This window comes from Haliotis rufescens, unplaced genomic scaffold, assembly GCF_023055435.1.
Source record: "Haliotis rufescens isolate VD_foot unplaced genomic scaffold, xgHalRufe1.0.p SCAF_27, whole genome shotgun sequence".
Classification (NCBI taxonomy): domain Eukaryota; kingdom Metazoa; phylum Mollusca; class Gastropoda; order Lepetellida; family Haliotidae; genus Haliotis; species Haliotis rufescens.
Window position 1 is genome coordinate 1,273,469 of NW_025963968.1, and position 72,089 is coordinate 1,345,557.

Sequence of the window (72,089 nt, forward strand, 5' to 3'; positions counted from 1 at the left end):
TAAGAAGCAAAATATCGGTGACAATATTATGAGTGTTTCAAAAAGCAGTCGACGTAATGGTTTTACACGGACAACATGGAACGGAAGTGAGGTGAGGGGAAACTTGGTTTAACGTCGCGTCCAAGATTATTTCACTTATATAGCGACGTGCATGTACGTGTATGTGTTTGTGTGGCTGCTTGTACTAGTCCGGACTGATGCCGACTTATAGTGCTAGCTCACTGAGATACCATGCCGCAGTTTAACATGAATACCCCACTCAGATACAGTATACTGACCCCGAGCCCCTGAATGCCGACCGCCTGACAGGGTAACAACAAGTACCATCTTTTAACGTCTTTTGGTATGACGCGGCCGGGGATCGAACCCCGGACCGTCCGCTCTCCGGGCGGACACTCTACCAATAGACCACGGAGGCGGTCGGGAACGGAAGTGAAGGGACTTGGGAACCTTGCAATAGTTTAAACAATCCATTGACAGCCCCAAATTTATGATCTTCTGGCACAAGATCACTTTGCCAACTACCACGATTAGACTATAACATTTAGTTTATGACTTTATCAGTTTTGACAGCATCATGATCTCTCACAGCATCCGTGGTTTAACTCTTGCGGCCTCAATTACGTCCTCATGACGTCGTATGTATATGACTAAAATGTCTCGTCTCAACTGTTAAGGTCACACTGAAAGATAATTTTTACCAATCTAGGAGAATGTCTGCAGTAAATAGTACAAAGGAATGCATATATTACAACCTAATAGCTTTACCATCGACTTTTACCTGACACCATACAGAGACTAACCCCCCCCTCCCTCCCCCCTCCCATTACACCCTCTACCCAAATCCCCGTCAACCCCCCCCCGGGGGATTCCGGGATCAAAACTATCTCCACAATCCTATATTGTATGCGTCAGACTTAATGGATCGGATGGAGAGACTCAGTGACATGCTTGTTACCGTACCCCGATGGGAGGACTTGGCTATCACTGCATTATATAAATCACTGCATTGTCCGGCCCAGTCTCTATTACTTACAGGCTATCATCATATAGATGGAATGTTACTGAGTGCGGCGTTAAGCAAACAAACGAACTACCTCATGGCTCTGAGGGACTGGAGCGGTCTCTGCATGAGCTCTCTCATTTCCTTCATCTCCGTACCACATACTGAGTGGAGTCATGTGGGGTTAGCGAACAAACACAGATAATATTGCAACAGCAGGTTTATTTCTTCATAAAACAAATAAAATAAATAATATATGTTCTAATATACAGGAAAGCAAAATACTTTTCTCACAAGGATCAATTTCTCTTAATGACACATTAGTGTCATTTCATACCTGTGGACTTGTTAGTTGAACAAACAATATATTCAAATTTACCTGAACAAGTTCATAATGTACCAATGACACATCTGCAAGCGCGTCCTTGTTAGTGTCTTATTATTCATCCCCACTTTTAAAAAGTGCGTAAAAACACCAGTCATAAAACATAACTTAATAGTACGTCATAAAACATATCTATAAAATAAAGAGATCAAAGACAAGCTCATATATCATCTCTGCGATGGCCTGAACATACCAAGTTATCCCCTACATTCACACAATCAATAGAAAACGAACGTTACTATGTTACAGTATCATTGGTTCCTAAAAGTATACATCGAGATATCTCAAAAACAAGGATGATGAATGTTCTTAATGTTTCAGAATTTTTTCCCTAATGTTTACCTAAAATACACTAACATTGAATTGCAATTTTTGAAGACAGAAACTTTTAATTTCACAATGTCAAATTCATTTTTGATGCCGACAACATATTGCAATGTTCACATATTCACAGAACTCAAGGGTACCTCTGTCATACAATACAGATGCTTTGTTAGATGTTCCTAAAATGGTGTCTGATTAAATCGATTACGTACAATGTTCTGTGAAGGGTGATATAGACGTAGCTAGTTTCATTTGTCCGGCTAGCACCTAACAAAGGTGAAACAGCCTTCCGACAAACTGCACACGGGACATGTTCTTGTAGGCTCCTCACAGCTTTCCACAGATGGCAGAGTGGAGTTTTGATTTGATTGACGTCATATCCGGTATGTACACGTCGAAGGTCATTGAATACCTTTAAGTTAGAGTCGAGGTCTGTTAGGGTTCCATAGGCAGCCATAAGATTATCAATCTAAGACATGACAAATCCACATTTTAGACACAATTCATACAAAACAATACAATATTTGAAACATGTTTCCTGCAACTTTCCAACATGAACATGATCTGAGGCATTTAACCTTTCTTGTTAACATTGGATTACTTAAAAAGTCATGCAAAGCAAATACTAGTATGCAGGTAGAGGTTAATCAATGATAGGAAGAAATCTCCGAACCCTAATTGCTATACTGTCTTAATTCTTTTATATTATGCAAATTCGGTGGCCAAACAGGTCTTCATAAATCGTCCTTTTTGGAGGTGATAAATACTAGTATGTTAGCTTCACCCCGACTGTGGCAATTATTCCTGCTGGGGAGATACAAGAAATGACCAATGGTTCTTGCTTGTAGGATCCCACAATTTGTCACTACTTAGTTCAAGGACCACCCGATTTTGCACATTAATATTGTTAATCTTTCATGGCATGAAAATGAAAAAAAACCAAGTCACTTCAGTGATATATGAAAGAATCGGGTGGTCCTAAACTTCTTTTGAGTAGTATAGAAGGCCTATCCCACAACATTGGTGTAATGGTTTTCCGTTTTGTTTGGTTTAACGCTTTGAACGGTATGTCAGCTGTATGATGGCGTGTCAGCTCAGAAAATAATATATATTACTTACGAGATCGTTGTCCACACCGCAAGGGTTACTTGGTGGCCAGTTTATATACTGTTCCAGTGTGCTGTCTGTTATGGGGTGTTCGTTAGCCTAAAATAAAGTATTCATAAATAGATTGTCTTTATTTACATTGTCCCTGACTCATTCACTACAATAACTCAACTATGAACTAACATATGAGCAATTCATTCTTTTATCCACCGCCATACTCATGATAAAATTCACTTTTGCATCATTTAATGATGATCAAATACATTATCACTATATTGTAATGTATTTTAATGTTAATTCTGCACTTTCTTAACTTTAAAAATAAAAGCGACAAAACCAATATTTTTTGTCAGTGATGCGTCATTTGGAAATGTCCTCCACATGTCTATCATAAAGTCTTTGAAAACGTTTCTGAGGCATCTAATATTACCCCGATCAAACCCCTGAGCAAGAGCAAAAGCTAATAGTGAGGAGGTGAAAGTCTTAGTTAACTTATAGCATCATGAAAAAGCATGTAGATAATACACGTCAACGTCAGAGAGTAATTAGTTTCAGTTATCTACCGAAACAAATTCCATTGAGCGAAAAAAGCAAACTAGTGGTGGAATGAATCACTGGAAATCAGTGATGACACCGGGTGCTCACTAAAAGGGAAGATGTCCTGCCCCAAATTAATCTTTATTCCACAGGTGACATATGACCTATTGTAGATGTGTTTCCTTTAAATTTTGTACCGGGTCTCCTCATCTAAAGGTCTTATTTGTTAACTAATATATAGAAACGATAACAGTAAACGAGTAATCCTTATTCTGCCATTAATTTGGGAAATACTCGATTCTGATTGTATTATGTATTCAGATGTATCAAATCAAAATAACTCCTCTGATTAAAACAGACGATTTGACGACGCATGTCACCGAGGAAGCTCATATCCTTAGAAAAGTACTTCTTTCTCAGTCGATTTCTAAACTGAAGAGCAAAGGAACCATACCTCTCAGTTCATTTTATCATATGTTGGATTTTCAATTGAAAATATCTGACGTTAACGATATTATATCCAAACAATGAACTGTATTGGCGCTTGTTTAGCTCTCAGTACCCCATTCTTCATTGAACCAATTCATTTTACAAAATTGACACATATGACTTTTAACAAACGGTTGCAGAAATAAGTGATGTTTAAATATAATCAAACTTACGTGCTCTCAATTTCATGAAAAAAACTCGGTATTCTTTCTTTTGCCCTCAGTTTACAATATTCAAAGTATGTGAACAATTGACATGCCTTTGCATGTGTTTGTGACGAGTGCCATCGATGGAGCAGGATACGCACACCTTTTGGCAAACACCTGCTATCCTAACTATTTGATAGTGATTCATAAACATTTGCTCATAATGAAGTCATAATCGTACAATCGACTCTGTTTTTGGAAGAGACTTCTTGTCTATATGGAAAGGGTTTTGTCGCTTTTACTCAATTCCGATCGACAACCCACTCAAAACATTGAACGCAATCAATGCCGCTTTTCTCAATATCTTGATACGACCAAAGAGTTTGCGTTTTATTAAGTCATGGTAGAATTGAGATCAACGTACTGTGTGTTCAATGCAGAGCTAGGTTACCTTAGAATTAACCGCGCTTAATGTAACATTTAAAACCTACCGCTACTTTCAAATTGAATTAATAGGCTAAGTGGATTCAAACTGAGTTAGCTAATAGATCTAAAAAGCAGTATATTTTATATCGTAAATCATGTTGTTGAAGTATGTAAAGATGAATAATACGTCCCAAAATGCACAACTAGCAGTGTTCACAGCTACGTATCATGTCTATTAATTTACTCAAAGACGCTCACTGAACCAATGTACGTCATACACAACAATATGGTAATTGATCAATAATTACGGATTTCAAACCACTGATCATATGTATCAAAATGGATAGGGTTGACTTTACATCATAGATGTACTGTAAAACATGATGTTAATTTGTGACAATATATAAATAAAAGAAATCAAAATGATTTCAATGCGCAGCACGCTGTTAGTTTGTGACAATATACTAAATCAAGAGAATCATGTCAAAATTACTAACTACACATACATAGATGATGTGTGATGACATGTTTGCTTCTTAAATAAATCTAATCCTACACAGAAGTACAGTGTTAATTAACGATAATAGATACAAAGCCAATATAACTACTACCGAAATGAGACTCATGTATGCAATAACAGAATTACATCACATGACAACATGTTTTCAGCAAAGAACTATACATCCAGATGTACCTACACAAGTCAGGATGAAAAATGGTTGCTTTTATTATGCTGTGCACGTGAATACTAAATTCGTAAAAGCCAAGATACATGTACCTTCTGTGTTTTGTTGTTTTGGTAATACATTAAAGTTGGATGTTTTGTTGTTGTGGGGTGATACAATGAGTACTTTTACAATGCAATAAGAAAATAATAACAACGGGAAGCTGGAAAACTTATTACATTGTGCCTTTAGTGGGACTTGGCACACTGTCCAGAGTACCGTTTGAAGAACATTTATTGCTAATGCTCTCAAGCATGACATAATAATTGGAGGTACATGTTGGAAGTGGATGTTCCTGCATGTTTTCCAACATACCTCCTGTATGGCACACACTAAAGTATGTGGTTACAGTTGTTTAAATACTTACAAAATATGTCTGTTTCGTGTGTACATAATGCCGGAAAATGCCTAACGTGCGGGCAAATCTTCGTATTTCATGACGGGTTGGATATATGATGTTCGAATGAACGCATGGTTCACACAAGTCAGTTGCACTGGTAAGATGCAGGCTCACAAAGACCGTGAACACAACGAGGTAAGGAATACCTGGAACAACAATGCGGTGAAAAATAATTAAATGACGTTTCAACTGAAGGAACCTTCGACAGAAGTGTGATCCCATATTTCACAGACGACCCAATCAGTTGAAGTACGTTAACTTAAGCCACTTTACTGCCTTGTCTTGCTTGTGGCAAGGATAGGGTGTTAATGCATTTACAAGAGAACAAAGTAACAAAGTGTTTAAGTTTAAGAGTTACAGAACATATGTAACGACTGTCAAATATTTAAGTTTAACTCCTATGCAGAATTACACTACACTCTTCGGCACTTACTCATGGTTATGTCGCTTCAATCTTCTGTCATACCACCTCATTTTGGCGTCTATTTTATACAGCATTCTGATTAAAAAGTCCCCCTTTTGATGAATTTTGGAAAATCTAAATCGTATACTGCAGGAACCGTACGTGTTTCCTGAAATTCACCAACGTCAAATCTGGATTTTTGTAATATTCAGCCAACCTCTCTGTCAGTGTTCATGTGCGTGACTTTGGCAGCATTTGGTCTTCGGTGTAATGATCTCTACACAGATAGGCTGTACACGAGCTTCGTCATGATAGCTTCTTTTGTTGGTCAATGAACTGCGGCTGTCTAATGTTTCTGAATGGAAATCACTGATTCCGGTGTTGGGGCATTTTTTCTGAAACTCTTCTGATTGGATATGATGACAGATAGTGACACTTCTATTACTGCGAAGTTTGATGACATTGTACTTTGATTCCACCTTACATAGATTATTAATGTTTCGTGTTCATATCTGCTCAGTGTTAATAAGGGAATGAATTTATTTATTAAAAATATTCTTGTTTCAATAACGGCTTTTAAATTAGGAGATTTGAAGATGAGCTATGTTGTCACCACTGTTTTGCCTTTTTCGCCCATACACTCTGTTTAGCAAGATAATAGAGACCAATTGTTGTCTTGAGTTTCATATTTACATATTGGACAGACTGGAACAACATGTTGCAATTTTTAGAAAAACCCAAAGACCGTTTTCGGCAAGAACCGTGAATTCATTCGGACTATGTAATGACAACGAAATCTTTTGGGGCGAAGTTTCATGGGTATGTATTCCTAGGTGCAGTGTAGAGATTGCAATCAAGGTGCACAGTCCACGAAAAACACAATATATTCAGTCAGGTTTTTTATGGCGATGTCAGTGCAGGTGGCTACGGGTCTGTTCTATTGATCAGATTTCTGCCACGTTACAGAGATAACAGCGTGGGTACCTCTATGTTTAACAACGGGGTGCGCAGGGAAGCCCCGGGGTGAAAGGCGGGTTAATCCCATGGGGAATTAACAGGGTAACTACCAGCATAGGGAGTCTGGATAGCATTAAGTATTGCCAGCACTTGACACTCAGTACAGGTACGTCATGTCGCTGTTAGACCACCTTTTGACGAATTACTGTAATATTAGCGACAACACCTTTTCCATAATCATAAGAAATCTCGGCCAAAGCAGAGTCGATTGTACGAATCCGACTATATGATGAGCATATGTTTATGAATCACAATCAAATAGAGATGGTCCAGGTGTTGGCGAAAAGGTGTGCGTTCCCTGCCCCATCGGTGGCACCCGTCCAAAACACATGCAAGGGTAAGTCAATTGTTAACCTGAAAAAACGGTTCAAGTCAAAATAGGGAATTGCATCGGATATCATTCTTTTTCACTGATGGTCAAATGAGGAAATTTCCTCCACATCTCAACCATAATGTTTTTGAAAGCTTAACCGTGGTCTTGTACATGTTGTAACCTTTATCAACAACTTCTGAGCAACAGTTGAACCACTCTCTTTGAAATCTTGGTGGAAAGCGCATGCTCGATTGCACCTTAGTGTTCTAAAGTGTTGACACCATGGGCTGGAGCTGCAGAAAGGGAAAGCTGAAGTTATCCCTCTTGTCATTCAGTCTTGTGTGGAGTGTTTTGTCGCTCGGAATCTTAATGCATAGATCTAATTATGAAACACATGAGATTTCTAGTTCAGGTGGGTAAATCAGTAGAAGGAATTGGCTATTTGATGGTTATTGAACGATAAAATCAGATCATCGATATACCTGAAGCTTAAGTTAAACCACTTGACCAGATTACTTTGATTAGACGTCATCAAACCGAGACGAAATTCCTATTCATATCCATAAAGAAACAGATTTGTAAGAATGGAAGTCCAATTGGTGCCCATGGGGATGCCTACTTCCTGCCTAAATGTCTTACCCCCAAATTTTACATCGAACGAGGAAGTCCAGCATTTCACATATTGTTTTCTACGTTTTGTAACAGAGGTCCCATGGATAAAGGATAATTTCCCCTAAGTTTGTCATATGGGATAATGGTGTACTAAGTTCAAATGTTTTGACAGAACTGAACATGGTTCTCTTCTGAGATTGTGAAAAATCAATCAAATCCTTTGCGGTTTTTTTGACAATCCACTTCTCTCACATACTTTCTGTGAAAATGAAGAAAGTCTTTCCTTCATTGTATCTGGGACTATGCATATGGCCAATCGTTGAGACAGGGATTTTGTGGTAGATGTGCTGGACCTCTTTTATTTGCTGAAACACTTTCTGACTGGGAGTAATGTCACGTATCGGCGCATATCATATCAATTTATTCTCTCCTCTAAAATATTGACGTCTATCGAAAAGTGTTAAGTTTAAATGCAAGTATCATAATTACAAATTAAATCGTGTTTTGTAAATATAGATGTGTGTGTGTGGACACTGTACGACCGCACCAGAAAGAACCGGATTCCTCCATGGATCTATGTTGTGCTAGCTTTCAAAAAGTCCAAATACTCGTGATCGGTTGCGTGGCGTGTTTCTCATTCTACACGTTAGACCTAAAGGCTTGTCAAATCCTTCTACCTTTAACAGCACAACACCATGAGATCGCTCCACATGTACCAGGACGCCACACACCGGAAATCTCGCCTTCTGGTTGTATTGAAACCTTAAACTGTGCTAAAGTTGTTCGTTTATCCGGAAATAGCAGAATCCAGCGGTGCCACTGTGTGTACAAAAACACCTATTCACTTTTCAGGACTTATCCTGTGTACTATAATAGAACTTTGTTCTTTCAGGGGTTTTTTATGTGAGAAGTAATGGATCCTTATAATTGGCACATGTCTAGATTGAGGAGGTTCAGGTGTGTAAAACAATCTAGAACGGACAGTGTTTGAATCAAATAGTTTATTTGTCATGCAACATATAAACTGTCATACTGACCGTATAGAAAAGTCGATCACGTGAAAAGAAATAATTGATATGTTTATTGAAGTGTAGAAATTACAACTTGGCTTCTAAAGTGACTGGTGAACGAATACTCGCCCAGGCGTTCATTGCTGTGTTGACGAAATAGTACACATCACATCAAGCCGTATGAACCAAACAAGCTATAAGAGTCACATGAACTTTGTAGATTTCAGAAATAAATAATTCCACAATGAAACAAACGTGACCTATATGCAGGCGATACACAAATGGTGACAAAAATAATGCTTTTCTTGTAGGATTGTTCATGAATATAAATCTACAAATAAATAAAGGAAATAAATATAGTCACGATATAGTCAGTGACTTTGAACTTTAACTCACACACTGTCACAAATGACTGAAAATATCATAAAAAGTGTATATGAATGAGAACAATGTGATAAATAAATTGTACATTCAGTGTATATAATAAACAACAAATATATAATACTTAAGGCAGAGTGCAAAAACTCTTACATTGTTCTTCTTGTAAGAAGTAAGTTACCATGGAAATTGTTATAATATTTGGCACATCAGTGTAACCAATTATAGGACAATGAAGAATACCAGACCCTTTGACTCATTAGACATAATGTTGATGAACAAACACTATTAATGAACGTTATGAGAATTTGACGTCTTTCAATTCTTGAATATGTTTTAGCGTGTAAACATATAACAAAAATGTCACAAAGCGGTTTTCAGGACGTCTATCGAATGTTTGTACCTTGCATATATTTGAGGGAAATATTCGTAAAATATCATTAGATTTTCTATTAGAGTAAAATCGGATTTTCACGGAAGATGACACATCCACTTGTCTGCAAAACGTGTATAGATAACGGGTGTGCCCTTACCATTTAAAAGATGGCACCTTCTCTATATCTACATGTACACTGTCCTCTTTTTGAAGAATATGTAAAGACCCCCATTAGCCCGGAAACCAAATGAACATTTGTCGAAATAATAATTCGTTGAGACATCATGGCTATTTAAAGAGGCGCTGCTCAGATGAAGTATTTGTCTATACATATTGCCATACAAGCATATGCATCAGGATCTACTACTCATGCGGTATATGTTTGATTGCACTCAATTATAATTAAACCTACCACCCTTCAAGAAAAACAACCATGCAGAATTCTGGATGTCCTAAAATATTTGTTTTGAAAATAATGTTCTTCTCGTCCTTTCACAGATAGTGAGTGAGTGAGTGAGTGAGTTGGGTTAACGCCGCTTTTAACAGTATTCCAGTTATATCGCGGTGTGTCAGCTTAATGTGGGAGGAAAGCCCGAGGTGATGCAGGTCTCAAACGTTTACCACTTCGGTGAAACCCACGAGCATGGGTATGGTGCTGACAAACCTAGAAACATAATCGGGGCGAACCGGGATTCGAACCCACAATCATAGGTTCCTGGCGTGTCCAAGAGACGCAACTCTGCACAGCGAATAGCCCGTGCCCTACCCGTGCTCCCCTTTCGCAGATAGAATGTTCCTGTTTCGGAGCAGCGACCGAACAATACCCAGTCTCTAACACAACGTCTTTAACAAATACAGAACGTTAAAGCCAGAAATAACTAGCCTCGATTATCCACCGAAACAAATTCCATTGGGCGTAAAAGACAAATAGCGGTGAAAGTTATATAAATGGATCACTGAAACATCAGTGCATACACTGTCAGGGAAGAGAGTAAGTATGTCCTGTCCTAACAACACTGATGTGGCCAAAGGTTACAACAAGACGTATGCCTGGAACTACCAGAGATCGTGCTGGAGGGATTCACATTGGCAAAGTCACTCGACATGTTGGTTGGAGCGTTTGCAAAAACCGTTCAAAGTACTGAACAACTTTATAGCCATAAAGCCCAATTTCATCGGGGATCAAACTCGTCCAGTCACTGCAGTCGACATAAACAGCCCCCTCTTCTGCGTCATTGCCAACACACAACATCGGCTTCAAGTAATTGCTAACGACAGTACACATGCGCTGATGGCGTGCCCGCGACATGGAGACTTCTGATCTGTCCATTGCATACACGAAACATGACAGTTCTCTGTAGTAGGATCTCATAGCACGAACATATTCCGTTTTCTGAAAACAAAGATGAAGAAACAATAAACACATACCAAACTAAATTAACGGAAAAAAAAACGTACTAAAAAAACTATATTTGAAAATTGCATTTGGCCCTAAATTACAAACGTTATCGAAATCTTACGAGGCTGAAAGCAGTCGCCGAAAGCTGCACACTATGATACCCGTATCAAACATATCACCATCGAATACACATTTCTTGGCTGTTTCATTGTTAGCCACCATGAAACATGAGTGTTGTAAAACTATTAGTATCTGTACCGAAATATCGCACTGAAGTAATGAAAGAAGTTAAAGTGTCTTCCTTGGTTCCGCGACACCTACAGTATAATGATGACGAGTGTGTGAAGCCTCTCCACAGTTATATACCCGTATACAAAGCGCACTCAGTGACAACATGTTTATGGAACAAATAGTGCTGTTTACAGTCGAACCTTCGATTTATTTTTTCTATCGTAAAAGGGGTAATAAAATTAATGTTATTCCAATTTATGATATTACTTATCATCTTTAAGGGCATTTAACCAGGCGTTTACTAACGACAATTGCCGGGGGTATAATATTAACATTCTATGGGCATGAGGTATACAACTGTATATCGAGTGTGAAAATGATATCTAAACTTTACATTGTGTTTGTTATTACAGTGAACAATAGAAATCCGTAATTATAACTCCACTATGATTCAATGAATCGACCCAAACATCCAGTAATTTGTAGCGACAATGATAGCCGCTTACTTCACTGTTACCGTGTCCCGTGCCACAATCGTCAACGATTATTGATCTTAACAACCACTACAATGACTATCAGTGTTAAACTACCCATACTGCTGATTGTATGGTTAGGTATCTTGTTTCTACTGAAATTAATAACGGCTGCCGGAGTAGGATTGGTGGGGTTGGGTAGCCCTGGTAGATAGGGTAGATGGTTGTTGCGCCGAAGCCCGGGCTCGTTCTTCTATTCCCCGCTGATATTAATTGCATATTGCAAGAGCGGTGAAAATCACGACTCACTCATTCATTCTAAATTTAACAACACACTGATATAATGAACGTTCTAATACAGTTAAAATGTTATTACCAATTCCTTGGGTTCTAAAACTCGATCCTTCGAACTAGTCTTATTATGAATTGCTTGTAGATACTAGGGATCAGTTCTTAACTAGGAATCTCTAATCCGGAAATTTCCTAATCAGGTCGATACACGTGGAAACGTCAAATCCAGCATAACGGAATATGGAAATTTCTCGCCTTTAATCATTTCATTAAAGGCAGTATTTCTGCCATATTGTGGTCAGAGAACCAATCTCTTCGTTAGCCATGAAGACAAATGAAAGTGAGCCTGTTGGTGGTACTTGAATATATTATGTGATTTCATTTGCAATCATAAGTTTTGTGAAGAATCATTTATTGTTTAAAAATTTGAATCTTTAATAATGTTTAATGAAATTATTCTTTTAAAGAAATGTTATTTTCAATATATAAACTGAGATGAAAACCTTTAGAAACTACAAAAAAAATACGAAATGTCCTTCTTTCAATACAACATTAAAAGATAGGAAGGGGCAAAAAGATGCAAACTTACATTGCTATTCCCCCGTAGTCGTGTTGGAAGGCCCACCTCGATCCATGCCAGAAGTTGAAGATCGTATCGGGTGAGTCTGTAGTCCTTCAACCAATCAACAAGGTCAAGTTCTAGAAAGCATGTTCATATTCAGGACGGATTGGAGTAGAAACCGAATCCCCATGCCATTAAAGAGCTTTCACTGTGAGATAAAATCTATTCTCAGCATCGTGTTGTACATGTGATGCAGGTCTCAGATGTTTACCACTTCCGTGAAACCCATGAGCACGAATATGGTGCTAACAAACCTTGAAACATAATCGAGACGAAGCGGGATTCGAACCCACAATCATAGGTTTCTGGCGTGCCCAAGGGACGCAACTCTGCACAGCGAATCGCAGCGCCTTAGACGACTGGACCACCCGTACTCCTAGTCAGATTTCAAATAACGAGTGTATTGAGTACAATATTTGAACAGAAATATAAACAAAGGTGAAAGCTCTTTAAGTCAGGCAGTCATAATCTCTGATCGTAGCTTTAGGCTCATCACACAGAATAGATTATGATACTGGTGATTTAACGAGCGTAAAGCCTAGAGTATTTTGCACTCTTGAAATAACTGTAAGCAATAGAAATAAAACTAATAAGATGTTTTAAAAGAAATGTATAGACATTTGAGATTAATTTGTTGTAACATGTTATTTTTGAGATAACAATTTCTTCAAACAGTACAGATTCTAGTACATGTACTTTTTGCAGTAGAGTCAAATCCGGGAGTCGAACCCACAATCAAAATCAGCACACAAAGTCCGACAACTGCATGTCTAGATCACGTGAGCTGGTGAGTTAGCCTAGTGGTTAAAGCGTTCGATTCCCCACATGGGTACAATGTGTGAAGCCCATTTCTGGTGTCCCCCGCCGTGATATTGCTGTAATATTACTAAAAGCGTCGTAAACTGTATTCACTCACTCACCCTAGATCACGTACTAATTGACTTAATTTGTTGTGCACCAAAAAGTTTTACATGAGCCGAATAAGGGTTATATTGACCCTTGTTTATCCTGATATTTGTGTGAACAGATGCCCCTCTAGCCATTGAAACAATTCTCTCAGAGGTTGGAAAGGTGTAGCAAAAGCTATTTTCGGCCAGTGACAATAATCACATTATATCTCGTTTATACAGACAGACAATATGTCGGCTCTCCTGCGAATAATTTGTGTGTAAGTAGAAGAAATTGCACAACATGTTTACTTGTATAGATAGACATAATCGTTCAACTCGAAGGGTTCACCATTAAGAATCACAAAGTGTTAATGGTCTTTTTGAAGTTGCACAAATATAAAACTGAACCACGGGGTCCGGAGTTTAATATATGACAGTAAAATGAAAACTTACGTGTCTAAATTTGGACAGCATGGCTTGCAGGCTGCTGATGACACGCCCGTCCTGGAGAAAACAGACATTAGCTGGTTCCATGGCGTGCCTGGGTGCTCGTCTTGGGGCGTGTCCATGGTTACAAGGGTTGTCTAATGTCTGCTGAATGGTCGGCTCTGTGATGGAGCACCCCCGGGGGATGCGGGGATGTCGTGGGTGCATGTTCCCAGCAACCGTGGCCAGGGTTAGAGCAATAAAGATGAATGCACCTGGAACGTGACCCGTTGTCATGACTACATGATACTTATAATCGTCATGCAGAGTACATGTAACAATATGGTACTGTAATATAGAGGCCGGACATAGACTTGGGGGCTGATCAGCGAGCATAACCCACGGAATATGACAACAAGGCGAGCATAGTCTGAGGAATGTGACAATAAGGCGAGCATAGTCTGAGGAATGTGACCAGTAGGCGAGCATAGTCTGAGGAATGTGACAATAAGGCGAAGATAACCTGCAGAAAATGACGTCTTACACCACTACGTCGTATACCACTACGTCATATACCACTAGGTCATATAACACTTCACGAAACTGTATGAATAAAACAATTACCAGTTGCTGTATATGACTCGTATTAAAAATCCTCAAGTTGATGATGCGGCTAAAGACAATTTTAGACATTAATACATTATTTTTGCCAAATTTCAAGCAACACCAGCAGTGAAGCCCTCCTATAACAAGATCAGTTCTGAATTCCAAGCATTTTATGTGAATCGAACTTTGGATATAACAAAGTAGTTTCGATTCCTCACAGGGGTACAATGTGTGGAGTCTATTCCCGGTGTCCCCCGCCGTGATATAGCTGGAACAGTGCTCAAATAGGCGCAAAAACATACCCACTCACTCACTCATCCACTCAATCGTGAAATACGTACATTGATTCATATTGCCGGCTACCTCCTCTAACAACGTTGTAAGTTTCAGTATAGCGAAGGTTTATCATCATAACATTGGCAATCATCGTATTTATACTATTTCACTAATACACTCCCACACTGGCTAGCCCCCGGATTATTTTAATTCCACAATATATATTTTTAGTCAAAACAGTAAAGGTTTTTCCCCCCAATTTTGAAAAATAACATTACCCGGATGGGTCCTTTGAAGAATATTGTAAAACTCGTTAGATGTTCCTGATTGGTCAATTTCCGGGTATGCATCAACAATGACCATCTGAGGTTCCCTTGAGGAGCGTAAAAAGTGGATACCCATGCCCATACATGTCACATGAACTGATTTATATTAACCTGACTTATCAACGTATGCACAGCAAATAACACTTCGTAAGTCGATGTTGCATTCGTGAATGTTAATTCGAAAGAAGAGGTTTAGATAACCCAATACAGGCCCCGGGAGGGGTAAAGTTCGCGGTATTAGTTAAGAATTAGGAAGACGGGGACGGGGGTGTGACGGATGTCCTCGTAATAGTATCTGCAACAAGAATGACGAGTATTTCATGCATCACTGAGGTGATACAGTGAACGCGGCCTGTCTGTAATCCACACCCCGCCTCTTCTGGCTGCTTCTCATTTTACCAGGGACACACCGGATGTCGAAAGGTCGAAGCGAAGGTATCCAATAATTCTATGTTATCAATTTTATACAATTTCTTTACTTTAAATTATGTTCTGGAATTACAAAAAATAAATTCATAAAAAGGAAATGAACAAAAAATAATGCTTTGTGTTCTGAAAGCACAGGAAACATAGCCTACACATCACCCACACGCAAAGCATGCATTCATTGTGTAGGTGTAAACAGATGTAATCACGAAATAATCAATGTTTAATTTTAATTTTGATATGTTCGGTAAGTGGCGGGTTGATGGCTGATAAGTTAAACGAGTTGGCTCATCACGACGAAGACCAGGGTTTTATACACCGTGAGAGGCTCATTAATCCATGATGCCATTTAAAAAAAGTCATTTTGTTGGATTTAATTTAAATGTTTGGATGGAGGTGGATATTCTCATTCCTCAAACGCAAATTCATGAATTTTACACCAGTTTTAAAATAGCGACAAGAGCGGCAAGAAATGTCCGCCAAAAGTCGATTGTACGATTCCGACTATATCATGACACCGAAAATGCATAAATTCGGCATTCCGTCACGTCAAGTTGACATCCTGTTGGCAACGTGGGAGGTCTGAATTACTGAGGCATTAAATATATTTTAGTGCGTTTTTATATATCCAAAAAACAACCTGAGAGCATTCTTATTTTGGTTTAAGAAACTACTTGTGGGTGACGTGAGCCGAAGCTTATTATGTCAGGAGATATATCGTGCATGGTTCAACTGACGTCGACATTAGAGTTGACAATGGCACATCCCACACTTCCCATCGTATACACACACGCAACCACCCAAACACGCAATCACGCACGCACAAACGTTGGAAGAGTCGATTTACTTTCCAATAACACCATCCCCGACTACGTTGAAAGCAGATCTGTAGTCTCAGCCCCCATAACTCATGTACCCCTTCATTGAGCGAGAACTTCGTTCAAGTTATTGATTTCTTCCAATTTAAATATTATGATGACGTCACGTAATTGTCCTTGCAGTTGATTCCGAGCCTGGCATTCACTGGCTCTTCTGAACGTGTATTTTGTGAAGGTAAAACTGACGAAACTATAGGTCATTCTGCAAAAGTACAGAGAAGTTATGTCAAATCATTGAAAGGCATTTAGAAGTGATACACATAAGAAAGATAATTTATGTTTGTCGACTTCATTATTAAGGAACACAACGTTTCGGAATATATACTAACTCCTTCATCAGGTGAATGATGAAGGAATAAGTACATACACTGAAACGTTGTTTTTCCTCACAATAAAGAAGTTAACATCCATACATTCTCCTCCTTATAAGAAATTATGGGTAAAAGATAACATGGTTTAAGTTGACGAAATCCCTCGAATCTATTGAGTCCGGAAGTAGAATTACCTCACTTCCTCGACATTGACGTTTCCATTACTTTCCTTTTCTCATCAACAACATCATCTACAACATAGTGATTTCTTTCCAACTCATTTAGAATCACTCTTCCTTTTTCAGTTGTCAATGACATTGTTTCAATTCAAATGAAAACACATGCATATATCTGCTGTTGGATCTATAGTTTTGTAAAGTCAATATGTTTGATCGTTAATAAAATAGACACAATTTATGATAACAACTTCGATTCTTTAATACTGCAAAAGCGACATTTCGGGATAGACCCTTATACCGTTGTCAAGCACGACTTGCTTGACAACGTTATAAGGGTCCATACCGAAGCTCTAAAGGCTGACCAAATGTAAAATCATCTCTTACACCTGTCCATTCTGATCAGTTTGTCCAACAGTGGAATGCATCTGTAAATAGTACATAGAAGATCAATACAATAAATTGTACAAACCGACTCCACTATAAGATTTTATCAGCCACAGTATCTAGTTTTATCGCTGTATAAATTAAGAGCATGATTCGCACTCTTCAGACCATAGACTGCCGACAGAAACAGTAAAGTTTCTTAAAATTGACCCTGACCAAAGAATTTGTACATTATGTAATTCAGCTGTTGGCGACGAGTATCACTTTATGTCTGCCCATCTCGTCATACTTTAAACAAACTCACGTTACCTCAATATTTCTGTAAATATCCCAACTCGAGAATTTTTTTTTTCTAATACAATGTACTCACAAGCCACAAAAACAGTTAAATATATCAGAGGTCTATGTATGTACTGTTTAATCATGTATTTTGTAAATGCCTCATCAAACATCAGCTATACAGAAGAAATGTATGTTCTCTATGTCACTATATTGAACCGAGGATCCTTCTGGTGCCAGTTTTCTTGAATAAGGGGCGTGTCCGGTGTGGGACGGCTCCATCTTGCTCCTGGGTGGTGACTCGGATAGGGGGCGTGTCAGATGAGGGAGGGCTCCATCTTGTTGCTGGGTGGTGAATCGGATAGGGGGCGTGTCAGATGTCGGAGAGCTCCATCTTGTTGCTGGGTGGTGGCTCGGATAGGGGGCGTGTCAAATCAGGGAGGGCTCAATCTTGTTGCTGAGTGGTGAATCGGATAGGGGGCGTGTCAGATGTCGGAGAGCTCAATCTTGTTGCTGGGTGGTGAATCGGATAGGGGGCGTGTCAGGAATGGGAGGGCTCCATCTTGTTGCTGGGTGGTGACTGGGATAGGGGCGTGTCAGGTGAGGGAGGGCTTCATCTTGTTGCTGGGTGGTGAATCGGATAGGGGGCGTGTCAGATGTCGGAGAGCTCCATCTTGTTGCTGGGTGGTGGCTCGGATAGGGGGCGTGTCAAATCAGGGAGGGCTCAATCTTGTTGCTGAGTGGTGAATCGGATAGGGGGCGTGTCAGATGTCGGAGCGCTCCATCTTGTTGCTGGGTGGTGAATCGGATAGGGGGCGTGTCAGGAATGGGAGGGCTCCATCTTGTTGCTGGTTGGTGAATCGGATAGGGGGCGTGTCAGGTGTGGGAGGTCTCCATCTTGTTGCTAAGTGGTGACTGGGATAGAGGGCGTGTCAGGTGTGGTCGGGCTCAATCTTTTTGCTGGGTGGTGAATCGGATAGGGGTCGTGTCAGATGGGGGAGGGCTCCATCTTGTTGCTGGGTGGTGACTCGGATAGGGGGCGTGTCAGATGTGAAAGGGCTCCATCTTGTTGCTTGGTGGTGACTCGGATAGGGGCGTGTCAGGTGAGGGAGGGCTTCATCTTGCTGCTGGGTGGTGACTGGGGTAGGGGGCGTGTCAAGAGTGGGAGGGATCCATCTTGTTGCTGGTTGGTGAATCGGATAGGGGGCGTGTCAGGTGTGGGAGGTCGGCCATCTGGCTGCTAGGTGGTGACTCGGATTGATGATGTCTCAGGTGTTGTAGGGCTTCACCTTGCTGCTGGATGGTGACTGGGATAGGGGGCGTGTCCGGTATGGGAGGGCTCCATCTTGTTGCATGGTGATGGCTTGAATAGGGGGCTTGTCCGGTGTGGGAGGGCTCCATCTTGTTGCTGAGTGGTGACTGGGATAGGGGGCGTGTCAGGTGTTTGAGGACGGCCATCTTGCTGCTGGGTGGTGACTAGGATTGATGACGTCTCAGGTGTGGGTGGTCTTACTGTAGACGGAGGAGTGATAGGTAGTTTGTGTACGAATCTGTGTGTGTGATCCTACTATAGACATAGGAGTGATAGGCAGTTGGTGTACGGATCTGTGTGTGTGGTCCTACTATAAACGGGGCAGTGATAGGCAGTTGGTGTACGGATCTGTGTGTGTGGTCCTACTATAAACGGGAGAGTGATAGGCAGTTGGTGTACGGATCTGTGTGTGTGGTCCTACTAAAGACGGGGGAGTGATAGGCAGTGGATGTACGGATCTGTGTGTGTGGTCCTACTATAAACGGGGCAGTGATAGGCAGTTGGTGTACGGATCTGTGTGTGTGGTCCTACTAAAGACGGGGGAGTGATAGGCAGTGGATGTACGGATCTGTGTGTGTGGTCCTACTATAAACGGGGCAGTGATAGGCAGTTGGTGTACGGATCTGTGTGTGTGGTCCTACTATAAACGGGGGAGTGATAGGCAGCTGGTGTACGGATCTGTGTGTGTGATCCTACTATAGGCGGGGGAGTGATAGGCAGTGGATCTACGGATCTGTGTGTGTGGTCCTACTATAAACGGGGCAGTGATAGGCAGTTGGTGTACGGATCTGTGTGTGTGGTCCTACTATAAACGGGGGAGTGATAGGCAGCTGGTGTACGGATCTGTGTGTGTGATCCTACTATAGGCGGGGGAGTGATAGGCAGTGGATGTACGGATCTGTGTGTGTGGTCCTACTATATACATAGGAGCGATAGGCACTGGATGTACGGATCTGTGTGTGTGTGGTCCTACTTTAGACGGGGGAGCGATAGGCAGTGGGTGATCGGATCTGTGTGTGTGGTCCTACTATAGACGGAGGAGTGATAGGCACTGGGTGTACGGATCCTTGTGTGTGGTCCTACTATAGACCACACTACTATAGGTGTGATAGGTAGTTTGTGTACTGATCTGTGTGTGATCCTACTATAGACATAGGAGTGATAGGCACTGGGTACACGGATCTGTGTGTGGTCCTACTATAGACGGGGGAGTGAAAGGCAGTGGGTGTACTGATCTGTGTGTGTGATCCTACTAAAGACGGAGGAGTGATAGGAAGTGGGTGTACGGATCTGTGTGTGTGGTCCTACTATAGACGGAGGAGTGATAAGCAGTGGGTGTACGGATCTGTATATGGTCCTACTATAAACGGAGGTGTGATAGGCACTGGGTGTACGGATCTGTGTGTGTGGTCCAACTATAGACGGAGGAGTGATAGGCACTGGGTGTACGATCTCTGTGTGTGGTCCTACTTTAGGCAGAGGAGTGATAGGCACTGGGTGTACGGATCTGTGTTTTTGGTCCTACTATAGACGGAGGAGTTGAGAGCCCATGTGAGTGTACTGATCTGTGTGTGGTCCTGCTTTTGACGGATGTGATGATGCTTTCAGAGTGTTGTTCACAGAGATGGCAGCTCCTGGTATCTATATATTGTACAAAAACAGCAATGACCCTTTCCACTTAGCATTACCTTGTACCCACTATTCAACAACAACGGCCATGTCTATCAACTCCCTCAACTCAAAACAACTGTATCTGTATGTTCCCCCATCCTGTCCTTCACCTGGTGAAGGGTAAAGCAGTCGTCCTGAAACGTTGTTACCGTTGCCACAGGCAGGCCGGACTTGCTTACCCTTTTCGTCTCATTCAGTGATCCATTCATATCATTTCGACCGCTGTTCTGTCTATCGCGCAAAAAGAAATTTGTTTCAACGGGTAATCGAGGTTATTCTCCGGCGTTGACATTTTATATGTATAATGATAATAAATGTTACCGATAATACTCCTTGTCATGGTGATATCCAATATATCAGTGCAAAATATATTTAAAAAACGGCAGGCGAGGTAATGAATTTGTATTTCATGTGGAAATGGGGGAAAAGAAACTTTTATCTTGGATAGTTTTTCATGACCTCTTGCAATCTTGTTAAGGTCGTTATTAGAAGACTGTGAAATTTAAGACAATGTCAGCTGGAAGGGAAAATACTTGATAAGGGGCTATATCCCTGGGTCTAGACATTATAATAAGTGGTGATTTGAGTCCAACTTGCTAGGAGAATGGGCAAGTGACCCGAACCGTGACCTCATACAAAGGTTTATACATCAATCTTCAGTAGATTGGAGAAAGTGGAGATTGAAGAATGAACAGAAACATCGCAAATATCACATTTTACATATTACTATCATTAAACTTTCTAAAATAACATATTCACATTCTGCAAAACAGCATCGGAATTTAATGAAAATATAAATTTTGACTTACAATTTAGTTTTCATGATTCAATAAAACATATTAACCAAACTCTTGCGATGTAAATTATTCGTACCCTTCCAATTTGTATGTCCGGTGAAAGCTTTGGTCTCACACGGATACAAAGACCACACATACAAAGTAGCACATATATGTTTATGCGATTTATCGCCGAAAGAAAAACTTTTAATTGCTGTTGCATAAGGAAGTCAGACATTTAGCTGAAGGGTATACACTTTTCGTCTGGTGTCCTGTTAACAAGAAACTGTGTAAATATGTGCTTAGACTGAGAAGCGGACTCCAATTTATACAAATATAATATATCTGGGCATGATGTGTTGTCTAGCATGTGGAGATCACGATTGTCAACCATAACAATGGTCAACATACAATTTCTAGACATATTGTATTTCCATTCTGTTATTGTATGTACTGTCTGATTTAAGGGGACTTTAAATGTTATACTTTTACATATCTACAACTGGGCCGTTCATCTTATTTAATGTCTGATACTGGTTTTTAATTTTAGTTTTCTTTTTGTCGCTGATATACGTTAAACAAGAGGCTAGTCAGTCCGCGAAGGATTAATTGACAGTCTACACGCCGAAAAGCAAACGTTTTAAGCGGTGATATTTACATCTTGTAACTACGTGACCTTGCCAATGACATCAAATATTTTAGCATGGTCGCGGTCATTGTTCCTCACTGCTGACATTGTTGATATTGAAGTGAACGTTGAGATCTACTTCCCGAAAGCGTAGCGATATTTAGCAAAGGGGCATCAGCGGCGACCTTAACCTTACTCAAAGTAATACTGTATTCATGCGCGGTTTATCGAGTTACCTCCCATTCAGCCTGGTTTCCTTGGGATGCTGCGCTGGCGCTACACTGTACGTCCCATTACGAAGGTTCATCCGCCAATGACGTCACACCAAGTCATTTCCTATCATTTTCATAACCCTGTGTAACCTGTACCCCAGACTGAACGAGGCGAGTTGGGGTAGCCTAGTGGGTAAAGCGTTCGCTCTTCACGCCGATGACCCGGGTTCGAATCCCCACATATGTGAAGCCTATTTATGGTGTCCCCCGCCGTGATTTTGCGAGAATATTGCTAAAAGCGGCGTAAAACCAAACTCACTCACTTATTCACACAGACTGTACGAACTTTGGGCGATGTCGCCACGGATTTCGAGTGATCCATTCATAGAATTGTCACCGCTAACTTGCTCTTCACGCCCAGTCACGTGAAATGAGTCAGTAATAAGTTTGGTTGAACACAGCCTCGAACAGTATTCCAGTTACATCACGGAGTGTAAGCTTAATCGGGGACTAAAGCCCGTAGTGATGCAGGTGTCAGACATTTTAACTGGTGCTACATATAGAAGCATTATCGGGGCGAACGGGATTTGAACCAAAGATCATAAGTACGCAAAATGGAATATGTTCATTTAGATAATTGAGACTGGTGATTCTCTGTCGTGTATTTACATCACACTCCAATGAACCCCGAGACCGGACATCGTACGAACGTAGTTATACCAGTAACATCCTTTGCAATGGTTACAAGATATATAGGTCAGTGCGTCGAAATACATTTACGTCAAGTACATTAGGACAATGGATTTAAAACGAAGAACCGGGTTAGAATTGCTCTTCGGGAATCCATGCTTGTGGAAAGTGGTGACGAACGGGATCGTGTGGTCAGGCACGACTTGGTTGATGCATGTCATCGTATCCCCATCGCGTAGATCGATGTCCCTGATGTCAATGACTGGCGGTAGAACCCCCGATAGGGTATGACAAACATAAACATATCATCGGGGAACCTCGGATACAACGATGGGGCTGACAAATTAGACATATAATCAGAAAACATCGGATCCCACGATGGAGGATGACAAATTAAACATATAATCAGAAAACATCGGATCCCACGTTAGAGGATGACAAACATAGACATATAATCAGAAAACATCGGATCCCACGATAGAGGATGACAATTTAGACATATAATCAGAAAACATCGGATCCCACGATGGAGGATGACAAATTAAACATATAAACAGAAAACATCGGATCCCACGATAGAGGATGACAAACATAGACATATAATCAGAAAACATCGGATCCCACGATAGAGGATGACAAATTAGACATATAATCAGAAAACATCGGATCCCACGATGGAGGATGACAAATTAGACATATAATCAGAAAACATCGGATCCCTCGATAGAGGATGACAAACATAGACATATAATCAGAAAACATCGGATCCCACGATAGAGGATGACAAATTAGACATATAATCAGAAAACATCGGATCCCACGATGGAGGATGACAAATTAAACATATAATCAGAAAACATCGGATCCCACGATAGAGGATGACAAATTAGACATATAATCAGAAAACATCGGATCCCACGATGGAGGATGACAAATTAGACATATAATCAGAAAACATCGGATCCCTCGATAGAGGATGACAAACATAGACATATAATCAGAAAACATCGGATCCCACGATAGAGGATGACAAATTAGACATATAATCAGAAAACATCGGATCCCACGATAGAGGATGACAAACATAGACATATAATCAGAAAACATCGGATCCCACGAGCATAGGCCCAAGGGAGTGAGTTAAACACATTTACAAGGTAAATAAAGCTACAAAACCCATTCCACATCCAATAGAAATATTTACAAAAAGCAGAGTCGACTGTACAATTCCGACTATATCATGTGCATGTGTTTATGTATAACTATCAAATAAATTAGTAATGATACCAGGTGTTCGCGAAAAGGTGAGCGTATCCTGCCCCACCTGTGGCATCCGTCACAAACACATGCAAAAGCAAGTCAATTGTTTACCTGAAAAAAACACAGATATTTTACGTCAATACGCAGCTTATCTGTAGCTCTGTGTAGTAATCATGGACTCGTGGCACTCAGAGCCTTGGACCTAAACCGATCATTATCGTAACATTCATCACAGCAGTATTTACGACCTTGAAATTAATGTTGCAATACTGTTTGAAAGGAGGGAACACGATATACGGCTTTTCCACTGGACGGGAGGTCGGTCATATGAACGCGAAATTGACGTTCAAAAGTGTACGAACGACACAATTTGATGTTCATACGTTTTTAAGTAGACAGTATTCTTGAAATGACACTGCTGGCGGACTACTGACGGGATACGCACAGAAGCGTTGTTTCTGATCATTCGGAGTCCTTCGCTTGGGTGAAGTTTGCTTGCCTGAAAAGTGAAACAGAAGGCTTTCTGTTTGCTGCTCAGGACCAGTCACCTCCCTCTCGAAATTTTGCACCAAAATGTAAATGTGAAACGTAGAATGAACTGAATTTAATGAGGATGTCCAACGCATTGTTAGTGGTTGCCCAGCTTTGGCACAAACACAGTAACTTAAGCGACATGTGTGATCTCACCTTTGATTACTGTCTTCGCCTTGCTTGTGGTTTTGGATACGACCCAGAATACGTAGAGGGCGTCATGGGAAATGATGAATACAAAATTCTTTGGAACAGACCCGTATACAGCCTCAGACCTATCCAGGCCAACAAACCTTGTACTTTTGAAACATCCAATAAAAACATTTTTCTATCATTGAATTCTGTCCCTTTTGACACTAATGTGATTGACAATATTCAGAAGAAACATGGTAAATAGCGGACCTCGCTTTCGAAATGTCCTGCTTGCTTCTCGGTGCCTTATAAATATAGATATATATATGGGTCATTCTCTAAAAAAGTAACATTTTGGCCTATGAAAAATCAACAAATCAGAATTCATTTTTGAAATGTTTTTGTTGAGCAGATAAACAACATAACAAATACTGAATACAAGTGTAAAGTATGCAGGCTTAATATGTCTTATTTTCCTTTTTGCAGAAAACTATTTTTGGCATCTCTGTACCAAATGTCTGTGCTGTTACCGTGCATAAAATTCAGTTTTTGTCACCGAACATAAATCTAAAATGAATTAATTTATGATATGGTTGTTGCATTTTGGCATAGTTCAAATACCAACAGCTTTAAAATTTCATTTATTGGCTTTACTAAATTATTCGACTGTAAATATATGCATACAATGGAATTATTAGCAAAAAGATGTACGATAAACTAGTCTACTGCTTACACTGAAAAAGAACTACCATTATTCTATAAGGTAATAATAGTTATTACACTCATTTTATGAATTATATATATTTTTGTCAGCAGAGTTGAACCAATTAAACTTTTGAGATGGCAGAAACCTGGTGACAGGAAAGACATTCATGGTAACAGGACAGACAACACGGTAACAGGAAAGACAAAATATTTTGTAATTGCCAAAGTATAATAACTATTTCTGTGTTCTGTGTTTCAGAAGTAAAGGTAGTCAAAAAAAGGGAAACTCAATGAAAGTGCATATCAAAGTGTTAGGTGTATTTCGATGTGACATTAATTAGATAAAAATGTGAGGTTTGGTAACAGCACAGACAAGCAAAAAATCATAAACCAATCTTATGTGGAATTGCTCATCTCATAAATAGAACTTGATCAGAAACTCTACCAACAACCTTAATGGCACTTTTTGAGGTTATTGTTGCTTATTCCAAGCAAAAAGCTGTAACGAAACGAGAATAGTCAACTTTCAAAACTTCAACAGTAACAGCACAGACAAAGTCTGATAACATATTTTCACTTTTACCAAATGATAGCATTATATGATAACATTCAGTAAATCATTCTTGACCTCATTCATGTGCACATATAAACACAGGTTATTGTTTGCCATGAATTGTTACCAACATATCTTCCCACACAGAAGACTCAACACAATAGTCAGAGGACAGTGATATTTTGGAAGGCTCTGGTACAAAGCTAACTATGTCCTCAAATTGGTACCAGCATTTGTCTTTAAGTTTGCGTGGCCAGAAGAAACAATTTGCATTCCCGTGCTTTCCCGCTTTATGCATATATTCCACAAAAACTCCACCTAGCTCTATATCTTCAACATAACCAGGATATGATATGTTATACACAATGACAACAAATTTCCCGGGGCATTCATTTGTATCAACTGGCTGGTGTATTTCCTTTTGTCTTTCCATCTTATCATCGTCTGAACTTTCCATTTCCTTACTTGTCTTTTGGTGAATTTCATCATCATTCAGACTCTCCATTCTGTCAGCACACACCTCCACTTCTCTCATTCCCCCACTCATACACTCCATTCTGTCAGCACACACCTCCACTTCTCTCTTTTCCCCACTAATTCACTCCATTCTGTCAGCACACCTCCACTTCTCTCTTTCCCCAACTCAGAGTCTCCATTCTGACAGCACACACCTCCTATTCTCTCCTTCCCCCACTCCAACTCTCCATTCTGTCAGCACACACCTCAACTTCTCTCTTTTCCCCACTCCAACTCTCCATTCTGTCAGCACACACCTCCACTTCTCTCCTCCCCCCACTCCAACTCTCCATTCTGTCAGCACATACGTCCACTTCTCTCTTTCCCCCAACTCATACACTCCATTCTGTCAGCACACACCTCCACTTCTCTCCTTCCCCCACTCCACCTCTCCATTCTGTCAGCACACACCTCCACTTCTCTCCTTCCCCCACTCCAACTCTCCATTCTGTCAGCACACACCTCCACTTCTCTCCTTTCCCCACTCCAACTCTCCATTCTGTCAGCACACACCTCCACTTCTCTCCTTCCCCCACTCAACCTCTCCATTCTGTCAGCACACACCTGTACTTCTCTCTTTCCCCCAACTCATACACTCCATTCTGTCAGCACACACCTCCACTTCTCTCCTTCCCCCACTCCAACTCTCCATTCTGTCAGCACATACGTCCACTTCTTTCTTTCCCCGACTCATACACTCCATTCTTTCAGCACACACCTCCACTTCTCTCTTTCCCCCAACTCATACACTCCATTCTGTCAGCACACACCTCCACTTCTCTCCTTCCCCCACTCCAACTCTCCATTCTGTCAGCACACACCTCCACTTCTTTCTTTCCCCGACTCATAAACTCCATTCTTTCAGCACACACCTCCACTTCTCTCTTTCCCCCCACTCATACACTCCATTCTGTCAGCACACACCTCCACTTCTCTCTTTCCCCCGACTCATACACTCCATTCTGTCAGCACACACCTCCACTTCTCTCCTTCCCCCACTCCAACTCTCCATTCTGTCAGCACATACGTCCACTTCTTTCTTTCCCCGACTCATACACTCCATTCTTTCAGCACACACCTCCACTTCTCTCTTTCCCCCCACTCATACACTCCATTCTGTCAGCACACACCTCCACTTCTCTCTTTCCCCCGACTCATACACTCCATTCTGTCAGCACACACCTCAACTTCTTTCTTTCCCCGACTCATACACTCCGTTCTGTCAGCACACACCTCCACTTCTCTCTTTTCCCCACTCATACACTCCATTCTGTCAGCACACACCTCCACTTCTCTCTTTCCCCCACTCATACACTCCATTCTGTCAGCACACACCTCCACTTCTTTCTTTTCCCCACTCATACACTCCATTCTGTCAGCACACACCTCCACTTCTCTCTTTCCCCCGACTCATACACTCCATTCTGTCAGCACACACCTCAACTTCTTTCTTTCCCCGACTCATACACTCCATTCTGTCAGCACACACCTCCACTTCTCTCTTTCCCCCACTCATACACTCCATTCTGTCAGCACACACCTCCACTTCTCTCTTTCCCCCACTCATACACTCCATTCTGTCAGCACACACCTCCACTTCTTTCTTTCCCCCACTCATACACTCCATTCTGTCAGCACACACCTCCACTTCTCTCTTTCCCCCACTCATACACTCCATTCTGTCAGCACACACCTCCACTTCTCTCTTTCCCCCACTCATACACTCCATTCTGTCAGCACACACCTCCACTTCTCTCTTTGCCCCACTCATACACTCCATTCTGTCAGCACACACCTCCACTTCTCTCTTTCCCCCACTCATACACTCCATTCTGTCAGCACACACCTCCACTTCTCTCTTTCCCCCACTCATACACTCCATTCTGTCAGCACACACCTCAACTTCTCTCTTTCCCCCAACTCATACACTCCATTCTGTCAGCACACACCTCCACTTCTCTCTTTTCCCGACTCATACACTCCATTCTGTCAGCACACACCTCCACTTCTCTCTTTTCCCGACTCATACACTCCATTCTGTCAGCACACCTCCACTTCTCTCTTTCCCCGACTCATACACTCCATTCTGTCAGCACACACCTCCACTTCTCTCTTTCCCCCTCTCATACTCTCCATTCTGTCAGCACACACCTCCACTTCTCTCTTTCCCCGACTCATACACTCCATTCTGTCAGCACACACCTCCGCTTCTCTCTTTCCCCAACTCATACACTCCATTCTGTCAGCACACACCTCCACTTCTCTCTTTCCCCCACTCATACACTCCATTCTGTCAGCACACACCTCCACTTCTCTCTTTCCCCCACTCATACACTCCATTCTGTCAGCACCCACCTCCACTTCTCTCTTTCCCTCACGCATAGACACGGTGTTTGAAGTGATCATGTAAAATTACTTTCATTTAAAGTTGCTAAATATGTTACATTTCTTAAATTATGTACAACAGTAGGGCGAGCAAATTGAATAATTGTTCATTATTTGTGTCAACTTGGTAAAAAAATCCTAAAATGTCTTTGCTGTCACTGATAAGTGTCTGTGCTGTTACTATTAAATGTCTGTGCTGTTACCAAAGTTCTACTGTGCAGTGTAATCAGTGTTTATTGACCGAAATATTAATGGAAATTCAATTTTTCCTGCAACTAACAAAAGCCTAAGAGATAGAGTTTTAAAGACACTGAAACATTGAACAAAACTTTCTCAAAATCTCTATTAAACACTAAATGTCTGTGCTGTTACTGTTAAGTGTCTGTGCTGTCACAGTCACTCATAGACACGGTGTTTGAAGTGATCATGTAACATTACTTTCATTTAAATTTGCTAAATATGTTACATTTCTTAATCATGTACAACAGTAATGCGAGTAAATGAATAATTGTTCATTATTTGTGTCAACATGATAAAAAAATCCTAAAATGTCTTTGCTGTCACTGAAATGTGTCTGTGCTGTCACTATTAAAAGTCTGTGCTGTTACCAAAGATCTAGTGTGCAGTGTAATCAGTGTTTATTGACCCAAATGTTAATAATATTCAGATTTTCATGCAACAAGCAAACATACAAAATACATTACCATTCATGTTTTCTTTGTCTTTTAATATATATATGTTGAAACATTTATTGAACACTATATGTCTGTGCTGTCGCCTAAATATGTCTGTCCTGTCACTTTTGTTTAAGGTGAGAACAGAGACAGTGACAGGAGAGACAAACTATGACATAATGCCAGCTTAGGACAATAACTTCTCTCTTGCACTGAAAAAAGCACACTGGTTGAGTTCCATTCTGACAGTCAAATATACTCGTTATATTTGATTTTTTTAATAACAATTTCGGAACCCAAAATGCATGGTGACAGCACAGACACCTAAAAAAAGTACACATCAAAAGACAACATTTACCACTTATTTTGAAGACACTGCACCAATATAAATTGCTTGAGCATATGGTGCCATAATAGTACTGGAAAGGAAGGGACCTGCAAAGACCTTACCCTTCTGGCTTACCAAAGGAGCAATTATTATTTGTATTTGTACTATCTGGTGACAGGACAGACACTATTACTCTGGACAAGATCACTGTTTCCAAAAATAATGAATCCAAGTGGAAAACCAACAGCTTTTCTGCTGTTATCAGCCTTTCATGATGTCATGCTACATAAATCACCAGGGCTTTGGAAAGTATTTGTTCCCAGAGACTTAAGATAATTTGAGAAAGTTTGATTTTTTATTTGTGGACAACAAGTTTCTGCACATTTCTGAACATTTAAGGTATTTTGCCGGCTAACATAAGGTTATAGCAGTAATTTGATCAGAATATTGTATACATCTGATAGATATCTTCATTGTCAAGTAATCTGAAAACAGAATTATGAGTTGTTTTCAAGAAAATTCATTTGGACAGGAAATGTTACTTTTTTAGAGAATGACCCATATATATAAGATTTGGTACCTCCCAATCTATTGACTGTCACTCTATTAGGTACCGTGTTTATAACAAAAACTTCAGACACATTTTTATATACACACGTTGGTAAAACGGTATCTAACGGGACTAATCTATGCGTCTCAATACGTTGTTAAAATGAAACAAATAAGAAATGGTCATTCGATGACGATGTATTTGCTTCGGTATCATAATTGTGTTTTTGACCATAATTTCTCAGTATTTCGGCGATTGTTATCCGCCTAGTTACGTTTTGATAGCGTTTGTAGTTTAGTCAGTTTAGTAAACAGTCCGTAACCTACATACCTCAATCACTGATGCGGTATTTAGTACACTGCCTTAACACACATTTGAAATCAGTTTGGGTTGGAACATCGAAAACATCGTAACACATTCGTTTATGGCAGAATAACGGAGGACACCTTATTGGTGCAGGATTTATCAGTCACTGATTTCAGTTTAGAAAATACAGACCTTAATCATTGACCCTAAATATTATACCCTAATTGACCCCTAATATTAAAACCAAGCCAAAAATACAAATGAAGGACCAATATATTGACCTCAAGCATCACTAATTCATACACACTAGCACAGTAAAAGCTCTAAATATTGTTACTTGTCGATACTCAAATTGGAACAATGTGTAAACCCAGAAAGCTGTATGTAAACGAACTTAGTGTGAAACCAACAAACAACCAACAAATTGTATACAATCAACATATGTATCACAAAAAATCGCAAGGTTTACAAATCAATACAAATTACTGCACAGCAATTACAATGGCAGTACACAACAGAGTGGTAGTGCAGTATTTAGTGGTGATAAATAATATGATGGCAGTGGTTAGTATCAAATACCAAAATACATGATAGCAAAAGTCAGTATCAAATACCAAAATACATGATAGCAAAAGTCTGTGTCAAATACAAAAATACTTGATAGCAAAAGTCAGTATCCAAAACAAAAATACATGATAGCAAAAGTCTGTGTCAAATACAAAAATACTTGATAGCAAAGGTCTGTGTCAAATACAAAAATACATGATAGCAAAAGTCAGTATCAAATACAAAAATTCATGATAGCAAAGGTCTGTGTCAAATACAAAAATACTTGATAGCAAAAGTCAGTATCAAATACAAAAATTCATGATAGCAAAAGTCAGTATCAAATACAAAAATTCATGATAGCAAAGGTCTGTGTCAAATACAAAAATACATGATAGCAAAAGTCAGTATCAAATACAAAAATTCATGACAGCAAAAGTCAGTATCAAATACAAAAATTCATGATAGCAAAGGTCTGTGTCAAATACAAAAATACATGATAGCAAAAGTCAGTATCAAATACAAAAATTCATGATAGCAAAAGTCAGTATCAAATACAAAAATTCATGATAGCAAAGGTCTGTGTCAAATACAAAAATACATGATAGCAAAAGTCAGTATCCAAAACAAAAATTCATGATAGCAAAAGTCAGTATCAAATACAAAAATTCATGATAGCAAAAGTAAGTATCAAATACAAAAAATCATGATAGCAAAAGTCAGTATCAATTACAAAAATTCATGAAAGCAAAAGTCAGAATCAAATACAAAAATACTTGATAGCAAAAGTCAGTATCAAATACAAAAAATTCATGACAGCAAAAGTCAGTATCAAATACAAAAATTCATGATAGCAAAAGCTAGTATCAAATACAAAAATACATGATAGCAAAAGCTAGTATCAAATACAAAAAATCATGATAGCAAAAGTCCGGGGACAGAAGTCAAGCCTCCGAGACGGGCCAAGCCAGGGATTGAGGGGTGACGAGTGATTCTCGCAAGAAAGCTTGTCTTGATGTGATGAAATGTGTGAGAGATAAGTAAGAACATTTTTTCTCCCCTTATATACAATCTTATTTCTACACAGTGTCCTCACCAGTCTAGCGGCACTAGAACATCACAGAATATTCTACATAAATCCACGGTATACCTGAAGTTTACACGCCACACTAGCATCTAAATAAGATAGTGACTTCCTGACGACTGCTTACATTAAATAGTACTACATTCCTGACGACCGCTCACTGCCCAAATACAATGCAATGAGCGTCTACCGAATCTCAACAGAAACCATGTACCACAGCTACAATCATTGTTCAATAATAAAATACACTGCCATATAACAATAGTTATCCTATTTTACTAAACACATTCACCTGAATGTGGAATATAAAATATATAGAATCGTTTGGTTATTCAAAAACAATGTGTTTGAGCGTAAAATATTGATACGGACGTTCTTCATAATAGCATGGATCAATTGATAGTGAGAGTAACCCACCTGTATTTTCACCTGTAATTAATTCTCTAATTCTCTTTTTGTCGTCTCTGAACCTAGGACAAATCTAGGTAATGTTTATCCTAGATAAACCTACTGCGAGGGCGTTATGCCAGAACTGACACACTGTGTAAAGTTAGTATTAAACTGTTTCTTCAATCTACATATTGCCGGTGAGCTATTTCGAGTGAAATTATGTAAAATATTTCAATCTTACCAGCCCGATTTGTAAACGGAAAACTAATATTCTTTACTTACTTTCCTGTTAATAATCTTGTATTTACCAAACAAAAAGGCGACAATGCTTGTGGTTAGAGGCAACTAACGGGATCGGGTGGTCAGGTTCGCTGACTTGGTTGATACACGTCATCGTATCCCAATTGCGTGGATCGATGCTCATGCTGTCATATAGCTGGAATAGTGCTGAGTGCGGCGTTAAACAACAAACAAACAAACAAACAAACTAGAGCGTAACATCATGAGCAATGACCCATCCCCGGGGCGCAGTGACCCAGTCTCAGCCAGGATCCAGCATTTTTAAAAGGGAGGGGTCCAAAATATCAAAATCCCCTCTCTGTCAATACAGCCTAGTAACGTTTTGATAACGTTTGTAGTTTTGGGGCAAATCTAATTTTAGTGTACGTACTTTCTTTTGCCATTCAGTTTAGTAAATAACGGGATCGGGTTGTCAGGCTCGCTGACTTAGTTGATGCATGTCATCGTATCCCAAATGCGTAGATCGGTGCTCAGGATGTCAATCACTGGATTGTCTGGTCCAGATGCGTTTATTTAGAGACCGCCGTCATATAGCTGTAATGTTGCTGAGTGCGGCGTTAAACAACAAACAAACAAACAAACAGACATTATTGAGTCACAATTCATGTTCACATCACAAGAAAGTCGTTAAAGGTTCACGAGAGTGCCAAAGAGAAAGTGATCAATTACATCGCCTTGACTTCGAAATAGCCGGTGATTTTTTTCTCATTCTCATATCAGTAAACGATCCTCTGGTGGTTTGACGTGTAGAGCGTCATTAACAACAGCTTGTAACCATGAAATAAACAAGTGACAAATGAACGTCGGTATACAACCAGGATAAGAAGATGCGAGATCCATTCAGCGAACTTTTAAGGCGGGGAAATCTACACTGGGTATATTTCCGCTGGGGCTGGGACGGATAACTCGGGTACCCGGGTCAGGTGGTTACTGAGTAGGACCCGTCTACCCACAGGACTACCCGGACCCGTGGTTAGTCACGTGATTATATTGTTTAATGGCAAAGAATATCTAGAACTAAACTATAAGTGATAAATGTTCACATTTCTTTCTGACTTTGCACACATTCCTTCTGACTTTATGTATTTGCATAATGATAAAACATCAGTCAACTTCAGTGTATGCATGACACGAGTACGGTCAAACTATTCCCAATCGGACATTACCTATCTATTGAGACCTACAGCGGGTACTCGGTTAGGGTCGGGTAATAGCGGGATGGGTACCCGGGTAGTGAATTTGGACTCGTTCCAGGCCTAATTTGCGCCTTATCTGCACGCGCGGGTGAAGCGGTGTCGAGTTTGTTGACGACAGTCGTGTAAGAAGGGCGACAACTCGTGGAGCCTTATCTCACCAAGGCTCAAAATTCAAAATGCTCGTCGTAACCTACCGAGAATTGACGTTCGGACCCGGTAGTCATCATGGAGAGATGGACTGATGACTTTTCAAAGAATTAATGTACGAATACTTAAAATATGGAACACGAATATTATAATCAGTCTATTATGTTCATAACCCTTCCCAAAATCTAACCTTGCTATTGTGTGTGACCTGGCTATTGTGTGACCTGGCTAGTGTGTGTGACGTGGATACTGTGTATAGCATGGCTATTGTGTTTGACCTGGCTATTGTGTGACCTGTCTATTGCGTGTGACGTAGCTATTGTGTGACACCTGGCTATTGTGTGTCAACTGGCTATTGTCTGACGCCTGGTTATTATGTGTCATCTGGCTATTGTGTGTCACCTGGCTATTGTGTGTCACCTGGCTATTGTGTGTCACCTGGCTATTGTGTGTGTCACTTGGCTATTGTGTGTCACCTGGCTGTTGTGTGTCACCTGGCTATTGTGTGTCACCTGGCTATTGTGTGTCACCTGGCTATTTTGTGTCACCTGGCTGTTGTGTGTCACCTGGCTATTGTGTGCCACCTGGCTGTTGTGTGTCACCTGGCTATTGTGTGTCACCTGGCTATTGTGTGTCACCTGGCTATGGTGTGCCACCTGGCTATGGTGTGCCACCTGGCTATTGTGTGTCACTTGGCTATGGTGTGCCACCTGGCTAGTATGTGTCACTTGGCTATTGTGTGTCACCTGGCTATTGTGTGTCACCTGGATATTGTGTGTCACCTGGCTGTTGTGTGTCACTTGGCTATTGTGTGTCACTTGGCTATTGTGTGCCACCTGGCTGTTGTGTGTCACCTGGCTATTGTGTGTCACTTGGCTATTGTGTGTCACCTGGCTATTGTGTTTCACTTGGCTATTGTGTGTCACCTGGCTATTGTGTGTCACCTGGCTATTGTGTGTCACCTGGCTGTTGTGTATCACCTGGCTGTTGTAAGTGACCTGGTTATTGTGTGTCACCTGGCTATTGTGTGTCACCTGGATATTGTGTGACACCTGGCTATTGTCTGACACCTGTCTCTTGTGTGTCACCTGGCTATTGTACGTCACCTGGCTATTCTCTGACACCTAGCTATTGTACGTCACCTGGCTATTGTCTGACACCTGGCTGTTGTGTGTCACCTGTCTCTTGTGTGTCACTTGTGTATTGTGTGTCACTTGGCTATTGTAAGTGTCCTTCTTATTGTGTGTGACCTGGCTGTTGTGTGTGACCTTCTTATTGTGTGTGACCTGGCTATTGTGTGACCTAGCTATTGTGTGTCACCTGGCTATTGTGTGACACCTGGCTATTGTTCGTGACCTGGCTATTGTGTGTCACCTGGCTATTGTGTGATACCTGGCTATTGTGTGTCACCTGGCTATTGTGTGTCATCTAGCTATTGTGTGACACCTGGCTATTGTGTGATACCTTGCTATTGTGTGTCACCTGGCTATTGTAAGTGACCTGGCTGTTGTGTGTGACCTGGCTATTGTGTGTCACCTGGCTATTGTGTGTGACCTGGCTATTGTGTGTTGCCTGGCTATTGTGTGTCACCTGGTTATTGTGTGACACCTGGCTATTGTGTGACACCTGGCTATTGCGTGTGACCTGGCTATTGTGTATGGCCTGGTTATTGTTCTTGACCAGGCTATTGTGTGTCACCTGGCTATTGTAAGTGACCAGGTTATTGTGTATCACCTGGCTGTTGTGTGTGACCTGGTTATTGTGTGTGACCTGCCTATTGTGTGACCTGGCTATTGTGTGTCACCTGGTTATTGTGTGTCAACTGGCTACTGTGTGTCATCTTGCATTTGTGTCACCTGGCTGTTGTGTGTCACCTGGTTATTGTGTGACACCTGGCTATTGTGTGTCACCTGGCTATTGTGTGACACCTGGCTATTGTGTGCCATCTGTCTATTGCGTGTGACCTGGCTATTGTTCTTGACCAGGCTATTGTGTGTGACCTGGCTGTTGTAAGTGACCTGGTTATTGTCTGTCACCTGCCTTTTTTTTATGACCTGGTTATTGTGTGTGACCTGGCTATTGTGTGTCACCTGGCTACTGTGTGCCATCTGACTATTGCGTGTGACCTGGCTATTGTGTATGGCCTGGTTATTGTTCTTGACCAGGCTATTGTGTGTGACCTGGCTGTTGTAAGTGACCTGGTTATTGTGTGTCATCTGGGAATTGTGTGTCACCTGGCTTTTGTGTGTGACCTGGCTATTGTACGTCACCTGGCTATTGTCTGACACCTGGCTATTGTACGTCACCTGGCTATTGTGTGTCACCTGGCTATTGTACGTCACCTGGCTATTGTCTGACACCTGGCTGTTGTGTGTCACCTGTGTATTGTGTGTCACTTGGCTATTGTAAGTGACCTTCTTATTGTGTGTGACTTGGCTGTTGTGTGTGACCTTATTGTGTGTCACCTGGCTATTGTGTGACACCTGGCTATTGTTCGTGACCTGGCTATTGTGTGTCACCTGGCTATTGTGTGATACCTGGCTATTGTGTGTCACCTGGCTATTGTGTGTCATCTAGCTATTGTGTGACACCTGGCTATTGTGTGACACCTTGCTATTGTGTGTCACCTGGCTATTGTAAGTGCCCTGGCTGTTGTGTGTCACCTGGCTATTGTTTGTGACCTGGCTATTGTGTGTCACCTGGCTATTGTGTGTTGCCTGGCTATTGTGTGTCACCTGGTTATTGTGTGACACCTGGCTAATATGTGACACCTGGCTATTGTGTGGCACCTGGCTAATGTGTGATACCTGGCTATTGTGTGTCACCTGGCTATTGTAAGTGACCAGGTTTTTATGTGTGACCTGGCTATTGTGTGTGACCTGGTTATTGTGTGTGACCTGGCTATTGTGTGCCACCTGGCTATTGCGTGTGACCTGGCTATTGTGTGTCACCTGGTTATTTTGTGTCAACTGGCTACTGTGTGTCATCTTGCAATTGTGTCACCTGGCTGTTGTGTGTCACCTGGTTATTGTGTGACACCTGGCTATTGTGTGTCACCTGGCTATTGTGTGCCATCTGTCTATTGTGTGTGACCGGGCTATTGTTCTTGACCAGGCTTTTGTGTGTGACCTGGCTGTTGTAAGTGACCTGGTTATTGTCTGTCACCTGGCTTTTTTTATGACCTGGTAATTGTGTGTCACCTGGCTATTGTGTATGGCCTGGTTATTGTTCTTGAACAGGCTATTGTGTGTGACCTGGCTGTTGTAAGCGACCTGGCTATTGTGTGTCACCTGGTTATTGTGTGTCACCTGGCTATTATGTGTCATCTGGCAATTTTCTGTCACCTGGCTATTGTGTGTCATCTGGCAATTGTGTGTCACCTGGCTTTTGTGTGTGACCTGGCTATTGTGTGTCACCTGGTTATTGTGTGTCACCTGGCTATTGTGTGTCATCTGGCAATTTTCTGTCACCTGGCTAATGTGTGTCATCTGGCAATTGTGTGTCACCTGGCTTTTGTGTGTCACCTGGCTGTTGTGTGTCACCTGGTTATTGTGTGACACCTGGCTATTGTGTGTCACCTGGCTATTGTGTGCCATCTGGCTATTGTTCGTGACCAGGCTATTGTGTGTCACCTGGCTGTTGTAAGTGACCTGGTTATTGTGTGTCACCTGGCTGTTGTTTGTGACCTGGTTATTGTGTGTGACCTGGCTTTTGTGTGCCATCTGGCTATTGCGTGTGACCTGGCTATTGTTCGTGACCAGGCTATTGTGTGTCACCTGGCTATTGTTCGTGACCAGGCTATTGTGTGTGACCTGGCTGTTGTAAGTGACCTGGTTATTGTGTGTGACCTGGCTGTTGTTTGTGACCTGGTTATTGTGTGTGACCTGGCTATTGTGTGCCATCTGGCTATTGCGTGTGACCTGGCTATTGTTCGTGACCAGGCTATTGTGTGTCACCTGGCTGTTGTAAGTGACCTGGTTATTGTGTGTCACCTGGCTATTGTGTGACACCTGGCTGTTGTGTGTCACCTGGTTATTGTGTGACACCTGGCTATTGTGTGTCACCTGGCTATTGTGTGCCATCTGGCTATTGTTCGTGACCAGGCTATTGTGTGTCACCTGGCTGTTGTAAGTGACCTGGTTATTGTGTGTCACCTGGCTGTTGTTTGTGACCTGGTTATTGTGTGTGACCTGGCTTTTGTGTGCCATCTGGCTATTGCGTGTGACCTGGCTATTGTTCGTGACCAGGCTATTGTGTGTCACCTGGCTATTGTTCGTGACCAGGCTATTGTGTGTCACCTGGCTGTTGTAAGTGACCTGGTTATTGTGTGTGACCTGGCTGTTGTTTGTGACCTGGTTATTGTGTGTGACCTGGCTATTGTGTGCCATCTGGCTATTGCGTGTGACCTGGCTATTGTTCGTGACCAGGCTATTGTGTGTCACCTGGCTGTTGTAAGTGACCTGGTTATTGTGTGTCACCTGGCTATTGTGTGACACCTGGCTATTGTGTGACACCTGGCTGTTGTGTGTCACCTGGCTATTGTGTGCCATCTGGCTATTGCGTGTGACCTGGCCATTGTGTGCCACCTGGTTATTGTGTGTGACATGGTTATTGTGTGTCATCTGGCTATTGTGTGCCACCTGGCTATTTCTTGCTATCTGGCTATTGCGTGTAACCTGGCTATTGTGTGTCACCTGGCTATTGTGTGTCTTCTGGCGATTGTGTGTCACCTGGCTATTGTGTATCATCTGGTAATTGTGTGTCATCTGGCAATTGTGTGTCACCTGGCTATTGTGTGTCACCTGGCAATTGTGTGTCACCTGGCTGTTGTGTGTCACCTGGTTATTGTGTGACACCTGGCTATTGTGTGTCACCTGGCTTTTGTGTGTCATCTGGCAATTGTGTGCCACCTGGTTATTGTGTGTGACCTGGTTATTGTGTGTCACCTGGCTATTGTGTGTCATCTGGCAATTGTGTGTCACCTGGCTTTTGTGTGCCATCTGGCAATTGTGTGTCACCTTGCTTTTGTGTGTCATCTGGCAATCTCGTGTGACCTGCCTATTGTGTGTGGCCGGGTTATTGTGTGTGACCTGGTAATTGTGTGTCATCTGGCAATTGTGTGTAACCTGGCTATTGTGTGACACCTGGCTATTGTGTGACACCTGGCTATTGTCTCACACCTGGCTATTGTGTGACACCTGGCTATTGTTCGTGACCTGGCTATTGTGTGTCACCTGGCTATTGTCTGACACCTGGCTTTTGTTCGTGACCTGGCTATTGTGTGACACCTGGCTATTGTGTGACACCTGGCTATTGTCTCACACCTGGCTATTGTTTGACACCTGGCTTTTGTTCGTGACCTGGCTATTGTGTGTCACCTGGCTATTGTGTGACACCTGGCTATTGTGTGACACCTGGCTATTGTGTGACACCTGGCTGTTGTTCGTGACCTGGCTATTGTGTGTCACCTGGCTATTGTGTGTCACCTGGCTATTGTACGTCACCTGGCTATTGTGTGACACCTGGCTATTGTGTGACACCTGGCTGTTGTGTGTCACCTGGCTCTTGTGTGTGACCTTGCTATTGTGTGTGACCTTGCTATTGTGCGACCTAGCGATTGTGTGTTACCTGGCTATTGTGTGCCACCTGGCTATTCTTGCTATCTGGCTATTGCGTGTGACCTGGCTATTGTGTGTCACCTGGCTATTGTGTGTCACCTGGCTAGTGTGTGTCATCTGGCTATTGTGTGACACCTGGCTATTGTGTGACACCTTGCTATTGTGTGTCACCTGGCTATTGTAAGTGACCTGGCTATTGTGTGTGACCTTGCTATTGTGTGACCTAGCTATTGTGTGTTACCTGGCTATTGTGTGCCACCTGGCTATTTCTTGCTATCTGGCTATTTCGTGTGACCTGGCTATTGTGTGTCACCTGGCTATTGTGTGTCACCTGGCTATTGTGTGATCTGGCTGTTGTGTGACACCTTGCTATTGTGTGTCACCTGGCTATTGTAAGTGACCTGGCTATTGTGTGTGACCTTGCTATTGTGTGACCTAGCTATTGTGTGTTACCTGGCTATTGTGTGCCACCTGGCTATTTCTTGCTATCTGGCTATTGCGTGTGACCTGGCTATTGTGAGTCACCTGGCTATTGTGTGTCACCTGGCTATTGTGTGACCTGGCTGTTGTGTGTCACCTGGCTATTGTGTGTTACCTGGCTATTGTGTGTCACCTGGCTATTGTGTGACACCTGGCTATTGTGTGACACCTGGCTATTGTGTGTCACCCGGCTATTGTGTGATACCTGGCTATTGTGTGTCACCTGGCTATTGTGTGACACCTGGCTATTGTAATTGACCTTCTTATTGTGTGTCACCTGGCTATTGTGTGTCAGCTAGCTATTGTGTGTCACCTGGCTATTGTAAGTGACCTTAAGCTTCTTATTGTGTGTCACCTGGCTATTGTGTGTCACCTGGCTATTGTGTGTCACCTGGCTATTGTGTGACCAGACTGTTGTGTGTCACCTGTCTATTGTGTGTCACCTGGCTATTGTGTGTCTCCTGGCTATTGTAAGTGACCTTCTTATTGTGTGTCACCTGGTTATTGTGTGTGATCTGGCTATTGTAAATGACCTTCTTATTGTGTGTCACCTGGCTGTTGTGTGTCACCTGATTATTGTGTGTGACCTGGTAATTGTGTATCATCTGGCAATTGTGTGTCACCTGGCTATTGTGTGACACCTGGCTGTTGTGTGTCACCTGGCTATTGTGTGTCACCTGGCTATCGTTCGTTACCTGGCTATTGTGTGCCACCTGGTTGTTCGCAGGTGTTTTGCTGGGTGCGGCGCTAGGCAACGAACAAACACTTACATGTTTATGCAAATTGTGAGTTTCTGGTGCTTCCGGCAGAGCCGGGTATGCTTACCATTTTCACGAACACCTGGCGTCATCGCAAATTTGTATGACTATTTTACATTTTATCCTTTTTGGAATCTGTTTCAGATATTCGTCGTTTTGGTTACGCATGGCTACGGAGTGCCGACCGAACGCGTTCACCAACAGGCCCAACTATTAAAGAAAAATGGATAATCATCTTATGCACTCCGGTGACAAATTTCGTGAGTTGCTTCTTCCCAAGTGATTGAACTGTGCACGAGAATAAGAGTGTAGCACAAAATACACATTGATCTCGGCCAACCCATACTCGTTACATGAAACGTTTGACGAACTGTTTCCTAACGTAATTACGTATTAAATACTGCAAAATACTTTGACATGACAATAGACGGTGATGTATCTGGTCTTCAATGCGTTCTACTCATGTCTAGTCTTGAGAGGTTTTAGTCTCAGCCGGTTTGAAAAGGTGAGAGGTCACCATGACTGGGCGCACATACCCTGATAGTGGCACAGCGCATGCGCATACTTCCGCATTCCTACCATTTGGTATGGTCATTCATACGTTGATATTTCTGGGGCATCCCGTTGCCCGAAACCAGTATACGTGACAGGATGCTGTTTTCATGTATATTACATTGACCTTTGGGCGTTATTTCATGGATATACTGACCTATACAAGCAGCAAGGTATGTATGTATGTATGTATGTATGTATGTATGTATGTATGTATGTATGTATGTATGTATGTATGTATGATCCATGCTTAAACGTGTGATTTCTTATCGCAGTCACACGAATAGTTATCAAAGATTGGTAAAACTGTTAACACCCTCAAAGGATCAATACATGTACTTTATTCAATGATTCCCCAAATAACACCAACAGTAATTACCTGGTGGTATTTATAGACAACGGAAAGGAGACAGGACAAACTGTTCAACTTGTCACTTCCCGCCACAACCTCGATGAGGGATGGGGCCTAGTCACAGGTCGCCATTGAAAGACGGTTATGAAATTTCTCATTGATTATTTTAGGTATATGTGTCATATGCGGGTTCAGGGCTAGTGCTATTTTTGAAATGAGTAAGGTCACGATAACCGGTGTACCACGGGTAGGACAGGGCATTACGGGTAGCACTGGGCATTACGTGGGGATATTTCTCACTGCTAACAATAGAAACTTGTTTCGTATTCCCAAATTTTCACTGATCAGTTTCAGAAAGCGTTTCCGTTCCTTTACCTTCTATTCTTAGCCTGCATCGGCTGTTTTGTTTTTCTTTTTTAACATTTTGCACGAATAAGGAACAGTTTGTATTAATACTGATTACAAACAAACAAGATAACGACTGAAGGTTTATAAATGCATAAATTTAATATATCGGATAAAAATACATTCAATGGATGTAAATGACATGACACTGAATCATTAAAAAATGAATAATTTTATTATTAAAAACAAAATGCATGCACAAGACATGAGATTTTGTTTGTTTTGTTAAAGGGCAACATCCGGCAGTGGTGTGTATGAATTCACATTCTTTAAGGTACGTGTTAGCTGGCGTTTCTCGGACGAGAAGAAAATCATACCTATTCTTCATGAAGGATATATTCAGTCTTGTCACGGTCATTTTAGACAACATGTCACGTTGGATACACGACAAAACATCCAAGCAAGATTCTGTGACATAAACACATGTAAATAACATGTAAATAACAAATAACAAATAAAAACACAGTGATAGAATAGTCATATAAAACATATAGCTTGTCTTTGGCTAATAAATAGAGTTTCACATTTGTTCATAGAAACCACCCGGATCAGCATAAATGCATCAGAGAACTATACATCATACATAAGGCATTTTATGTCAACTACAGTGACTTCGAATAATTGAAGTTCAACCCATATTTTACTAGGGTATGTATAGTTTGATTTGCCTATTTCAGCTTCATATACAGTGTTCAATAAAACCAATAAAAAAGAATTGTTACCGGCGTTTGTTGAAATACTGAATGCTGGAATGGAAATGGACAGGTCCCAAATATACTACTAAAAATGTTAAGGACCCCCGATTCTTTCATATTACGACAGTTAATGTCATACCATGCTTCTTTTTAGTTGTACATTTTACTATCAGTTGGGCTCCAAAACAGTTCAACACTCTTCAAAGATCCATAAATTTAATTTTGTATTTTACCAATCGACAAAGAATGCATCTATTCAATGGGTATAGACACCTTTCCTATACGCTTTGTCCTGTTCTTCATTTATTTAGCCCCTTATTTAGACAGCATGCCTTGGCGCCGATATGAGCAAAGCTTGACATGGAAATGCGATCTCGTTTAAAATGACGGATTACTGATAAAACAGCAACATTTCAAGTTCAGCAATAAATACTATATGTATGTACAATGCCAGATGATTGTCACGTAAAAATAAGTTAAAGCGTACACACAAAAATCTTCTTGTATAAATAATGTGTTTTTTCTCAAACTAGAATTGCTCACACACACACACACACACACACACACACACACACACACACATGGTCATGCTCTCAGATATGGACACGCGGACCTGTACACGCGCACGCACACACACACACACACACACACATGGACATACAGATGTACACGCATTCAAGCATATCTTATACACATGATTTTAATAATAGCCATTTTAAAATAGCAGTTTAAACTTAATCTGGACGTTCAGTGCCAATGAGTCATCATTGTTCCCCCGAAGTCAACAAACTACACATTGCATTGCATTGCCAAGATACGTTGATCTGAGGAATACTGTCATATCAGAATACTGCCTTATCTTTCGTCTTTGAAATTGGGGAGTGACTACCAACAAACAATTCTCACAAGTCAATATCATCCACAACAGCAAACATGTCTTGCATCATGTCACCGTCCATTTCATGTAAAAATGTCTTGCCATGTTCCAAGAACCGTTTTCGATTTTTTCGAGTAGAATATAGACTTCACTTTTCTACACCTGAGTCGGGACTTCTTATTGGAAACAGAAACCTTACATTTCCTCAATATCTTTGCCATCCGTTTCACTCCTCGTTCAATGTCCCGTAGGACAATGTATGCATACCGACTTTCCTTTGTAACATCTCGTTGCTTTAGAGGGAAGTCAATTGTTTGTTCCCGGAGGCAGAGTGCCCTTGGTCTTCTGATGCGGATGTTCATGACTAAGAGGGTGCCGTAGAGGTCGTTGGACAGAGTCGCAAGCTCTTTGGTAAACTTTCCAGAAATGATCTTCATCTGATACAGTTCGTGAGCCGCTTTCTGCATAGACGTCAGCCACCACGCCGCATCGAACAGTGGTTGTACCTGCGCAACAACAATGGTTGTAGTATCGTCAGTGGGCGCTCTAACATTCCTTTTTGTCTGTTTGTTTATTTGTTGTTTAACACCGCACTCAGCAATATTACAGCTATATTAGGGCGGTCTGTAAGTAATCGAGTCTGGACCAAACAATCCAGTGATTGACATCATGAGCATCAATCCACGCATTTGGGGTATGATGACATGCATCAACCAAGTCAGCGAGCCTGACCATATGTACAAACATGATCTGTATAATAACCATCATCAGTTGAGTAATTGAGTGAGTGAGTGCACGCTTCAATCAGCAATACTCCACCCTTATTACTGCGAGTTGTAAATCATCTACCCTGGCCATCATCAGCAACTTCACGCATTGGAACCAACCAATACCTATAGTTCTTGCCCCTAACTCACCCAGGATGCGGTGACGTTAGATGTAATGGGGTTTACGACGCGCTCAAGATAAGTGCACCTAAATTGCGACGTTGTGTGTGTGTGTGTGTGTGTGTGTGTGTGTGTGTGTGTGTGTGTGTGTGTGTGTGTGTGTGTGTGTGTGTGTGTGTGTGTGTGTGTGTGTGTGTGTGTCCGAACTAATGCCGGCTTACATTGTTAGCCCACTAAGAGGGATACCGGATCTAACATGGATACCCACCTCAGACACAGCATACCAAGGGCATACTGACTTCAACGAAACTAATCAGATTGAAAGGTACCATTTACATACCCTCTTGTTTTTTGGCATTCGAAGACGTCTTCCTTCCCTGGGATGAAGATCTGTGATGCCTTGATTGCGATATTCCCTCAGGAGGCTTCGCGGAATGTCCCAAGTCTTCTCCTGAAGGGATACAATTCAAAACTGTATTTGTTAAAGTTATCATTGAGTAAAATATCACTCAGAGATATCTAGATTGCTCAACTCAGTTAAAGCTATGCTGTCGACGGTATAGCGTAAATTGATACAGTTTTTAAGAAGTCAAATGCACTTACAACGGATTTTCGCAGCTTTTTGGCAGTTTTGGTGAAGCCCTTCAATTTCCGTACAAACTGTTTGTGAGCGTCAGAAGCATCTCTAGCTACGACAGGTTGTCCACGACGAGGTTTCTGAATCAGGCCGCATGTGTCAATAGGGCTGTTCGGTTCTGACTGACCATACGCCGGGACGCACAGTAATACTATCACAGCTGAAAAATAATGTGATATATTATTCATCGATAACTCTTTTTTATTACACATGCGAACTGTGTGATATCTTCATAACAACGGGAGAGTTAAATACAGGTGCAGTGAGAATCGTCATGTGTACTCGGTCTTAATAATGTCTTACCCGTTGTAAACACCGTGTATAGAAGATTACGTGCTTGATGAGCGGTAAGCAGATACATTTTCTGGCTGTCAGAATACTAAGCGTTCTTAGCCGTGTACCCCTTTATAATCAGGACAGCCTCGCGGTATTCCCCATAATAACACGGAAGAGTAACAAATACCCAAATAAGCCCAGCCTGGTTTAACCAACATATCTTTTTAATTTATTACGGACATTCGAAAAGTTAGTAAATTGACGAATGTGTGTGTACCTGAGTCTAAATAAAGGCCAGGTTCTGTAATGACGAAAGTTATTTTTGAATATACCCCTGCACAGTGCTCTCTCGTTGTAGATAGTATGTCAGCGGGGCAATAATACTAACAATTTCATCTCTACGATCACCCCTATTCCAACACTGTTAAAACCCTATTCCACCCCTATTCCATCCCTATTCCTCTCCTATTCCTCTCCTATCCCTCCCCTCGCCGACGAACATTCCTACACTGTTCAGGAGCTATGACTACAAGTATATATGAGGTATTCACCATAACTCGGATCAGTATCCGTGTACATGTATGTTTTCAGCTCTCTGAACGTCAACACCAACTAGGGTTATGGTACTGTGGGACCTCGTTAAAACGGACATCGATACCAGAAAACTTTACGTGATGAAGAATAACAATCGAAAAAAATCACCTTATAATACGGATACTGGTTAATCCGGACGTATTTCTGGATAAACGAGGTTCATTTGCGTTATCATATAAATATTATATTTAATTCGCACGAGTGATCATTGATACACCAAGTTCCCTGAAATTCACACGTCATATTTTTGTGGAACGGAACACTTACTTTCCTGTGACGGTCAGTCTGGCGGCATACAGCTATGACTGTGCCGGTGTTGTAAGTTCATTACGTTACTTCTGTGTTGTAATGTAATACTCTCATTATCAGGCATTCATTCATACGACGTAAAGGTGTCCAGAGTCAGTAATAGCACATATGTACAGTTTGAAGTTAAATATGACGATCGTTTAACAATAAATGATTACGATATGACATATTGCATCAATGATTACAGACCATCAGTGGACAGACAGACAGACACTTTAAGCTCGCAACGTCACAGTTCTCCCTCATGGATCTAATGCTCGCAACGTCACAGTTGACAGACAGACAGACAGACAGACCCGATACTTCTCGGGATGATTACTGGCAATAACATATACAGATTTAAATATATATAAATATATATGAATTCAAGGGGACAATACTCAGTACACAACCTCGCTAATCGGGTACTTTTGTTAATGTGGACAGTTTTAAATGGGACAAACACCGTCCGGATTAATTGGGCTTGCGAATTGTAAGAGGGAACGTTTGATATGGTTGATGTAGTGAAAATACAAACACGCTACAGTGGTCATATATCAAGTCCCTGTGTGAGAACTGTGACGTTGCGAGCATCAAGTCCCTGTGGGAGAACTGTGACGTTGCGAGCATCAAGTCCCTGTGCGAGAACTGTGACGTTGCGAGCATTAAGTCCGAGTGTGAGAACTGTGACGTTGCGAGCATCAAGTCCCTGTGGGAGAACTGTGACGTTGCGAGCATCAAGTCCCTGTGGGTGAACTGTGACATTGCGAGCATCAAGTACCTGTGGGTGAACTGTGACGTTGCGAGCATCAAGTCCCTGTGGGAGAACTGTGACGTTGCGAGCATCAAGGACCTGTGGGTGAAGTGTGACATTGCGAGCATCAAGTCCCAGTGGGAGAACTGTGACGTTGCGAGCATCAAGTCCCAGTGGGAGAACTGTGACATTGCGAGCATCAAGTCCCTGTAGGTGAACTGTGACGTTGCGAGCATTAGATCTCTGTAGGTGAACTGTGACGTTGCGAGCATCAAGTCCCTGTGGGTGAACTGTGACGTTGCGAGCATCAAGTCCCTGTGGGTGAACTGTGACGTTGCGAGCATTAGGTCCCTGTCGGAGAACTGTGACGTTTCGAGCTTCGACGCTTTGAATCATAACTGATGAATGTAAAATTGTGCGAATGTTCAGTGACGCTGTTTGGATGAACTGAGAACACTGAGAATACATAGAGTGAATAGAGTGAATAGAGTGAATACTTTAACAGGGCAATGCAGTGAATAATCATTTACTCGAACTCGACATATGGTCCACTATCGGCGCTGCATTTGTCTCGAATATTCCACGTATATATTCTTGATAAGGACTTGATATTATTATTTGTTTTCAGAAAAATCTGCATATAAAAAAAACTTCCTATAACGAAATCGATCTTAAAAATTAGGTAAATATGTTCTAATTTTATGTTTCCCGAAAACAATAACAGCTGTAACAATTCTAGGAGTTTGGTTGATTGTATCGTATATCCGACTTTGTTATATTCATATGAGTCTTAAAGAATGGGCTTGGTAAATAGTGTGGCCCATGTGAAACTGACACATTGTCTTTCTTAGGTTCCGCCGTTAACTGCTAGATTGACAAATACTACTCAAAAGAAGTTAAAGTTAAAGTAGTTAAAGAACACCCGATTTGTTCATAGGACTTCAGATAACTAACATACGAAAAGGTCGGGTGGTCCGTTACTTCTTGTGTGTAATATATGTAATACAATTTAAAATTGCAAACAACAAAAACCTTTCTGAATGAGTTGCATCCAACTTGTTGGGACCGCCCTTGCCCCGCACCTAGTACTGCAGTGTCAATACTTGCATCATGTGAACTAGTGTTGTGGTTTTGTCACTTCGTGTTCACAGTTAACATCAGAACCGAACACGGTATTCAAGCATGACGGAGCTAGCCTGCTTCATCTTTTTATTCGGAAGGATGCTTACAGGTTCTTTTGAATTTATGTTACAAATTTCCCTGTTTCAACAATGCAGGTATCACAAACTCTATTTGGGCTCGTTACGGTCGAAATATCCGGATTGATTACATTTTAACTATGCCGTAGGTTGTCTCCTCTTATGGCCTACATCGTTGAGATTACACATTACATCAAGTTCTTACATCCTCCATAGTCAATATCATTCGCTACTTTCCGATATATGCAAAAGTGAATTGAACCTGTCTCACGAAACTCCGTGGTCTGCGACGTCGTTAGTCCGGGAACTACACCCCTGGGCGACGCGGACGTCTGTTGACAATGCGACATTACTCCAGTCGTGTACATGTAATCATGTGCGGATGTCAGCGTATCTGTGTTTGTGTAATGGAGGGAGATCTGATTCGAGTTGCCAGCTAAAATCCACACACAAAAACAAACTGCCAGTCAAAAGAAAGTATACACCCCTGTTTATGATGGTGGCTAAAAATGAAACAAATTAGAAATGGTTATTCGATGATGATGATGTATTCCTAAGGGTATCGTAGTTGTGTTTTGGACAGTAAGTTTGCAGTGCTTCGGCGACTGTTTTCCGCCTGGTAAACGTTTTGTAATTTTTGGTCTGATCCCAGATGTAACTCGGCAGTTAATACAAACATCCAATGGCCACATGATTCCTTCCACTGCCTGTTGTCACAAAGTTTACAATGCATGATCATGGTTGACAGATAACCCAATCAGGAAGGGCAGTTTTAACCAACCAGGTTTATTTTCAGAAAACCGATGTGGTTATTTGTCAACATTTCCGTAAGGTATGATTGTAAGCAGGATTTGGTTTGCGAAATTTCCTTCCATGAAGGATGAACACGTGGCGCGTAAAGCCGGATTTTACCATTACCAGGGAAATCGTCCGGATTAACAAATGTCCTTATTCAGAAATGTCCGTATTTATAAATGTTCGAATTAACGAAAGTCCGGATTAACGATCAGTTATGTCATTATAATGTTATATAGACTTGGAGTTTTAACAACAGTTCTGTCATATCAACGAGGGGGTAAAGCCAGGTTTAACCACGGACACGGTGTGCTGCGGACACTCACGGATTACAATCCGAATTCCACATTCGAAACAAGAATCACTTGGAGCCTTGCTATAGGACCACCTCTCCACAATAATAGTGACCTTGACCTCTGGTCCACCCGTCGCCCCACAGTATGCATTTATATACTCACCGCAAAAAGAAACGCGTACCATAGAAACATATAGAGAAGTATGTACGTTAAGAAGAGATGTTTCCAATGTGTACCACTTAATGACAGAACTTACAATCAGTCACGTGTTACGACAGAGTGACTTTTTCTTAACACAATATGCTGCAAGGATTTCCAAAGTTTACACGCTAATCCTGCACGAGACAAATAGATCTATGACCTCACACGTGATGCCATCATACGCGTCGGTTCACACAGCATAACAGAATGTTTGTTTGTGCATCTAATCTTACATCTCTTGAATATGAGCAATTCTTCAAATATTAACCAAACTGTATTGTATTCGCGTCTCTTTTGGTGGTGACAATATAATGTAGAGAGAGGGTTTCTGGTATATATATGCCGATTATACGATCACCTTACAAGTAAAATATGCACATTTGCAGACGAAATGCTAATTTAATTGTTTAACTTTTATGTTGTGAATTGGTGTGAGGTCCGCTGATTGGTTTTCCGGAGGTTATTGACTAATGGACATATCAGATTACACGCGGCACAGTGGTCGACGTGTTAGTTTGTATTGTTATCTGGGAAGTCACGCCCCAACCACATGTTCTTTGTAAATAGTTATTGATTCTTTGCTTGTTTTCATCAGGAAGTGAATAGGCTATTGCACTTGCATTGTATCAAAGGCATTTTCATTTGGGTCAACTTGCAAACAAAAAATACATTATATATACATATACACACATTATAACTCATGCTTGTGAACTATGGACAAACATATCATCAAAAGAACTCCGTGAATTAGAACTACTGCAACGCTACTTTGCCAGATCAATTCAGAACTTTCACAAACGATCCCCAACTGATCCGACTACTCAAACTCGCCTATCTCGGTAGACTCTGTAGGTGTAAAGCAGATCATTTTGTTAAAACCCTATTTTACAGTAGGGTAGGACGGTAACTAAACAACTGTGTCTCAGATACATATGTTGTCCATGATCTGCTAGGCGTTACTAAGAAGTCCCCTAATGCCGAGCGCCAGACAGGGTAACAACAAGTACCATCTTTTAACGTCTTTTGGTATGACGCGGCCGGGGATCGAACACCGGACCTTCCGCTCTCCGGGCGGACGCTCTACCACTTGACCACGGAGGCGGTCGTGACCTGAATAGCAGGCCAATACATGCCCTAGTTAAACGAGGTGTTTTACCCATAACAACTGGTGTATGTATGATGTGTGTAGCAGGCCTATATATGCCCCAGTTAAACCAGGTGTTTTACCTATAATAACTGGTGTATGTATATATTTATTTATTAAGAATGGATGCATGTTTTTGTAACAATTATTCTCGCCCTCGATCGCCGCTGAAACTTCGTCAGCCGGAAACCCACCGTCAAGGAGTATTGTCGGGTCTGTCGCCGACGATTACTTATAGAAAGATAACGTCCAGATTACCGGGGTTTCACTGTATTTGGATTTACATAGACAGAAATGTTCACTGAGCAGTAAGGTCTGGATTTACGAGGTTTGATTGTATAAGGCCTTGCATCAGATTCCACGTTGAACGGAGGGTACATTTTGGTATTAAATGAGTTCTTGTATTTAAATATTTCAATTATGTATTTTATAATATATTTTCACAATGAAATAGACCCGTGAAGATTCGGGGTAGAAAAGGTCTTCAGCAACCCATGCTTGCCATAAAAGGCGACTTTGCTTGTCGTAAGAGGCGACTAACGGGATCGGTGCGGTCGGGTGGTTGATACATGTCATCGGTCCCAATTGCGTGGATGGATGCTCATGATATTAATCACTGGATTGTCTAGACCAGACTCGATTATTTACATACCGCCGTCATATAGCTGGAATATTGCTGAGTGCGGCGTTAAACAACAAATAAACAAACAAAATAAACACAATGAAATAATTAATTATGAGTTGAGTTGTAAATGACGGAAGTGGTCCTACGACCGAGACAGCTGATTGGTGTACACAGTCATTCCTTCAAGAAAGTATATCACATTACGTCAGTAGGATCACATAACATAATTTAAATGCACCTTTGAAATTAATTAGAGAATGATGACGCTGAGGTTATTATACTCGGCTGTGATTGACAGATGAACATTAAAAATAGGTTTGACATTTTTCCATTTTGGAAATTTGGAAGGGTACTTAATATACTGAGAAACTTTATGGAAATAAGCTTTGGCAAGAATCCTGGGGTCTAAAACAATAACTGCTGGCATGGAGGATATAATCTCACTGAATTAATTTCTCATGTGACAAGTATTGTTAGTGGATTGAATGAGACAATTCATGTCCAACTGACTTGGTAACTGATTTTACCAGGTTGTTAAAAATATAACAATCACGTACAATCCATATGGAGCTCAAGAAATGCCACCTTGAAGTAGAATGTGTTTCTGACTGCAATTGTTCAGGAAAAACTAACTTTAAAAATATAAAATCGAATTTTAGAAATGTTTCCTGCTAATGAGTTTATTTTTTATTTGTTGCATTTCTTATGGGTTTTACAAAAAAAGAAAAACAGTGACTTCCAGAAGATCTGGAACGATGAAATATGCTTTGTCTCTTTACATGAGAAAATAAGTTTTTTGCAAAGAATAATTATAAGATTTAATGGGTCATTACCCCTGAATAGGTATCCAAGCAAAAAATGTCGTTTGGTGATATTTCCTTTGATTTGAGCGCTGATATTTAGCCAATGTGTTAATTACTGCAAAAGACATAACTCTAATTTATACACGCTTTAAGTAAATGAGAATAATAAATACAATTTTAGATCCACGCGTTTTCTGTAGACTGGCAAATGAACAGTGGAATCCGAATTTAGAATACAAAGATGGAACAAATATTTTAGATATATACGTCCTTAGAAATACTCATTTTGGACTCGGTACGGAAACCCCGTGATTTCAAATGTACGGTCACCAAATCAGAATAACACGTGTGACGAACGTCGACATGAGGCGAGGTATTTCTCCTTCAGTAAGCAGTTGTCTGTCATAACGAATGTGTATTGGGACTAAGCAACAGCCAGCCAGCTATATGTTTGCTATAATGTGATTTTTCGTTGGATAATTTGTGGGCGAAAACACTCCCATATCCATCAACGCGTTCAAAATACAAAATATTGAACAGTTTTGCCACAATATTGATACATCTTTCCTTGAACTAAACGTTTATACTTTAAAAAATAATAAACAAAAAAAGGGTGAAAACTATGACTGAAAACCCCATGATTTTAAGAATATTTGTTGCTTTAATTCCCATATCCATGAACACTGCAAAATACAAAATGTTAATATTTCAAACAATTTTGCCACAATATTTATGCATCTTTAGTTTAACTAATTGCTGGACTAAATTAAACATTTGAATATATAAGTTTGTGTCATGTTATAGCTCCAATCACATGCGTAAGTATAAATCAGCATATGTCTACGTAACTGTTCCAGAATGTGGTGGAGCCTCCGCTTTCAGTTCTAGATTCTCACATAAGACTTCCTGCAAGATTTAATTTGGCCCAAAAGAACAGTACAAATGGACACTATAAAAGAATTACATTGTAGCTATCTTTAGTAATAGATATAGGAAGTTCATTTATTTTATGACTTGCTTTGGCAAAATGTATCATTAATGTATCTACATGCACGTTTCAGATTAAGCACATGTTAATGATGTTATTAAGGTTAATGGTAGTTATTATGTACAGTTTTATTCACAAATGTGAAAATTGCATTTGATAAAAATGTTCAAATTTATTTGAACCTACGAATATCGCCGACATCTACACAGCTGCTTATAACAGTATTATAGATTTCAAGATTAGTTAAACGGTACATATTAATTCCCTTATCGAGAAGATAAATATATTCATATACAAAAGTATAATTGGCGTAATTATATTTCTGACTTGTGTCATAACTCGTATTTCTTGTGCATAAGTACATGTTACTATATGTAAACGATGCAAGTGAAAAAATACCGCTGGCGATTGTGTATCAACATGTCTTGCGTTTTTAAAAGAGCCTGTTATCATAATTAAAAATACAAATTCAAATAATAAAATCTGGACAAAAATTAAATTCAAACTCGAAATGTAAAACAAAATAAATAATTTCAAAAATAAATATTAAGAACATTAAAATTCGTATTATATATACCTGCATGAAAAAGTAAATTTCATATCTTCAATACAAGGAAAACTAGAATATGTATGTCTTCTTTGATAGGCATTTAGAAGTTGGACTTCATAGTAAGGATAAGAATTTATGGATGAACAACTGGAAATAATACTAACTTTATCTCTATAAATCCCAATACTGTATAAGTTATTGAGGAAAGTGTATATTAATATTGCAAAGGGATGTAAACATTGGTCGAAGTGTGATCACAAATCAACAATATTTGAGAGGATAGTTGAACATAGCAATACCAAACTTGAGATGGCCATGCACTGCCAACTGGTGACACATTCTGCAGTACTCCGATAATCAGATGATCATCGCCATTCCTGGGGAACTCAGTCGTCATGTGAGAAAGTTCTGTTCCACCGAAAAATTGTTTCCTGTTTCACAAGCACTGACACCTAGCGGGCATTAACAGTACTACATATGCAATAACTGGTCTGTGCTGAAATGAAGCAAGATGGACGCAGTAACACAGCAGGACTTTATCCTCATTATCAAGCTGTATCTATAACCGAGCTGGGCCTGTATTGGGTAGCATTGACGCCTCAGAGATACCTGAAACTTACCTATGTTTGCATAACTTACTAATATCAATGCAATAGAAATTCCATTAATTTCATTAGGAAAACATCTAAAGCTCAAGCTTGTAGAATGTTGTTCTTTTTCTTTCCCTGTTAAAGTTTCAGGTTTTTAATCAGTCTCAGGTTTTTTAATTGACCTTTTACTTCGGTTTCCGTTATTCACCTCATGGCGTAAAGTGATTTGTCTCTGTACACCGGTGCGTGCATTAAGGGGACTTAGTTGATGCTTGGGATGTACATTGATGAATAATGATTGTAGATACGAGAACATACACACTCTTCTTTCAGGCTATCATCTCGACGTGATTCTTTGTTAAGAACATTCTCAAACTCTACTTTTGGAATACATGATTAGTCTTTGTTAAGAACATTCCCAAACTCTACCTTTGGAATACATGATTCTTTGTTAAAAACATTGAAAATTTCTCAAACTCTACTTTTGGAATACATTATGAAAGCAAGATACGCCTACTTAATGGTTATAGTATTATTTGATTGTGATGGGAATGATATTTGGAAAAGTATGAATATAATATTAAATCAGTAACCTCTCAAAGAAAATATCCGAGATTATTGAACTACTTACTGTCGAGAAGATAGTGTTTGATCGTGCTCAAGTAATCCCAGCCTCAAAACTGTTCACCTTTTCGCATTCACATGAATTCTCGCACCATTTCCGTGAAGTTGGTTGTTGACTGCATGGCTACGCAGAAATACGTGTATGGGAGATATGTTGTCATTCATTCGCATGACCTTGACACAGTTCAGGTATCGTCTTTACAACAAGACCAATGTATTTCCTCGTAAAACGAGAATTGCCAGAAAGTTCATTTCGTCTGAAATGGCATGCCAGGGCATGTCAGCCGTCTCTGGTCCATCCTGTAACGGGTATGTACTTTAGTCCGCTGCGGATATGCACCAATACACGTTTATATGGTTCTACAAGTACGTCTGCTGCACATCAATACATACATATATAGTTCTACACTTAGTCTGCTACACATCAATACGCGAATATAAGGTTCTACACTTTAGTCTGCTGCACATCAATACACGTAGAAATGGTTCTACACTTTAGTCTGCTACACATCAATACAGGTATATATGGTTCTACACTTTAGTCTGCTACACATCAATACACGTATATATGGTTCTACACTTTAGTCTGCTACACATCAATACACGTATATATGGTTCTACACTTTAGTCTGCTATACATCAATACACGTATATATGGTTCTACACTTTAGTCTGCTGCACATCAACACACGTAGAAATGGTTCTACACTTTAGTCTGCTACACATCAATACACATAGAAATGGTTCTACACTTTAGTCTGCTACACATCAATACACGTATATATGGTTCTACACTTTAGTCTGCTACACATCAATACACGTATATATGATTCTACACTTTAGTCAGCTACACATCAATACACGTATATGTGGTTCTACACTTTAGTCTGCTACACATCAATACACGTATATATGGTTCTACACTTTAGTCTGCTACACATCAATACACGTATATATGGTTCTACACTTTAGTCTGCTGCACATCGATACACGTATATATGGTTCTACACTTTAGTCTACTACACATCAATACACGTATATATGGTTCTACACTTTAGTCTGCTGCACATCGATACACGTATATATGGTTCTACACTTTAGTCTACTACACATCAATACACGTATATATGGTTCTACACTTTAGTCTGCTGCACATCAATACACGTATATATGGTTCTACACTTTAGTCTACTACACATCAATACGCGTATATATGGTTCTACACTTAAGTCTGCTACACATCAATACACGTATATATAGTTCTACACTTTAGTCTTCTAGATAACAATACACGTATATATGGTTCTACACTTTAGTCTGCTACACATCAATACACGTATATATGGTTCTACACTTTAGTCTGCTACACATCAATACTCGTATATATGGTTCTACACTTTAGTCAGCTACACATCAATACACGTATATATGGTTCTACACTTTAGTCTGCTACACATCAATACACGTATATATGGTTCTACACTTTAGTCTGCTTCACATCAATACACGTATATATGGTTCTACACTTTAGTCTGCTGCACATCGATACACGTATATATGGTTCTACACTTTAGTCTACTACACATCAATACACGTATATATGGTTCTACAGTTTAGTCTGCTACACATCAATACACGTATATATGGTTCTAAACTTAGTCAGCTGCACATCAATACACGTTTATATGGTTCTACACTTTAGTCTTCTAGATATCAATACGCGTATATATGGTTCTACACTTTAGTCTGCTGCATATCAATACACGTATATATGGTTCTACACTAGTCTGCTACACATCAATACGCGTATATATGGTTCTACATTTTAGTCTGCTACACATCAATACACGTATATATGGTTCTGATTATTAATTATGTGCAATGTATTTAATCCTCTCTGTATTTTAGGAAAGGTGTGGTTACACGGAAATGCATGTATTTCAATTCTCGTCAATTTTCGTTTCCTGTTTCCTGGAATTATCGAATTATTGAAAATTGTTTAAACTATAGGTTGAATAGCTGCCTGAAGTGAGATAAATTCTCGGTAATGAGTTTGCCTTCGGTTATGGATGTGTTATATAAACAAATCATCTATCATGAGCAGGTTGCGCTTTGTTATCATTTCCACTTTCAGTTTTTTACCCTTCTTGGAAACTCATACATACCAACTAGTAGCAACATACTTGTTAATGCGCAACGGTCAACAGTCACCTAGTCAGAACTGTATTATTTACTTTGCCTCTAATTTTGTATTTCTAGGAAGAATGCCACACATCATGGACGCTATGAAATCCAGGCATTCGGGTCACTGAGGACGCGGACGAACCTGAAATAGACTTACTCCATGTATCGAAATGATGAAATTCAATACACTGCCAAATGTTGACATTATGTTGTCAATGTATTTATATTGAAATAGTCGGTTCCCGATGTGCTTACCTAAACTTAGCCGCCATTATCGATACCAAGGGCAGTTTAGGTAATCATGGGGGCATGGGCGTATATATACTGAGTCAAATTTAAAACTTCATATTTTTAAAAGTAATCCCATATATGATATACAAAGGACAAATGTATCAGAGAAGGTAATTTTTAATCATTAATGTCCAAAGAAGGATTTTAATTAACGGTGGTAGCCATAATTTGTTCCAAGCACCTACGGTATTCGGTAATACCATCAACAGTTTAAATCATAAGTCCCAAGCACGAGAATCTGATGGCACACAAGTTCAGTAGCGTGTATGGCCACCATGTGCGTTGACAACTGCCACACAACGCCTCTGCATTGACCTTGTGATGCTTGTGAACACATGATTGGGAAGACGACGCTATTGTTGCTGCAAAATGGTGCCAAGATCTTGCAAATTCTGTGGTTGGTTCTCGAGAGTGCGCAGACTTCTGCCAAGAGCATCCCAGACGTGTTCGATGGGATTGTGGTCGGGAGGCCTTGACGGCCATTCCATGACGTTGACTCCCGCATTCTGAAGGAAATTCCTTGTCAAAATTGCTGTGTGGGGCCTGGCATTGTCGTGTTGGAAGATCAAACACGGTCCATGTGCTGCCATAAAAGGCAGAAGTTCTGGTGCCAGTACCTGGTCGCGGTAAGCAGCAGCGTTGAGGTTGCCACGGATGACATGAAGCCTGGAACGTGCATTGCCACAGAAAGCACCCCAAACCATGACACTTCCGCCTCGAAATCTGCCAACTTCCTGTACACAACACTGGGCGTAACGTTCATGACGGCGCCTCCACACCCTCGCCCTACCATCAGCAAATCGAAGATTAAATCGGGATTCATCACTGAAGACGACTTGATTCCAATTCCTCTGAGTCCATCGTAAGTGTCGCTGTGCCCACAATTGACGTTGACGTCTGTGTAATTGAGTCAGTATCGGCCCGCAGTATGGCCGTCATGCTTGAAGGTGAGTAGTTCTCAGACGGTTTCGAACAGTTTGCGCACTCAGTCTACCCCTAAACAGTTCATTTCTGGTTGATGTAGCCGTCAAAAATCGGTTACGGAGGTGACGTAAGACAATCTGACGATACTCTGCATGTGACGTCACACGTGGTCGACCTGGCCGAGGGCGATCAGCGGTGGTAACCGTTTGCTGTAGTCGCGTCTGTAAATCATAAACAGTCCGTCGACTACAACCCATCGTCCTTGCGACTTCAGCTACGGACGTTCCCGTCTGCAACATGCCGATGGCACGTTCACGTTGCACATTTGAAAGGCGTGGCATGACAAATGGCCGTAAAGACTTTTGTTTTCTTGTGTTTTTCTTTTTTTGTTAATGACTGCTAACAAGTATGGCTGAAAACACGTGCGGTATTATGGCCACGTGACCAGTTGCAAGTGAAAACCACTTTTGCCACTATAGTGCTGTGCACCTGATTTTGATCGATTCACCTGCACAAAAACGGGTGTTATCTGAAGACAATACGTGGCCATTACTGTTTAAATACACATTCTACCATGACATTGATGAATGCTTGATTCTGATTGGTTAAAAAGAGGTTTCCTTTTTGCTACGGAAACCCCTTTCAAATACATTAAGCCTTTTCACACAAAAAAACGTGCGTATGAATACATAGATAGCCTACATATCGATTCACAGAAAATGGCTGCCGATCGATCACCCCAATATGAACTGTAAAACATATCTATATTTCCTCTAATACACGCTGGGTCTCTAATACCAGACAGGTCTCTAATTCACGCCGAGTCAAGGGCTCTCGCGAAATTAATAGACGGCGTATAGTGGCAAATAGAGGAAATACGGTAGTTTGATATCGGATGTTTGGGGCGTTCTAGGCCGCAACCCTGACTGCTTCCATGATGACATTAAAAGATTTAACGAAGGCATATCTTTTGCATACAAATGAAATGTTTATGAAACTGTTAGAGAAATGTTCTATGGTGACCAGAATCGGAACAATTTAAGCTATTTCCTCATTGAAACAACCGACAATGAAAGTAAAATATAACATTATAAAAATTGTTTGAAAAAACAACATCACATCAGCAGGGATAGTTAGTCAACGTGTTAATGTTGAACAGCATCACACTGTGCATCAGCACTGGGTTGTCTTCTGGTTTCCTGCAATTCTTTAACAGCACTGTTACTGTTAACAATTTCTTTGGCAACCATATCTGAAAATGCAGTGCAGATACAGTGACAACCGGGACACGTTAGGACGGTTCTCAATTCAGGGTGGGGAGGTATAATTCAAAGATTCACACATTCAAAATAAGTGAAAGAGTGATATCTAATAAATTTTGTTGAGAAAATAATAATTGTTCATTTTTTTGGTAACTTTTTCTGAAACCCACGAACAGGTAATTTCATTATTGAATAACCGACAATGAAAGTGAAATATAACATAATAAAATGTGTTTGAAGACATTTTATTCATGACAACATGGTGTGCACAAACCTTTTTCTGATCGATATCCATTACCATCTCCGTCAACCACCACCGTTAGAATTTGGCAGGAGGGGATTTGAAAGTGCATCAGAAAACACTCCCTTTCGAAAGTCCACGAAAACAATGTCCCAACTGAAGTGACAGCTTATCAAACTTGATGAAATTCATTTCAGAACACGCACAATTATGAAAATTATACACGACCTACTATTTCTGGACCAGAAATGTCTAGTGAGTGAGTATGGTTTTACGCCGCTTTTAGCAATATTCAAGCAATATCACGGCGGGGGACACCAGAAATGGGCTTCACACATTGTACCCATGTCGGGAATCGAACCCGGGTCTTCGGCGTGACAAGCCAACGCTTTAACTACTAGGCTACCCGACCGCCCTCCAGAAATGTCTAAGTTCTGTCACTATTTGGCTTTGGATCCGTGAAATCTTGAAATTGACAGGTCACACCATGCAGATTCCTCGTTTCAAAATATCCGGCTCGTCTGCAGCCTAAACAGCGGCTGTTCAGTCATACTCAGTTCCATTGGTAATCATATGGATGTACCAGCAGGCTCGATCAATCCCAGTAAATCTACAGGTAAATGTTGAACCACATTATAGATCGGGGTTGTCATCTTGCTTCTTTTAACTAGATCAAGTTAATGTAAACACATGATTATCAGCCATTGACAGCTGTGAGGTGTGAGTAACCGTGATTTAGGTCAAGTTCTGCCACATCCAAGTTCGGGGTGGAGAGGCATTTACTTTGATGTTATTATTGTTTACTGGGGGTAATTGCTATCTAACTAATAACTCTTAGACATGTTAAATGTTTATCAGAATGTTAATTCATAAAGTTTGCTGTAGAAATATATTCGTTTAGCATTTTAAAACCTTTTTCTATTACCCGTCACCCCTACAATAGAAATGATGGCATGTTCGATTTCCAAGAAATGACCTCTCTCACAAATTTCCGAGAAACGACAGCCAGTCCACAGTGTTCAATAGTGTGCAACAGTTTGAAAGAAATTAAAACATCTCTCTTTGGATTAAGTTAGGAGTGTTATTTGTCAACTTCGTTTGAAAAACTATGTGTTTTGAACACTTATTATGAACTACTCACGACTTTGGTGTTTTTTAATCTTGAACTTTAGTTAGCTAAAGCGCTCGGTTCAAAATTATAATAAAGAGGTATCTATTCTACAGTGGGACTAAATCAAATTTCAAAACACAGTAGGTTTAAAAATAAGGGCCCACAATGATAACTGGTCAAAATGTTAAAATTTTAGGATTGTGAAGTTTTTAATTTGGTTCAGTATATATACGCATGTACTATACACGTAAATGCTTTCACAAACGAGTATAGTTACGCATGTTCTATACACGTAAATGCTTTCACAAACATGTGTATATTTACGCATGTTCTATACACGTAAATGCTTTCACAAACATGTGTATATTTACGCATGTTCTAAACACGTAAATGCTTTCACAAACATGTGTATATTTACGCATGTTCTATACACGTAAATGCTTTCACAAACATATGTATATTTACGCATGTTCTATACACGTAAATGCTTTCACAAACATGTGTATATTTACGCATGTTCTGTACACGTAAATGCTTTCACAAACATGTGTATATTTACGCATGTTCTGTACACGTAAATGCTTTCACAAACATGTGTATATTTACGCATGTTCTGTACACGTAAATGCTTTCACAAACATATGTATATTTACGCATGTTCTATACACGTAAATGCTTTCACAAACATGTGTATATTTACGCATGTTCTATACACGTAAATGCTTTCACAAACATGTGTATATTTACGCATGTTCTGTACACGTAAATGCTTTCACAAACATGTGTATATTTACGCATGTTCTATACACGTAAATGCTTTCACAAACGAGTATATTTACGCATGTTCTGTACACGTAAATGCTTTCACAAACATGTGACATACGCATGTTCTTTACACGTAAATGCTTTCACAAACATGTGTATATTTACGCATGTTCTATACACGTAAATGCTTTCACAAACATATATATACTAATACATGTTCTTTTACGTAAATGGTTTCACAACCATGTATATACTACGTTCTACATTGTATTTACGTAATTGCTTTTACAAACGTATATATTCACGCATGTTCTATACACGTAAATACTTTCACAAACATGTATATACTCATGCATGTTCTGTTACGTAAATGCTTTCACAAACGTGTAGACACCCTCATGTTCTATATACGTACATATGCTTCAACATATAACAGACATACGCATGTTCTTCGTAAATGCTTTTACACATTTGACTGTGTTTGTTTGTTGTTTACGCCGCACTCAACAATATTCCAGCTATATGACTGCGGTCTGAAAAATGATCGAGTCTGGACCAGACAATCTAGTGATTGACATCATGAGCATCGATCAACGCAATTGGGATACGGTGACATGCATGAACCAAGTCATCGAGCCTGACCACCTGATCCCGTTCGTCGCCTCTTACGACAAGCATAGTCGATATTTACGGCAAACAAGAGTCGCTGAAGACCTATTCCACTCCGATGTCTTCACGGGTGTTCACACATTTGAAGTCAACTTGCGCATGTCACAATAACGTGAACCCGTATTCTGCATACTTGACACAAAGCTCTTTCCTCACCACTACAGTATATGCCTGTCATTTCAAGTGCATTATTCACAGAGGGTCGGACGTTTAGAGGTTTGTACATAGCTGCTGAACAACTCAAGGCCACTGACGTATTGTGAAACACAGATCGCAAGCAAAGATGATGTGTTTTCTGAAAAGGAAACTAGGAAACTATTGGCGACACAACAGGTCGATACAAAAGAAAAACTGCCAATGAAAACGTAGGTAAGCATTATGCAGGAAACCCGACAACTGATTTAACGGCTGGTGTCTATTACATAATAACAGCGCCCGAGAGATCTTGCTGTCAAATTGACCAAATAAAGACAGCACTAAAAAATGTTCACCAATGAGATCCACGGTGTTCTGTGTTTTTCCTCTTTACAGGTGTATGTGTGTATATGTGTGTGTCTGTGTGTCTGTGTGGGTGTGGGTGTGTCTGTCTGTGTGTGTGTGTGGATGTGGGGTGTCTGTGTGTGTCTGTGTATGTGTGTGTCTGTGTGTGTCTGTCTGTCTGTCTGTGTGTGTGTGTGGGGGGGGGGGGGGGGGGGGGTGCGTCTGTGTGTGTGTGGGGGGTGGGTGGGTGTGGGTGTGTCTGTGTGTGTGTCTGTGTGTGTGTGTGTGCGTGTCTGTGTGTGTGTCTGTCTGTGTGGGTGTGGGTGTGTGTGTCTGTGTGGGTGTGTGTGGATGTGGGGTGTCTGTGTGTGCCTGTCTGTGTGTGTGTGGATGTGTGTGTGTGTGTGTGTGTGTGTGTGTGTGTGTGTGTGTGTGTGTGGGTGGGTGGGTGGGTGAGTGTGGATGTGTCTCTGTGTGTGTCTGTGTGTGTGGGTGTGTGTCTGTGTGTGTGGGTGTGCGTGTCTCTCTGTGTGTGTGTGTGTCTGTGTGTGTGTGTGTGTGTGTGTGTGTGTGTGTGTGTGTGTGTGTGTGTGTCTGTGTGTGTGTCTGTGCGTGTGTGTGTGTGTGTGTGTGTGTGTCTGTCTGTGTGTGTCTGTCTGTGTGTGTGTCTCTGTGTTGAGCTGGGAAGTACAGGAGGGTCCACCCTGGAACACAACCAACTTACAATTTGTTTGTTTGTTGTTTTACGCCGCACTCAGTACTATTCTGGACAAGACAATCAAGTGATTGACATCATAAGCATCGATCCACGCAATTGGGATACGATGACATGTATCAACCAAGTCAGCGAGCCTAACCACCCGATCCTGTTAGTCGGCACTTCCGACAAGTATAGTCGCCTTTTACGGGAAGCATTGGTGGCTGAAGACCTATTCTACCCCGGACCTTCACGGGTATATAGTATAGTATAGTATAGTATAGTATGTACGAGTATAGTACCATTTAGATCAATCATTCTTTTTTCATAATTAATATACGTCTATGGTATAATAACAAGTAACACGTTGTAGAATGTATCCATTTGTTTGTCCCCACAGTTATAATACCTCAATGTACGAATTATGAAATATATAAGTATTCCTATCGCAAGTATTCTGTTACATGTATTCACATTGGAATCAGCGTACGGCCTAAACGTTGATTTCTCGTTCATGGGGCGTGGTTCATTAGGATTCTATAAGGAGGTTCATTCTGACGAAGTTTGTGAGATTGGCTTAATGGCTCTGTAAGCAATGTTTGAGCCTCATCACGGCGGGAAGAATACGATTGAGACCACAATTCTATGTGGAGAATCAAACTGTGGTTGTGGGTTCGACGAGACAACGCTGATCTGTCAACCATTGTCGGATGTATAGGCACTCCGAGACGATGCTGATCTGTCAACCATTGTCGGATATATAGGCACTACGAGACAACGCTGATCTGTCAACCATTGTCGGATATATAGGCACTCCGAGACAACGCTGATCTGTCAACCATTGTCGGATGTATAGGCACTCCGAGACGATGCTGGCTACGTGTTTCTGTTTTGAGTGAGTGAGTGAGTAGGGATTCCAGCCTTGGGATTCCCGTTTTGAGTGAGTGAGAAGTATTCAAGTCATATCACAGCGTGTCAGCTTAGTATTAGAGGAAAACCTGAAGTTATGCAGGTCTCAGACGTTAACCACTTCGGTAAAACCCGAAGCATGGTATCATGCTGCAAAACCTAGAAACATAATCGGGGCTAACCATGATTTGAATTGCGAATTGCGATTGATAGCATTTTTATAAAATTTGGGGGTAAGACATTCAGCCAAGATGTAGGCATCCCCATGGGCACAAACTGAGCTCCCCTTTTTGCTGATCTCTTCATGCATATGATTCGGAATTTCTCCTCGGATTGACAAAGTCAAAACAATATAATTGGCCAAGAAGTTTAACTTACGCCTCAGGTATAGCGATGATCTGATACCGTCAAGTAGCCAATTCCCTTCAACTGATTTACCCACTAAATATACACTACAAATAAGGAGACCAATGATACCGCTTCATCTGTTTCGAATTTATACCTGTTCATAAAAGATTCAGAGCGACAAAACACTATCCACAAGACTATATGACAAGAGGGATGACTTCAACTTTTAGTGGAGCAATATTCCTGCAGCTTCAGCCCTTGTGTCTACATTGCACAACGTTTGAGATACAATCGAGCATGTTCTTTCTACCAAGATATCAAAAAAGGTCATACGACTCCTGTTCAGAAGTTGTTTGATCAAGGTTACAACATTCAAGGCCCTAGTAAAACTTTGAAAAAGTCTCATGGCAAAGTTTTATGTGGGGACATTTCCAAATTAGACGTATCAAGTACAAAGATGATGTCCGATGCTATTCACTATTTTGACTCGCTGGTGATCACTTTGTTTGAACGAATTTTTATTTGAAAACATTATTTAAATAATTAATTATTTGCCGTTCCTATGGTTGTTGTCAAGCTACTAGGTTTAGCAACATGGAGATTGTGAGTAAGCTGTTCTAATAGGAAACTGGAATCCAATACGGCCTGGTCCGGCTTAGAAAGATAGGTTTCTGTTTTGTTTGTTATTTACTGCCGCAGTCCGCAATATTCCAGCTAAATTCCAGCATTATTCCAGCAATATTCCAGCGACTAAAGGAATCGGTTGGTCAGACTTGGTGACTCCCAATTGCGTAGATGCTCACGATGTCAAAGTACACAACAAAGTAATTAGCCTTCAGTTGGAGGAGAGAATAATCACCAGCTGACCATTCCATTTCTTCTACAGATATAAAAAATTGTTATCGAGATGATATATATTCGAAAAGAAAAAGACAACAGCATATACGTTTCTTTCACAAATTGATAACAAACAACACAATAACAAACAAACTGTCCTGCCCATAGTTTGAAAATAAAATCGTATTGATTCCTACATTTACACCAATGAATCGACCTCCACAGTAAGACCCCCTGATAACAAGTGACAATTTAATCATTTCTGCGCTAGCTGAAGAGCCCGGATGGTGTTCTGCAGTTGGAGACGACAGTTAACATGTCACGTGATTCCTCAAGTGCGCGATATAATGATCACGTGACGCTACACCTTCAGCCTTGATGTGCAGTGCAGTACGGTCGGGTTTCCCGGAGCTGTGGATCAGCTGTCAGTACTGACAATCACAGCCATTCCTGCGTCTTGTAGGTGTGTAACATATACCATGCGGACGTAAATGCAAGTCTGAAACGAATGTAGATTGCCCGGGTGTAATAAAGGAGAGGGGTAAAACTCTGAACTCGCGCTTCCTCATCAACCAATCAGATTCATCTGGCTTACCCCCGCGCCCCTCATTGGTTAACGGTCCAGTCTATTTCAGGGCGTGACATCACGTGATCTAGTAGCGCTGTGGCCTGATATTGACACAACTCAGACTCCGCCCCTTGTTGTGTGGAAACTCTCCGGTCATGCTACAGATGTGAACAAGAAATAATATATATAGTGATGATGCTTCAAACATTTGTCCACCTAAAGTATTTAAAATGTTCCCTGAGGTGGGTAGGTTGGTCTTCAGGCCCCGGCACAAAAAACCGTCGACCACTGTGACCGCACGTGAAGATCCAGGGTAGAATAGGTTGCATGCTTGCCGAGAAAGGCGACTATGCTCGCCGTAAGAGGTGACAAGCAGGATCGGGTGGTCAAAGGCGCTGACTTGGTTGATGCATGTCATCTTTATCCCAAATGCATGGATCGATGTTCATGATTGTCTGGGCCAGACTCGATTATTTAGAGTCCGGCGTCATAGCTGGACCATTGCTGAGTGCGGCGTTAAACAACAAACAAACAAACAAACAAACAAACCTGCCAACTGAAGAGTAAATGTTTAAGTTGATTATTACTACCTAATTAACCTATTAATATTATCTTACATTACCAGCTACCGGCCATTGCGGTTTTCAATTAATCAGTCCGGTAAATTCTTACTTGTAGTATGCGGTGTCCCGTAAGTCAATCATGTTTCATCTCAGAATTGTACAATGCTATACAATAAGTCAGGTCACACTCAGTAGGCAGCAGGCCCAATTAATTGGCTCCAACTGCAAGCAACTTTTGTCTTGTCATAAAATACATACATGACATACAGGGTCAAGTCTTTGAAAGGCATTTAGAACTGATACACATGAGGAGGAGAATGTATGGATGTCAACTTTTTGATTATGCGCAACACAACGTTTCGGAGTATATACTTACTCATTGGGTGTTCCTCATAACACAGAGGAGTCAAGCTGTCTTTCTAAACCTTCAAATAAAACCACCTCGTGAATGATGTCATCATCAGTAATTTGTGACAATGCATTGTTTTGACGTCACCTGATATCTCCGCGTTACAAACAATCAAAACAACGGACAGATGGCCGTGACCGTTAGCCAATCAGCATGGGTAATATTTAACCATTATTGACCATTTGTGATTGACATAATATGTAGGGGTCCATAAAACATGACATTGCCCGAACTGCGGTAATAATTATGTTTACATCATTTAAAAAACGACAAGAATATTTTAAATTCAACAATAATTGAATCATATGTTACTTAAAGTCACAACATGCCTTGCGTTACGCTCTCTCTGATTGGCTAAATATATTTCTCTCAATTGAGTCCATTGGCTTAATACCATTCAGGGCAATACCGTATTCTGAAGAAAGTCATGTGACCCTCTCTCAACCTTTCTCAATCAAGATACAGGTGTGATTTGTAGATATAATCGTTATAGTTAAATAGTTTTAGTTAAAAATATTTTTATATGTTCCAAGGTAGAACCAAATTCAATATGTTAATGATAAATTGTTCTGTGCTTTAATATAGAGATATTGGTAATATGCAAATAAAATTCAGATGAACGGAGTCGACTTTTTATCATAGATATATGATCTCCTCAACCAGAAATGCCAGGTTCCATCTCAACTGTGTCCCTGGGTGACTCACTCACTCAACAAAGACATGACACGCCCAGGATTACAGCGCTGTGGTTCTTTTATGTACGCTTCAATCGATTCTGGGCTGTAGCGGTTGACCTTGGGCAGAGAAACTGTTGGTTTTGAGTGAGTGAGTGAGTGAGTGAGTGAGTGAGCCACGAACGCGTTAACCACTAGGCTACCTTACCGCCCCCTCACCGGTACCTATGTTTCCTGAGACCCCTCTTGTGTATTTAGTTATTTATTTATCATTAGAACTTCTAGGTGGGTTTGAAACAGGACCACATCCACGCAATTGCCTGGTCATAATACTGGGACCGTAAGCACTGGTATCTTCCAGTGATAGTACAAAGGGAGGCTTACACTTTACTGGCCGACACGGCGCTACTGATAGTGCACGATAAACATGTAGGATATGCTAAAAAGTCCAACTCACATACTAACTGGGCACATCTACTCAGACTGCCTCCGTGGTGTAGTGGTGTAGTGGTGTAGTGGTAGAGCGTCCACCCGGAGAGCGGAAGTTCCGGGCCACTGACCAGGCCCCCTGACTCGTCACACCAAAAGACGTTAAAAGATGGCTAAAACAAGTACTTGTGTGTTCGGAGTCATAATACTGTGTCTGAGTGGAGTATCCATGTTAAACTGCGGCATGGTGTCTAAGTGGGCTAGTAAAATCGGCATTTGTCCGGACTAGTACAAGCAGACGCACACACACACATGCACGTACGTCGCTATCTAATACGTCTATCTTGGACGCGACGTTAAACCCCATTTCACCTCACCTCATTTCATATCTATTCCACAGATTTCAAGGTATTGAAGCGTACTTATAATTTAGAGATATAGGTACAGTTTGGAACCGAGCGGTCCAGCGAGAGGATTCAGCTGTTCAAAATACGGTATCCAATTTACAGGACTACCTAAAATATACAAGCACAGTTGGTGTATCTCCATTCCCCCCGCGACAAGAGCGCTTTTAAAAAGGTGCTCTCTTGCAACGCGAACGTACCTGTGGGAAATAAGCTATAAAAGGTGGGTCACGGGTTGACAAACATTAAACATCTCAAGTTCAAACTTAATTACTTAGTTTCTTGACTAGGTCAAACTAATCGTTGTAAAATAAGTTTCAAAAAGAATTGATGAAATAGCCCTTCATAGATATATTTGTAATTTCATTGCAACCGGTTGTATATTTGACCTGCTTAGGAAATGAACATCTTCCACAGTAGGGGTGACGGGTTGTGCAAATAGTGGGGGAAATGCTGGACTTATTTATTTCCGTAACAAACTTTATTAAATTACTGGATTTTAGATATTTTGAAGCTAGACTTATTAAACCAGTTGATTTGAAATAACTCCAAACGGTAATAGATATTGCGAATGACAATTGCAAGTTCTCCACCATGACCTTGTCGTCACCGTGTTGTTGTCCACCGTGACAGTGCTATTTACAAACTACTTGAACCCAGAGAACAAACCCGATCTGATCAACCTGATGATGTACTGGTGGAAATGAACCGCACGGTACAACCATGGCCAACGGGAACCCCCTGAAGTATGGCTCATCACCACCTGTCTGACGACCCCCGACCAAGCGCGAGATGAGGCTGCTGACCCGGGGTTTGTGTACTCCATGTTCTGTAAACACTGCTTATGAGACTGTTCTGTACTAAATGTGTTGTTCTCTCTCCACAACAGTATATGATTACATTGTGTTTGTATCAACTACACATAATATAATTAATATACACACATTACATTACACTGAGCTTCGTTCACGTTACTTTGTTTACGCCAAATTCAGCAATATTCCAGCTATATGACGTCGGCTGGTAAATATCGAATCTTGAACAGACAATCCAGTGATTGACATCATGAGCATCAATCTACGCAATTGAAATACGATGACATTCATCAACCAAGTCAGCGAGCCTGACCCCCCGATCCCGTTAGTTGCCTCTCACACAAACATGGGTTGCTGAAGACCCACATTACTTTGTTATTTCCCACAGCTGGGTGGTGCTGGAGTTACTACCTATGAGAGTGCTGTAGTTAAACCAAGTAAATAAACAGTGAATAATAATAATAACATGGGACGGTCACATAACGAGGCCATGTTTGTTCAACAAATGGCGGACAATAGTGATCGCTCTTGAGACGCGGCCGAGGAACGGACTGGAGAAAGGCGGCGTCCGGCATCATTGAGTGATGGTAGTGTTACACTCCCTGGGGAAATGCAGGCGTCAGGATGGTCGCAGCGTTACGATCGCTTTTTGAAGCGGGTCCTGTACTGGCTGAACACGGTGACGTCAATTTCCTTTATAAAAGGAAGGACTGAGTGAGTGAGTTAAGATTTAACGTCACATCGGCAGTATTTCAGCCATATCGTGACGATGAAAGGAAGGAAGAAGCACGTGTTGATGTTCTTGCAACACACAGTGTGTGTCGAAAACAATTTAGTCATGTTTATTAAATTCATTGATTTCCGAACCTGTTATCATCGTGTAATCGAAATAGGACATAGTACTAACGCTGTGGATGAGCTCATTGTACTCGGATGGGTTCTTTGAACTGGGGGATCACTGTCACGTTCCCTCAATGCCAGGAAGGAAGAACGCTTCTGTTTATTTCTTGCACAATACAGAGTAATAAATCTGAATCACTTTCATTCAATCCATCCAAAAAATTTCCACAGTTATATTAAACATGAGTGAGTGAGTATGGTTTTTACGCCGCTTTTAGCAACATTCAAGTAATATCACGGCGGGGGACACCAGAAATGGGCTTCACACATTGTACCCACGTGGGGAATCGAACCAGGATCTTTGGGGAGACGATCGAACGCTGTAGCCACTAGGCTACCCGACAGACCCATATTAAGCATGAACGCATCGTATGAGTGAGTGGTTGGGGCTCCACGTCGCTTTTAACAGTGTGTCAGTTTCAATACGACAGCGGCGTCTCTCACAAATTCTTGACGTGATTCAGGTCCGAGACGTTTACCACCTTGGTGAAACACAAGTATGGACTTGGTGCTTACAAACCTAGAAACATAATCGAGGCGAATCTGGGATTCAAACCTTCCATCACAGGATGATTCCAGCACGCCTAAATGTGGCAACTATGCGGGGCGCGTTCCGGCATCTTGGACCACTGGGCCACTTGTGCCACCTCTTGTCCTGAGAGTGTTGCTCTTATTCTACACGGATCCCTCAAATAAATTCACAAACGGCACATGGTATATCTGCTCTGTTCTTAAAGACGATAAGGCTTAGAAAAGGAACAAACAAGTCTAGACCAGAAAATACACAGTGGCTGATAGAACAACGACCCACACCTTCGACGACGCATAATGGATAAGATATGCGTGCTGTCCCTTCAAGGGAACATCTGCACCAGCCATAGCTTGAGGGGCTTCAAAAGGCCTGAACTTCATTTCACTCACTCACACATACTTGTGTTTACGATGTTTATATTGAGCTATTGTTTCAAACATATCTCCTCATCACAAGTAGCTATCAGTCGCAATGAATCTGTTGAATTGAACCCTGATCCTGACACACAGGGAGGTCAGCACGGCCCTCGCTTGTCTGTCCCCATAACCC

The 72,089-nt window shown here is 40.9% G+C and overlaps 1 protein-coding gene and 1 long non-coding RNA gene across 6 annotated transcripts; one reads left to right on the forward strand and one right to left on the reverse strand.

Moving 5' to 3' along the window:
* Nucleotides 1-41,982: 41,982 nt before the first annotated feature.
* On the forward strand, nt 41,983-57,908 carry LOC124113436. Its single transcript, XR_006857773.2, has 3 exons — nt 41,983-42,121; nt 42,937-42,979; nt 57,788-57,908. It is a non-coding gene; the product is annotated as an uncharacterized LOC124113436 (long non-coding RNA).
* On the reverse strand, nt 42,571-55,650 carry LOC124113435. 5 transcript variants are annotated; one of them, XR_006857771.2, is made up of 5 exons: nt 55,536-55,628; nt 47,741-48,111; nt 45,768-45,961; nt 45,505-45,615; nt 42,571-44,783 (listed from the first exon to the last, which is right to left on the reverse strand). XR_006857771.2 is itself a non-coding variant. In XM_048402576.1 (4 exons), the coding sequence occupies exons 1-4, from the start codon at nt 46,160-46,162 to the stop codon at nt 44,361-44,363; spliced, it is 786 nt and encodes a 261-aa protein (XP_048258533.1). In that variant the 5' UTR covers nt 46,163-47,734; the 3' UTR covers nt 42,765-44,360. The 5 variants fall into 5 exon arrangements, 2 of the variants coding, with proteins under 2 accessions (XP_048258533.1, XP_046329740.1); XR_006857772.2 differs by lacking the exon at nt 55,536-55,628 and adding an exon at nt 54,614-54,971; XM_048402576.1 differs by lacking the exons at nt 47,741-48,111; nt 55,536-55,628 and adding an exon at nt 46,105-47,734 and having other exon boundaries at nt 42,765-44,783.
* Nucleotides 57,909-72,089: the final 14,181 nt, after the last annotated feature.

Coding starts and splice junctions, on each gene's coding strand:
- LOC124113435 (XM_048402576.1), bottom strand. CDS start 46,162: ATGTATCTGCTTACCGCTCATCAAGCACGTAATCTTCTATACACGGTG. Junction 45,616..45,767: donor AAAAGCTGCGAAAATCCGTT/GTAAGTGCATTT, acceptor GTATCCCTTCAG/GAGAAGACTTGGGACATTCC. Junction 44,784..45,504: donor GAATGCCAAAAAACAAGAGG/GTATGTAAATGG, acceptor GTTGTTGCGCAG/GTACAACCACTGTTCGATGC.